Source organism: Narcine bancroftii, chromosome 2 (assembly GCF_036971445.1).
Source record: "Narcine bancroftii isolate sNarBan1 chromosome 2, sNarBan1.hap1, whole genome shotgun sequence".
Taxonomy (NCBI): domain Eukaryota; kingdom Metazoa; phylum Chordata; class Chondrichthyes; order Torpediniformes; family Narcinidae; genus Narcine; species Narcine bancroftii.
This window is the reverse complement of record NC_091470.1, coordinates 258,829,262-258,901,070: the sequence shown is the minus strand read 5'-3', so window position 1 is coordinate 258,901,070 and position 71,809 is coordinate 258,829,262.

The window sequence follows — 71,809 nt, the reverse complement described above, 5'->3', positions numbered from 1 at the left end:
CTGAGGCGGGGAAACAGAGGCGGGGAATCAGATATGGGGAATCAGAGGTGGGGAATCAGAGGTGGTGAATCAGAGATGGTGAATCAGAGGCGGGGAATCAGAGGCGGGGAATCAGACGCGGGGAATCAGAGGCGGGGAATCAGAGCTGGGGAATCAGAGGCGGGGAATCAGAGTTGGGGAATCAGAGGCGGGGAATCAGATATGGGGAATCAGAGGCGGGGAATCAGAGACGGGGAATCAGAGCCAGGGAATCAGAGATTAGGAATCAGAGGCAGGGCATCAGAGGCAGGGAATCAGACGCGGGGTATCAGAGGTGGGGAATTAGAGCTGGGGAATCAGGGGCAGGGAATCAGAGTTGGGGAATCAAAGGCGAGGAATCAGATATGGGGAAACAGAGGCGGGAAATCAGAGGCTGGGAAACAGAGGCGGAGAATCAGATATAGGGAATCAGAGGTGGGGAATCATAGGTTGGGAATGAGAGGTAGGAAATCAGACGCAGGGAATCAGAGGCGGGGAATCAGAGGCAGGGAATCGGATGTGCGGAATCAGAGATGGGTAATCTGAGCTGGGGAATCAGAGTCCTGGAATCAGATATGGGGAATCAGAGGTGGGGAATCAGAGGTTGAGAATCAGAGGCAGGGAATCAGAGGCGGGGTATCAGAGCTGGGGAATCAGAGGCGGGGAATCAGAATTGGGGAATCAGAGATGGGGAATCAGAGATGGGGAATCAGAGGTGGTGAATCAGAGATGGGGATTCTGAGGCGGGGAATCAGAGGCAGGGAATCAGACGCGGGGAATCAGAGGCGTGGAATCATAGCTGGTGAATCAGAGGCGGGGAATCAGAGTTGGGGAATCAGAAGCGGAGAATCAGATATGCGGAATCAGAGGCGTGGAATCAGATTCGGGGAAACAGAGGCGGGGTATCAGATATGGGGAATCAGAGGTGGGTAATCAGAGGTGATGAATCAGAGATGGGGAATCAGAGGCGGGGAATCAGAGGCAGGGAATCAGACGCGGTGAATCAGAGGTGGGGAATCAGAGCTGGGGAATCAGAGGCAGGGAATCAGAGGCAGGGAATCAGACGCGGGGTATCAGAAGCGGGGAATCGGAGCTGGGGAATCAGAGGCGGGGAATCAGCGTTGGGGAATCACAGGCGGGGAATCAGATATGGGGAAACAGAGACAGAGAATCAGAGGCTGGGAAACAGAGGCGGAGAATCAGATATAGGGAATCAGAGGTGGGGAATCAAGGGTTGTGAATAAGAGGTAGGGTATCAGACGCGGGGAATCAGAGGCGGGGAATCAGAGGCAGGGAATCGGAAGTGAGGAATCAGAGCTGGGGAATCAGAGGTGGGGAATCAGAGTCCGGGAATGAGATATGGGGAAACAGAGGTGGCGAATCAGAGGTGGTGATTCAGAGATGGGGAATCAGAGGCGGGGAATCAGAGGCAGGGAATCAGACGTGGGGAATCAGAGGTGGGGAATCAGAGCTGGGGAATCAGAGGCGGGGAATCAGAGGCAGGGAATCAGACGCGGGGTATCAGAGGCGGAGAATCAGAGCTGGGGAATCAGAGCTGGGGAATCAGATATGGGGAAACAGAGTCGGAGAATCAGAGGCTGGGAAACAGAGGCGGAGAATAAGATATAGGGAATCAGAGGTGGGGAATCATAGATTGGGAATCAGAGGTAAGGAATCAGACGCGGGGAATCAGAGGCGGGGAATCAGAGGCAGGGAATCGGATGTGCGGAATCTGAGATGGGGAATCTGAGGTGGGGAATCAGAATCCGGGAATCAGATATGGGGAAACAGAGGCGGGGAATCAGAGGCGGGGAATCAGAGGCGGGTAATCAGAATTGGGGAATCAGAAATGGGGAATCAGAGGCAGGGAATCAGAATCAGAAGCGGGGAATCAGAGGCCGGGAATCAGAGGTGGGGACTCAGAGTCCGGGAATCAGAGGCGGGGAATCTGAGGCGGGGAAACAGAGGCGGGGAATCAGATATGGGGAATCAGAGGTGGTGAATCAGAGATGGTGAATCAGAGGCGGGGAATCAGAGGCAGGGAATCAGACGCGGGGAATCAGAGGCGGTGAATCAGAGCTGGGGAATCAGAGGCGGGGAATCGGATTTGGGGAATCAGAGGCGGGGAATCTGATATGGGGAATCAGAGGCGGGGAATCAGAGGCGGGGAATCAGAGGCAGGGAATCAGAGATTAGGAATCAGAGGCAGGGCATCAGAGGCAGGGAATCAGACGCGGGGTATCAGAGGTGGGGAATCAGAGCTGGGGAATCAGGGGCAGGGAATCAGAGTTGGGGAATCAGAGGCGGGGAATCAGATATGGGGAAACAGAGGCGGGGAATCAGAGGCTGGGAAACAGAGGCGGAGAATCAGATATAGGGAATCAGAGGTGGGGAATCATAGGTTGGGAATCAGAGGTAGGGAATCAGACGCAGGGAATCAGAGGCGGGGAATCAGAGGCAGGGAATCGGATGTGCGGAATCAGAGATGGGTAATCTGAGCTGGGGAATCAGAGTCCGGGAATCAGATATGGGGAAACAGAGGCGGGGAATCAGAGGCGGGGAAACAGAGGCGGGTAATCAGATATGGGGAATCAGAGGTGGGGAATCAGAGGTGGGAAATTAGAGGCGGGGAATCAGAGGCAGGGTATCAGAGGCAGGGAATCAGATGTGGGGAATCAGAGATGGGGAATCAGAGGCAGGGAATCAGAATCAGAAGCGGGGAATCGGAGGCCGGGAATCAGAGGCCGGCAATCAGAGGCCTGGAATCAGAGGCCGGGAATCAGAGGTGGGGAAACAGACGCGGGGAATCAGATATGGGGAATCAGAGGTGGGGAATCAGAGGTTGAGAATCAGAGGCAGGGAATCAAAGGTGGGGTATCAGAGCTGGGGAATCAGAGGCGGGGAATCAGAATTGGGGAATCAGAGATGGGGAATCAGAGGCGGGGAATCAGACGCAGGGAATCAGAGGTGGTGAATCAGAGATGGGGATTCAGAGGCGGGGAATTAGAGGCAGGGAATCAGACGCGGGGAATCAGAGGCGGGGAATCATAGCTGGCGAATCAGAGGCGGGGAATCAGAGTTGGGGAATCAGAAGCAGAGAATCAGATATGGGGAATCAGAGGCGGGGAATCAGAGTCGGGGAAACAGAGGCGGAGATTCAGATATGGGGAATCAGAGGTGGGGAATCTGAGGTGATGAATCAGAGATGGGGAATCAGAGGCGGGGAATCAGAGGCAGGGAATCAGACGCGGGGAATCAGAGCTGGGGAATCAGAGCTGGGGAATTAGAGGCGGGGAATCAGAGGCAGGGAATCACATGCGGGGTATCAGAGGCGGGGAATCAGAGGTGGGGAATCAGAGGTGGGGTATCAGGGTTAGGGAATCAGAGGCGGGGAATCAGATATGGGGAAACAGAGTCAGAGAATCAGAGGCTGGGAAACAGAGGCGGAGAATCAAATATAGGGAATCAGAGGTGGGGAATCATAGATTGGGAATCAGAGGTAAGGAATCAGACGCGGGGAATCAGAGGCGGGGAATCAGAGGCAGGGAATCGGATGTGCGGATTCAAAGATGGGGAATCAGAGGTGGGGAATCAGAATCCGGGAATCAGATATGGGGAAACAGAGGCGGGGAATCAGAGGCGGGGAAACAGAGGCGGGGCATCAGATATGGGGAATCAGAGGTGGGGAATCAGAGGTTGGGAATCAGAGGCGGGGAATCAAAGGTGGGTATCAGAGGCAGGGAATCAGAGGCAGGGAATCATATGTGGGGAATCAGAGATGGTGAATCAGAGGCAGGGAATCAGAATCAGAAGCGGGGAATCAGAGGCCGGGAATCAGAGGCCGGGAATCAGAGGCCGCGAATCAGAGGCCTGGAATCAGAGGCCGGGAGTCAGAGGTGGGGACTCAGAGTCCGGGAATCAGAGGCGGGGAATCTGAGGCGGGGAAACAGAGGCGGGGAATCAGATATGGGGAATCAGAGGTGGGGAATCAGAGGTGGTGAATCAGAGATGGTGAATCAGAGGCGGGGAATCAGAGGCGGGGAATCAGACGCGGGGAATCAGAGGCGGGGAATCAGAGCTGGGGAATCAGAGGCGGGGAATCAGAGTTGGGGAATCAGAGGCGGGGAATCAGATATGGGGAATCAGAGGCGGGGAATCAGAGACGGGGAATCAGAGCCAGGGAATCAGAGATTAGGAATCAGAGGCAGGGCATCAGAGGCAGGGAATCAGACGCGGGGTATCAGAGGTGGGGAATTAGAGCTGGGGAATCAGGGGCAGGGAATCAGAGTTGGGGAATCAAAGGCGAGGAATCAGATATGGGGAAACAGAGGCGGGAAATCAGAGGCTGGGAAACAGAGGCGGAGAATCAGATATAGGGAATCAGAGGTGGGGAATCATAGGTTGGGAATGAGAGGTAGGAAATCAGACGCAGGGAATCAGAGGCGGGGAATCAGAGGCAGGGAATCGGATGTGCGGAATCAGAGATGGGTAATCTGAGCTGGGGAATCAGAGTCCTGGAATCAGATATGGGGAAACAGAGGTGGGGAATCAGAGGCGGGGAAACAGAGGCGGGTAATCAGATATGGGGAATCAGAGGTGGGGAATCAGAGGCGGGGAATCAGAGGCGGGGAATCAGAGGCAGGGTATCAGAGGCAGGGAATCAGATGTGGGGAATCAGAGATGGGGAATCAGAGGCAGGGAATCAGAATCAGAAGCAGGGAATCAGAGGCCGGGAATCAGAGGCCGGGAATCAGAGGCCTGGAATCAGAGGCCTAGAATCAGAGGTGTGGAAACAGACGCGGGGAATCAGATATGGTGAATCAGAGCTGGGAAATCGGAGGTTGAGAATCAGAGGCAGGGAATCAGAAGTGGGGTATCAGAGCTGGGGAATCAGAGGCGGGGAATCAGAATTGGGGAATCAGAGATGGGGAATCAGAGATGGGGAATCAGAGGCGGGGAATCAGACGCAGGGAATCAGAGGTGGTGAATCAGAGATGGGGATTCAGAGGCGGGGAATCAGAGGCAGGGAATCAGACGCGGGGAATCAGAGGCGGGGAATCATAGCTGGCGAATCAGAGGCGGGGAATCATAGGTTGGGAATCAGAGGTAGGGAATCAGACGCAGGGAATCAGAGGCGGGGAATCAGAGGCAGGGAATCGGATGTGCGGAATCAGAGATGGGTAATCTGAGCTGGGGAATCAGAGTCCGGGAATCAGATATGGGGAAACAGAGGCGGGGAATCAGAGGCGGGGAAACAGAGGCGGGTAATCAGATATGGGGAATCAGAGGTGGGGAATCAGAGGTGGGGAATTAGAGGCGGGGAATCAGAGGCAGGGTATCAGAGGCAGGGAATCAGATGTGGGGAATCAGAGATGGGGAATCAGAGGCAGGGAATCAGAATCAGAAGCGGGGAATCGGAGGCCGGGAATCAGAGGCCGGCAATCAGAGGCCTGGAATCAGAGGCCGGGAATCAGAGGTGGGGAAACAGACGCGGGGAATCAGATATGGGGAATCAGAGGTGGGGAATCAGAGGTTGAGAATCAGAGGCGGGGAATCAGAATTGGGGAATCAGAGATGGGGAATCAGAGATGGGGAATCAGAGGCGGGGAATCAGACGCAGGGAATCAGAGGTGGTGAATCAGAGATGGGGATTCAGAGGCGGGGAATTAGAGGCAGGGAATCAGACGCGGGGAATGAGAGGCGGGGAATCATAGCTGGCGAATCAGAGGCGGGGAATCAGAGTTGGGGAATCAGAAGCAGAGAATCAGATATGGGGAATCAGAGGCGGGGAATCAGAGTCGGGGAAACAGAGGCGGGGATTCAGATATGGGGAATCAGAGGTGGGGAATCTGAGGTGATGAATCAGAGATGGGGAATCAGAGGCGGGGAATCAGAGGCAGGGAATCAGACGCGGGGAATCAGAGCTGGGGAATCAGAGCTGGGGAATTAGAGGCGGGGAATCAGAGGCAGGGAATCACATGCGGGGTATCAGAGGCGGGGAATCAGAGGTGGGGAATCAGAGGTGGGGTATCAGGGTTAGGGAATCAGAGGCGGGGAATCAGATATGGGGAAACAGAGTCAGAGAATCAGAGGATGGGAAACAGAGGCGGAGAATCAGATATAGGGAATCAGAGGTGGGGAATCATAGATTGGGAATCAGAGGTAAGGAATCAGACGCGGGGAATCAGAGGCGGGGAATCAGAGGCAGGGAATCGGATGTGCGGATTCAAAGATGGGGAATCAGAGGTGGGGAATCAGAATCCGGGAATCAGATATGGGGAAACAGAGGCGGGGAATCAGAGGCGGGGAAACAGAGGCGGGGCATCAGATATGGGGAATCAGAGGTGGGGAATCAGAGGTTGGGAATCAGAGGCGGGGAATCAAAGGTGGGTATCAGAGGCAGGGAATCAGAGGCAGGGAATCATATGTGGGGAATCAGAGATGGTGAATCAGAGGCAGGGAATCAGAATCAGAAGCGGGGAATCAGAGGCCGGGAATCAGAGGCCGGGAATCAGAGGCCGCGAATCAGAGGCCTGGAATCAGAGGCCGGGAATCAGAGGTGGGGACTCAGAGTCCGGGAATCAGAGGCGGGGAATCTGAGGTGGGGAAACAGAGGCGGGGAATCAGATATGGGGAATCAGAGGTGGGGAATCAGAGGTGGTGAATCAGAGATGGTGAATCAGAGGCGGGGAATCAGAGGCGGGGAATCAGACGCGGGGAATCAGAGGCGGGGAATCAGAGCTGGGGAATCAGAGGCGGGGAATCAGAGTTGGGGAATCAGAGGCGGGGAATCAGAGCCAGGGAATCAGAGATTAGGAATCAGAGGCAGGGCATCAGAGGCAGGGAATCAGAGATTAGGAATCAGAGGCAGGGCATCAGAGGCAGGGAATCAGACGCGGGGTATCAGAGGTGGGGAATTAGAGCTGGGGAATCAGGGGCAGGGAATCAGAGTTGGGGAATCAAAGGCGAGGAATCAGATATGGGGAAACAGAGGCGGGAAATCAGAGGCTGGGAAACAGAGGCGGAGAATCAGATATAGGGAATCAGAGGTGGGGAATCATAGGTTGGGAATGAGAGGTAGGAAATCAGACGCAGGGAATCAGAGGCGGGGAATCAGAGGCAGGGAATCGGATGTGCGGAATCAGAGATGGGTAATCTGAGCTGGGGAATCAGAGTCCTGGAATCAGATATGGGGAAACAGAGGTGGGGAATCAGAGGCGGGGAAACAGAGGCGGGTAATCAGATATGGGGAATCAGAGGTGGGGAATCAGAGGCGGGGAATCAGAGGCGGGGAATCAGAGGCAGGGTATCAGAGGCAGGGAATCAGATGTGGGGAATCAGAGATGGGGAATCAGAGGCAGGGAATCAGAATCAGAAGCAGGGAATCAGAGGCCGGGAATCAGAGGCAGGGAATCAGAGGCCTGGAATCAGAGGCCTAGAATCAGAGGTGTGGAAACAGACGCGGGGAATCAGATATGGTGAATCAGAGCTGGGAAATCGGAGGTTGAGAATCAGAGGCAGGGAATCAGAAGTGGGGTATCAGAGCTGGGGAATCAGAGGCGGGGAAACAGAATTGGGGAATCAGAGATGGGGAATCAGAGATGGGGAATCAGAGGCGGGGAATCAGACGCAGGGAATCAGAGGTGGTGAATCAGAGATGGGGATTCAGAGGCGGGGAATCAGAGGCAGGGAATCAGACGCGGGGAATCAGAGGCGGGGAATCATAGCTGGCGAATCAGAGGCGGGGAATCAGAGTTGGGGAATCAGAAGCGGAGAATCAGATATGGGGAAACAGAGGCGGGGAATGAGAGGCGGGGAATCAGACGCGGGGAATCAGAGGTGGGGAATCAGAGCTGGGGAATCAGAGGCGGGGAATCAGAGGCAGGGAATCAGACGCGGGGTATCAGAGGCGGGGAATCAGAGCTGGAGAATCAGAGGCGGGGAATCAGAGTTGGGGAATCAGAGGCGGGGAATCAGATATGGGGAAACAGAGACAGAGAATCAGAGGCTGGGAAACAGAGGCGGAGAATCAGATATAGGGAATCAGAGGTGGGGAATAAAGGGTTGTGAATCAGATGTAGGGAATCAGACGCGGGGAATCAGAGGCAGGGAATCAGAGGCAGGGAATCGGATGTGCGGAATCAGAGATGGGGAATCAGAGGTGGGGAATCAGAGTCCGGGAATCAGATATGGTGAAACAGAAGCGGGGAATCAGATATGGGGAATCAGAGGTGGGGAATCAGAGGGGGTGATTCAGAGATGGGGAATCAGAGGCAGGGAATCAGAGCTGGGGAATCAGAGCTGGGGAATCAGAGGCGGGGAATCAGAGGCAGGGAATCAGACGCGGGGTATCAGAGGCGAGGAATCAGAGTTGGGAAATCAGAGGCGGGGAATCAGAGGCTGGGAATCAGAGGCTGGGAATCAGAGGTGGGGAATCTGAGGCGGGGAAACAGAGGCGGGGAATCAGATATGGGGAATCAGAGGTGGGGAATCAGAGGTGGTGAATCAGAGATGGGGAATCAGAGGCGGGGAATCAGAGGCAGGGATTCAGACGCGGGGAATCGGAGGCTGGGAATCAGAACTGGGGAATCAGAGGCTGGGAATCAGAGGCGGGGAATCATAGGCAGGGAATCAGAGATTAGGAATCAGAGGCAGGACATCAGAGGCAGGGAATCAGACGCGGGGTATCAGAGGCGGGGAATCAGAGCTGGGGAATCAGAGCTGGGGAATCAGATATGGGGAAACAGAGTCGGACAATCAGAGGCTGGGAAACAGAGGCGGAGAATAAGATATAGGGAATCAGAGGTGGGGAATCATAGATTGGGAATCAGAGGTAAGGAATCAGACGCGGGGAATCAGAGGCGGGGAATCAGAGGCAGGGAATCGGATGTGCGGAATCAGAGATGGGGAATCAGAGGTGGGGAATCAGAATCCGGGAATCAGATATGGGGAAACAGAGGCGGGGATTCAGAGGCGGGGAATCAGAGGCGGGGCATCAGATATGGGGAATCAAAGGTGGGGAATCAGAGGTTGGGAATCAGAGGCGGGGAATCAAATGTGGGGATCAGAGGCAGGGAATCAGAGGCAGGGAATCAGATGTGGGGAATCAGAAATGGGGAATCAGAGGCAGGGAATCAGAATCAGAAGCGGGGAATCAGAGGCCGGGAATCAGAGGCCGGGAATCAGAGGCCGGGAATCTGAGGCCGGGAATCAGAGGCCGGGAATCAGAGGTGGGGACTCAGAGTCCGGGAATCAGAGGCGGGGAATCTGAGGCGGGGAAACAGAGGCAGGGAATCAGATATGGGGAATCAGAGGTGGTGAATCAGAGATGGTGAATCAGAGGCGGGGAATCAGAGGCAGGGAATCAGACGCGGGGAATCAGAAGCGGGGAATCAGAGCTGGGGAATCAGAGGTTGGGAATCAGAGTTGGGGAATCAGAGGCGGGGAATCAGATATGGGGAATCAGACGCGGGGAATCAGACGCGGGGTATCAGAGGTGGGGAATCAGAGCTGGGGAATCAGGGGCAGGGAATCAGAGTTGGGGAATTAGAGGCGGGGAATCAGATATGGGGAAACAGAGGCGGGGAATCAGAGGCTGGGAAACAGAGTCGGAGAATCAGAGGCTGGGAAACAGAGGCGGAGAATCAGATATAGGGAATCAGAGGTGGGGAATCATAGGTTGGGAATCAGAGGTAGGGAATCAGACGCAGGGAATCAGAGGCGGGGAATCAGAGGCAGGGAATCGGATGTGCGGAATCAGAGATGGGTAATCTGAGCTGGGGAATCAGAGTCCGGGAATCAGATATGGGGAAACAGAGGCGGGGAATCAGAGGCGGGGAAACAGAGGCGGGTAATCAGATATGGGGAATCAGAGGTGGGGAATCAGAGGTGGGGAATCAGAGGCGGGGAATCAGAGGCAGGGTATCAGAGGCAGGGAATCAGATGTGGGGAATCAGAGATGGGGAATCAGAGGCAGGGAATCAGAATCAGAAGCGGGGAATCAGAGGTGGGGTATCAGAGCTGGGGAATCAGAGGCGGGGAATCAGAATTGGGGAATCAGAGATGGGGAATCAGAGATGGGGAATCAGAGGCGGGGAATCAGACGCAGGGAATCAGAGGAGGTGAATCAGAGATGGGGATTCAGAGGCGGGGAATTAGAGGCAGGGAATCAGACGCGGGGAATCAGAGGCGGGGAATCATAGCTGGCGAATCAGAGGCGGGGAATCAGAGTTGGGGAATCAGAAGCAGAGAATCAGATATGGGGATTCAGAGGCGGGGAATCAGAGTCGGGGAAACAGAGGCGGGGAATCAGATATGGGGAATCAGAGGTGGGGAATCAAAGGTGATGAATCAGAGATGGGGAATCAGAGGCGGGGAATCAGAGGCAGGGAATCAGACGCGGGGAATCAGAGTTGGGGAATCAGAGCTGGGGAATCGGAGGCGGGGAATCAGAGGCAGGCAATCAGATGCGGGGTATCAGAGGCGGGGAATCAGAGCTGGGGAATCAGAGGTGGGGTATCAGGGTTGGGGAATCAGAGGCGGGGAATCAGATATGGGGAAACAGAGTAAGAGAATCAGAGGCTGGGAAACAGAGGCGGAGAATCAGATATAGGGAATCAGAGGTGGGGAATCATAGATTGGGAATCAGAGGTAAGGAATCAGACGCGGGGAATCAGAGGCGGGGAATCAGAGGCAGGGAATCGGATGTGCGGAATCAAAGATGGGGAATCAGAGGTGGGGAATCAGAATCCGGGAATCAGATATGGGGAAACAGAGGCGGGGAATCAGAGGCGGGGAAACAGGCGGGGCATCAGATATGGGGAATCAGAGGTGGGGAATCAGAGGTTGGGAATCAGAGGCGGGGAATCAAAGGTGGGGATCCGAGGCAGGGAATCAGAGGCAGGGAATCAGATGTGGGGAATCAGAGATGGTGAATCAGAGGCAGGGAATCAGAATCAGAAGCGGGGAATCAGAGGCCGGGAATCAGAGGCCGGGAATCAGAGGCCGGGAATCAGAGGCCTGGAATCAGAGGCCGGGAATCAGAGGTGGGGACTCAGAGTCCAGGAATCAGAGGCGGGGAATCTGAGGCGGGGAAACAGAGGCGGGGAATCAGATATGGGGAATCAGAGGTGGGGAATCAGAGGTGGTGAATCAGAGATGGTGAATCAGAGGCGGGGAATCAGAGGCGGGGAATCAGACGCGGGGAATCAGAGGAGGGGAATCAGAGCTGGGGAATCAGAGGCGGGGAAGCAGAGTTGGGGAATCAGAGGCGGGGAATCAGATATGGGGAATCAGAGGCGGGGAATCAGAGGCGGGGAATCAGAGGCAGGGCATCAGAGGCAGGGAATCAGATATGGGGAAACAGAGGCGGGAAATCAGAGGCTGGGAAACAGAGGCGGAGAATCAGATATAGGGAATGAGAGGTGGGGAATCATAGGTTGGGAATGAGAGGTAGGGAATCTGACGCAGGGAATCAGAGGCGGGGAATCAGAGGCAGGGAATCGGATGTGCGGAATCAGAGATGGGTAATCTGAGCTGGGTAATCAGAGTCCTGGAATCAGATATGGGGAAACAGAGGTGGGGAATCAGAGGCAGGGAAACAGAGGCGGGTAATCAGATATGGGGAATCAGAGGTGGGGAATCAGAGGCGGGGAATCAGAGGCGGGGAATCAGAGGCAGGGTATCAGAGGCAGGGAATCAGATGTGGGGAATCAGAGATGGGGAATCAGAGGCAGGGAATCAGAATCAGAAGCGGGGAATCAGAGGCCGGGAATCAGAGGCCGGGAATCAGAGGCCTGGAATCAGAGGCCGGGAATCAGAGGTGTGGAAACAGACGCGGGGAATCAGATATGGGGAATCAGAGCTGGGGAATAAGAGGTTGAGAATCAGAGGCAGGGAATCAGAGGTGGGGTATCAGAGCTGGGGAATCAGAGGCGGGGAATCAGAATTGGGGAATCAGAGATGGGGAATCAGAGATGGGGAATCAGAGGCGGGGAATCAGACGCAGGGAATCAGAGGTGGTGAATCAGAGATGGGGAATCAGAGGCGGGGAATCAGACGCAGGGAATCAGAGGTGGTGATTCAGAGATGGGGAATCAGAGGCGGGGAATCAGAGGTGGGGAATCAGAGCTGGGGAATCAGAGGCGGGGAATCAGAGGCAGGGAATCAGACGCGGGGTATCAGAGGCGGGGAATCAGAGTTGGGGAATCAGAGGCGGGGAATCAGAGGCCGGGAATCAGAGGCTGGGTATCAGAGGTGGGGACTCAGAGTCCGGGAATCAGAGGCGGGGATTCTGAGGCGGGGAAACAGAGGCGGGGAATCAGATATGGGGAATCAGAGGTGGGGTATCAGAGGTGGTGAATCAGAGATGGGGAATCAGAGGCGGGGAATCAGAGGCAGGGAATCAGACGCGGGGAATCAGAGGCTGGGAATCAGAACTGGGGAATCAGAGGCGGGGAATCAGAGGCGGGGAATCAGAGGCAGGGAATCAGAGATTATGAATCAGAGGCAGGACATCAGAGGCAGGGAATCAGACGCGGTGTATCAGAGGTGGGGAATTAGAGCTGGGGAATCAGGGGCAGGGAATCAGAGTTGGGGAATCAAAGGCGAGGAATCAGATATGGGGAAACAGAGGCGGGAAATCAGAGGCTGGGAAACAGAGGCGGAGAATCAGATATAGGGAATCAGAGGTGGGGAATCATAGGTTGGGAATGAGAGGTAGGGAATCTGATGCAGGGAATCAGAGGCGGGGAATCAGAGGCAGGGAATCGGATGTGCGGAATCAGAGATGGGTAATCTGAGCTGGGGAATCAGAGTCTTGGAATCAGATATGGGGAAACAGAGGTGGGGAATCAGAGGCGGGGAAACAGAGGCGGGTAATCAGATATGGGGAATCAGAGGTTGGGAATCAGAGGCGGGGAATCAGATGTGGGGAATCAGAGATGGGGAATCAGAGGCAGGGAATCAGAATCAGAAGCGGGGAATCAGAGGTGGGGTATCAGAGCTGGGGAATCAGAGGCGGGGAATCAGAATTGGGGAATCAGAGATGGGGAATCAGAGATGGGGAATCAGAGGCGGGGAATCAGACGCAGGGAATCAGAGGAGGTGAATCAGAGATGGGGATTCAGAGGCGGGGAATTAGAGGCAGGGAATCAGACGCGGGGAATCAGAGGCGGGGAATCATAGCTGGCGAATCAGAGGCGGGGAATCAGAGTTGGGGAATCAGAAGCGGAGAATCAGATATGGGGATTCAGAGGCGGGGAATCAGAGTCGGGGAAACAGAGGCGGGTAATCAGATATGGGGAATCAGAGGTGGGGAATCAAAGGTGATGAATCAGAGATGGGGAATCAGATGCGGGGTATCAGAGGCGGGGAATCAGAGCTGGGGAATCAGAGGTGGGGTATCAGGGTTGGGGAATCAGAGGCGGGGAATCAGATATGGGGAAACAGAGTCAGAGAATCAGAGGCTGTGAAACAGAGGCGGAGAATCAGATATAGGGAATCAGAGGTGGGGAATCATAGATTGGGAATCAGAGGTAAGGAATCAGACGCGGGGAATCAGAGGCGGGGAATCAGAGGCAGGGAATCGGATGTGCGGAATCAAAGATGGGGAATCAGAGGTGGGGAATCAGAATCCGGGAATCAGATATGGGGAAACAGAGGCGGGGAATCAGAGGCGGGGAAACAGGCGGGGCATCAGATATGGGGAATCAGAGGTGGGGAATCAGAGGTTGGGAATCAGAGGCGGGGAATCAAAGGTGGGGATCAGAGGCAGGGAATCAGAGGCAGGGAATCATATGTGGGGAATCAGAGATGGTGAATCAGAGGCAGGGAATCAGAATCAGAAGCGGGGAATCAGAGGCCGGGAATCAGAGGCCGGGAATCAGAGGCCGGGAATCAGAGGCCTGGAATCAGAGGCCGGGAATCAGAGGTGGGGACTCAGAGTCCGGGAATCAGAGGCGGGGAATCTGAGGCGGGGAAACAGAGGCGGGGAATCAGATATGGGGAATCAGAGGTGGGGAATCAGAGGTGGTGAATCAGAGATGGTGAATCAGAGGCGGGGAATCAGAGGCGGGGAATCAGACGCGGGGAATCAGAGGAGGGGAATCAGAGCTGGGGAATCAGAGGCGGGGAAGCAGAGTTGGGGAATCAGAGGCGGGGAATCAGATATGGGGAATCAGAGGCGGGGAATCAGAGGTGGGGAATCAGAGGCAGGGAATCAGAGATTAGCAATCAGAGGCAGGGCATCAGAGGCAGGGAATCAGACGCGGGGTATCAGAGGTGGGGAATTAGAGGTGGGGAATCAGGGGCAGGGAATCAGAGTTGGGGAATCAAAGGCGAGGAATCAGATATGGGGAAACAGAGGCGGGAAATCAGAGGCTGGGAAACAGAGGCGGAGAATCAGATATAGGGAATGAGAGGTGGGGAATCATAAGTTGGGAATGAGAGGTAGGGAATCTGACGCAGGGAATCAGAGGCGGGGAATCAGAGGCAGGGAATCGGATGTGCGGAATCAGAGATGGGTAATCTGAGCTTGGGAATCAGAGTCCTGGAATCAGATATGGGGAAACAGAGGTGGGGAATCAGAGGCGGGGAAACAGAGGCGGGTAATCAGATATGGGGAATCAGAGGTGGGGAATCAGAGGCGGGGAATCAGAGGCGGGGAAACAGAGGCAGGGTATCAGAGGCAGGGAATCAGATGTGGGGAATCAGAGATGGGGAATCAGAGGTAGGGAATCAGAATCAGAAGCGGGGAATCAGAGGCCGGGAATCAGAGGCCGGGAATCAGAGGCATGGAATCAGAGGCCGGGAATCAGTGGTGTGGAAACAGACGCGGGGAATCAGATATGGGGAATCAGAGCTGGGGAATCAGAGGTTGAGAATCAGAGGCAGGGAATCAGAGGTGGGGTATCAGAGCTGGGGAATCAGAGGCGGGGAATCAGAATTGGGGAATCAGAGATGGGGAATCAGAGATGGGGAATCAGAGGCGGGAAATCAGACGCAGGGAATCAGAGGTGGTGAATCAGAGATGGGGATTCAGAGGCGGGGAATCAGAGGCAGGGAATCAGACGCGGGGAATCAGAGGCGGGGAATCATAGCTGGCGAATCAGAGGCGGGGAATCAGAGTTGGGGAATCAGAAGCGGAGAATCAGATATGAGGAAACAGAGGCGGGGAATCAGGGTCGGGGAAACAGAGGCGGGGTATCAGATATGGGGAATCAGAGGTGGGGAATCAGAGGGGATGAATCAGAGATGGGGAATCAGAGGCGGGGAATTAGAGGCAGGGAATCAGACACGGGGAATCAGAGGTGGGGAATCAGAGCTGGGGAATCAGAGGCGGGGAATCAGAGGCAGGGAATCAGACGCGGGGTATCAGAGGCGGGGAATCAGAGCTGGAGAATCAGAGGCGGGGAATCAGAGTTGGGGAATCAGAGGCGGGGAATCAGATATGGGGAAACAGAGACAGAGAATCAGAGGCTGGGAAACAGAGGCGGAGAATCAGATATAGGGAATCAGAGGTGGGGAATCAAGGGTTGTGAATCAGAGGTAGGGAATCAGACGCGGGGATTCAGAGGCAGGGAATCAGAGGCAGGGAATCGGATGTGCGGAATCAGAGATGGGGAATCAGAGGTGGGGAATCAGAGTCCGGGAATCAGATATGGTGAAACAGAAGCGGGGAATCAGATATGGGGAATCAGAGGTGGGGAATCAGAGGTGGTGATTCAGAGATGGGGAATCAGAGGTGGGGAATCAGAGGTGGGGAATCAGAGCTGGGGAATCAGAGGCGGGGAATCAGAGGCAGGGAATCAGACGCGGGGTATCAGAGGCGGGGAATCAGAGTTGGGGAATCAGAGGCGGGGAATCAGAGGCCGGGAATCAGAGGCTGGGTATCAGAGGTGGAGACTCAGAGTCCGGGAATCAGAGGCGGGGATTCTGAGGCGGGGAAACAGAGGCGGGGAATCAGATATGGGGAATCAGAGGTGGGGAATCAGAGGTGGTGAATCAGAGATGGGGAATCAGAGGCGGGGAATCAGAGGCAGGGAATCAGACGCGGGGAATCAGAGGCTGGGAATCCGAACTGGGGAATCAGAGGCGGGGAATCAGAGGCGGGGAATCAGAGGCAGGGAATCAGAGATTAGGAATCAGATGCAGGACATCAGAGGCAGGGAATCAGACGCGGGGTATCAGAGGTGGGGAATTAGAGCTGGGGAATCAGGGGCAGGGAATCAGAGTTGGGGAATCAAAGGCGAGGAATCAGATATGGGGAAACAGAGGCGGGGAATCAGATATAGGGAATCAGAGGTGGGGAATCATAGGTTGGGAATCAGAGGTAGGGAATCAGACGCAGGGAATCAGAGGCGGAAATCAGAGGCAGGGAATCGGATGTGCGGAATCAGAGATGGGTAATCTGAGCTGGGGAATCAGAGTCCGGGAATCAGATATGGGGAAACAGAGGCGGGGAATCAGAGGCGGGGAAACAGAGGCGGGGAATCAGATATGGGGAATCAGAGATGGGGAATCAGAGGCGGGGAATCAGAGGCGGGGAATCAGAGGCAGGGTATCAGAGGCAGGGAATCAGATGTGGGGAATCAGAGATGGGGAATCAGAGGCAGGGAATCAGAATCAGAAGCGGGGAATCGGAGGCCGGGAATCAGAGGCCGGGAATCAGAGGCCTGGAATCAGATGCCGGGAATCAGAGGTGGGGAAACAGACGTGGGTAATCAGATATGGGGAATCAGAGGTGGGGAATCAGAGGTTGAGAATCAGAGGCAGGGAATCAGAGGCGGGGTATCAGAGCTGGGGAATCAGAGGCGGGGAATCAGAATTGGGGAATCAGAGATGGGGAATCAGAGATGGGGAATCAGAGGCGGGGAATCAGACGCAGGGAATCAGAGGTGGTGAATCAGAGATGGGGATTCAGAGGCGGGGAATCAGAGGCAGGGAATCAGACGCGGGGAATCAGATGCGGGGAATCATAGCTGGCGTATCAGAGGCGGGGAATCAGAGTTGGGGAATCAGAAGCGGGGAATCAGATATGGGGAATCAGAGGCGGGGTATCAGAGGCGGGGAAACTGTGGCGGGGAATCAGATATGGGGAATCAGAGATGGGGAATCAGAGGCGGGGAATCAGAATTGGGGAATCAGAGATGGTGAATCAGAGATGGGGAATCAGAGGCGGGGAATCAGACGCAGGGAATCAGAGGTGGTGAATCAGAGATGGGGATTCAGAGACGGGGAATTAGAGGCAGGGAATCAGACGCGGGGAATCAGAGGCGGGGAATCATAGCTGGCGAATCAGAGGCGGGGAATCAGAGTTGGGGAATCTGAAGTGGAGAATCAGATATGGGGAATCAGAGGCGGGGAATCAGAGTCGGGGAAACAGAGGCGGGGAATCAGATCTGGGGAATCAGAGCTGGGGAATCAGAGGCGGGGAATCAGAGGCAGGGAATCAGATGCGGGGAATCAGAGGTGGGGAATCAGAGCTGGGGAATCAGAGGCGGGGAATCAGAGGCAGGGAATCAGATGCGGGGTATCAGAGGCGGGGAATCAGATCTGGGGAATCAGAGGCGGGGTATCAGGGTTGGGGAATCAGAGGCGGGGAATCAGATATGGGGAAACAGAGTCAGAGAATCAGAGGCTGGGAAACAGAGGCGGAGAATCAGATATAGGGAATCAGAGGTGGGGAATCATAGATTGGGAATCAGAGGTAAGGAATCAGACGCGGGGAATCAGAGGCGGGGAATCAGAGGCAGGGAATCGAATGTGCGGAATCAAAGATGGGGAATCAGAGGTGGGGAATCAGAATCCGGGAATCAGATATGGGGAAACAGAGGCGGGGAATCAGAGGCGGGGAAACAGAGGTGGGGCATCAGATATGGGGAATCAGAGGTGGGGAATCAGAGGTTGGGAATCAGAGGCAGGGAATCAGATGTGGGGAATCAGAGATGGGGAATCAGAGGCAGGGAATCAGAATCAGAAGCGGGGAATCAGAGGCCGGGAATCAGAGGCCGGGAATCAGAGGCCGGGAATCAGAGGCCGGGAATCAGAGGCCGGGAATCAGAGGCCGGGAATCAGAGGTGGGGACTAAGAGTCCGGGAATCAGAGGCGGGGAATCTGAGGCGGGGAAACAGAGGCGGGGAATCAGATATGGGGAATCAGAGGTGGGGAATCAGAGGTGGTGAATCAGAGATGGTGAATCAGAGGCAGGGAATCAGAGGCGGGGAATCAGACGCGGGGAATCAGAGGCGGGGAATCAGAGCTGGGGAATCAGAGGCGGGGAATCAGAGTTGGGGAATCAGAGGCGGGGAATCAGATATGGGGAATCAGAGGCGGGGAATCAGAGGCGGGGAATCAGAGGCAGGGAATCAGAGATTAGGAATCAGAGGCAGGGCATCAGAGGCAGGGAATCAGACGCGGGGTATCAGAGGTGGGGAATTAGAGCTGGGGAATCAGGGGCAGGGAATCAGAGTTGGGGAATCAGAGGTGATGAATCAGAGATGGGGAATCAGAGGCGGGGAATCAGAGGCAGGGAATCAGACGCGGGGATTCAGAGGTGGGGAATCAGAGGTGATGAATCAGAGATGGGGAATCAGAGGCGGGGAATCAGAGGCAGGGAATCAGATGCGGGGAATCAGAGGTGGGGAATCAGAGCTGGGGAATCAAGGGTTGTGAATCAGAGGTAGGGAATCAGACGCGGGGAATCAGAGGCGGGGAATCAGAGGCAGGGAATCGGATGTGCGGAATCAGAGCTGGGGAATCAGAGGTGGGGAATCAGAGTCCGGGAATGAGATATGGGGAAACAGAGGCGGGGAATCAGATATGGGGAATCAGAGGTGGCGAATCAGAGGTGGTGATTCAGAGATGGGGAATCAGAGGCGGGGAATCAGAGGCAGGGAATCAGACGCGGGGAATCAGAGGTGGGGAATCAGAGCTGGGGAATCAGAGGCGTGGAATCAGAAGCAGGGAATCAGACGCGGGGTATCAGAGGCGGGGAATCAGGGCTGGGGAATCAGAGGTGGGGAATCAGATATGGGGAAACAGAGTCGGAGAATTAGAGGCTGGGAAACAGAGGCGGAGAATAAGATATAGGGAATCAGAGGTGGGGAATCAGAATCCAGGAATCATATATGGGGAAACAGAGGCGGGGAATCAGAGGCGGGGAATCAGAGGCGGGGCATCAGATATGGGGAATCAGAGGTGGGGAATCAGAGGTTGGGAATCAGACGCGGGGAATCAAATGTGGGGATCAGAGGCAGGGAATCAGAGGCAGGGAATCAGATGTGGGGAATCAGAAATGGGGAATCAGAGGCAGGGAATCAGAATCAGAAGCGGGGAATCAGAGGCCGGGAATCAGAGGTCGGGAATCAGAGGTGGGGACTCAGAGTCCGGGAATCAGAGGCGGGGAATCTGAGGCGGGGAAACAGAGGCAGGGAATCAGATATGGGGAATCAGAGGTGGTGAATCAGAGATGGTGAATCAGAGGCGGGGAATCAGAGGCAGGGAATCAGACGCGGGGAATCAGAGGCGGGGAATCAGAGCTGGGGAATCAGAGGCGGGGAATCAGAGTTGGGGAATCAGAGGCGGGGAATCAGATATGGGGAATCAGAGGTGGGGAATCAGAGGCGGGGAATCAGAGGCAGGGAATCAGAGATTAGGAATCAGAGGCAGGGCATCAGAGGCAGGGAATCAGACGCGGGGTATCAGAGGTGGGGAATCAGAGCTGGGGAATCAGGGGCAGGGAATCGGAGTTGGGGAATCAGAGGCGGGGAATCAGATATGGGGAAACAGAGGCGGGGAATCAGAGGCTGGGAAACAGAGGCGGAGAATCAGATAGAGGGAATCAGAGGTGGGGTATCAGAGGTGGTGAATCAGAGATGGGGAATCAGAGGCGGGGAATCAGAGGCAGGGAATCAGACGCGGGGAATCAGAGGCTGGGAATCAGAACTGGGGAATCAGAGGCGGGGAATCAGAGGCGGGGAATCAGAGGCAGGGAATCAGAGATTATGAATCAGAGGCAGGACATCAGAGGCAGGGAATCAGACGCGGGGTATCAGAGGTGGGGAATTAGAGCTGGGGAATCAGGGGCAGGGAATCAGAGTTGGGGAATCAAAGGCGAGGAATCAGATATGGGGAAACAGAGGCGGGAAATCAGAGGCTGGGAAACAGAGGCGGAGAATCAGATATAGGGAATCAGAGGTGGGGAATCATAGGTTGGGAATGAGAGGTAGGGAATCTGATGCAGGGAATCAGAGGCGGGGAATCAGAGGCAGGGAATCGGATGTGCGGAATCAGAGATGGGTAATCTGAGCTGGGGAATCAGAGTCTTGGAATCAGATATGGGGAAACAGAGGTGGGGAATCAGAGGCGGGGAAACAGAGGCGGGTAATCAGATATGGGGAATCAGAGGTTGGGAATCAGAGGCGGGGAATCAGATGTGGGGAATCAGAGATGGGGAATCAGAGGCAGGGAATCAGAATCAGAAGCGGGGAATCAGAGGTGGGGTATCAGAGCTGGGGAATCAGAGGCGGGGAATCAGAATTGGGGAATCAGAGATGGGGAATCAGAGATGGGGAATCAGAGGCGGGGAATCAGACGCAGGGAATCAGAGGAGGTGAATCAGAGATGGGGATTCAGAGGCGGGGAATTAGAGGCAGGGAATCAGACGCGGGGAATCAGAGGCGGGGAATCATAGCTGGCGAATCAGAGGCGGGGAATCAGAGTTGGGGAATCAGAAGCGGAGAATCAGATATGGGGATTCAGAGGCGGGGAATCAGAGTCGGGGAAACAGAGGCGGGGAATCAGATATGGGGAATCAGAGGTGGGGAATCAAAGGTGATGAATCAGAGATGGGGAATCAGATGCGGGGTATCAGAGGCGGGGAATCAGAGCTGGGGAATCAGAGGTGGGGTATCAGGGTTGGGGAATCAGAGGCGGGGAATCAGATATGGGGAAACAGAGTCAGAGAATCAGAGGCTGTGAAACAGAGGCGGAGAATCAGATATAGGGAATCAGAGGTGGGGAATCATAGATTGGGAATCAGAGGTAAGGAATCAGACGCGGGGAATCAGAGGCGGGGAATCAGAGGCAGGGAATCGGATGTGCGGAATCAAAGATGGGGAATCAGAGGTGGGGAATCAGAATCCGGGAATCAGATATGGGGAAACAGAGGCGGGGAATCAGAGGCGGGGAAACAGGCGGGGCATCAGATATGGGGAATCAGAGGTGGGGAATCAGAGGTTGGGAATCAGAGGCGGGGAATCAAAGGTGGGGATCAGAGGCAGGGAATCAGAGGCAGGGAATCATATGTGGGGAATCAGAGATGGTGAATCAGAGGCAGGGAATCAGAATCAGAAGCGGGGAATCAGAGGCCGGGAATCAGAGGCCGGGAATCAGAGGCCGGGAATCAGAGGCCTGGAATCAGAGGCCGGGAATCAGAGGTGGGGACTCAGAGTCCGGGAATCAGAGGCGGGGAATCTGAGGCGGGGAAACAGAGGCGGGGAATCAGATATGGGGAATCAGAGGTGGGGAATCAGAGGTGGTGAATCAGAGATGGTGAATCAGAGGCGGGGAATCAGAGGCGGGGAATCAGACGCGGGGAATCAGAGGAGGGGAATCAGAGCTGGGGAATCAGAGGCGGGGAAGCAGAGTTGGGGAATCAGAGGCGGGGAATCAGATATGGGGAATCAGAGGCGGGGAATCAGAGGTGGGGAATCAGAGGCAGGGAATCAGAGATTAGCAATCAGAGGCAGGGCATCAGAGGCAGGGAATCAGACGCGGGGTATCAGAGGTGGGGAATTAGAGGTGGGGAATCAGGGGCAGGGAATCAGAGTTGGGGAATCAAAGGCGAGGAATCAGATATGGGGAAACAGAGGCGGGAAATCAGAGGCTGGGAAACAGAGGCGGAGAATCAGATATAGGGAATGAGAGGTGGGGAATCATAAGTTGGGAATGAGAGGTAGGGAATCTGACGCAGGGAATCAGAGGCGGGGAATCAGAGGCAGGGAATCGGATGTGCGGAATCAGAGATGGGTAATCTGAGCTTGGGAATCAGAGTCCTGGAATCAGATATGGGGAAACAGAGGTGGGGAATCAGAGGCGGGGAAACAGAGGCGGGTAATCAGATATGGGGAATCAGAGGTGGGGAATCAGAGGCGGGGAATCAGAGGCGGGGAAACAGAGGCAGGGTATCAGAGGCAGGGAATCAGATGTGGGGAATCAGAGATGGGGAATCAGAGGCAGGGAATCAGAATCAGAAGCGGGGAATCAGAGGCCGGGAATCAGAGGCCGGGAATCAGAGGCATGGAATCAGAGGCCGGGAATCAGTGGTGTGGAAACAGACGCGGGGAATCAGATATGGGGAATCAGAGCTGGGGAATCAGAGGTTGAGAATCAGAGGCAGGGAATCAGAGGTGGGGTATCAGAGCTGGGGAATCAGAGGCGGGGAATCAGAATTGGGGAATCAGAGATGGGGAATCAGAGATGGGGAATCAGAGGCGGGAAATCAGACGCAGGGAATCAGAGGTGGTGAATCAGAGATGGGGATTCAGAGGCGGGGAATCAGAGGCAGGGAATCAGACGCGGGGAATCAGAGGCGGGGAATCATAGCTGGCGAATCAGAGGCGGGGAATCAGAGTTGGGGAATCAGAAGCGGAGAATCAGATATGAGGAAACAGAGGCGGGGAATCAGGGTCGGGGAAACAGAGGCGGGGTATCAGATATGGGGAATCAGAGGTGGGGAATCAGAGGGGATGAATCAGAGATGGGGAATCAGAGGCGGGGAATTAGAGGCAGGGAATCAGACACGGGGAATCAGAGGTGGGGAATCAGAGCTGGGGAATCAGAGGCGGGGAATCAGAGGCAGGGAATCAGACGCGGGGTATCAGAGGCGGGGAATCAGAGCTGGAGAATCAGAGGCGGGGAATCAGAGTTGGGGAATCAGAGGCGGGGAATCAGATATGGGGAAACAGAGACAGAGAATCAGAGGCTGGGAAACAGAGGCGGAGAATCAGATATAGGGAATCAGAGGTGGGGAATCAAGGGTTGTGAATCAGAGGTAGGGAATCAGACGCGGGGATTCAGAGGCAGGGAATCAGAGGCAGGGAATCGGATGTGCGGAATCAGAGATGGGGAATCAGAGGTGGGGAATCAGAGTCCGGGAATCAGATATGGTGAAACAGAAGCGGGGAATCAGATATGGGGAATCAGAGGTGGGGAATCAGAGGTGGTGATTCAGAGATGGGGAATCAGAGGTGGGGAATCAGAGGTGGGGAATCAGAGCTGGGGAATCAGAGGCGGGGAATCAGAGGCAGGGAATCAGACGCGGGGTATCAGAGGCGGGGAATCAGAGTTGGGGAATCAGAGGCGGGGAATCAGAGGCCGGGAATCAGAGGCTGGGTATCAGAGGTGGAGACTCAGAGTCCGGGAATCAGAGGCGGGGATTCTGAGGCGGGGAAACAGAGGCGGGGAATCAGATATGGGGAATCAGAGGTGGGGAATCAGAGGTGGTGAATCAGAGATGGGGAATCAGAGGCGGGGAATCAGAGGCAGGGAATCAGACGCGGGGAATCAGAGGCTGGGAATCCGAACTGGGGAATCAGAGGCGGGGAATCAGAGGCGGGGAATCAGAGGCAGGGAATCAGAGATTAGGAATCAGATGCAGGACATCAGAGGCAGGGAATCAGATGCGGGGTATCAGAGGTGGGGAATTAGAGCTGGGGAATCAGGGGCAGGGAATCAGAGTTGGGGAATCAAAGGCGAGGAATCAGATATGGGGAAACAGAGGCGGGGAATCAGATATAGGGAATCAGAGGTGGGGAATCATAGGTTGGGAATCAGAGGTAGGGAATCAGACGCAGGGAATCAGAGGCGGGGAATCAGAGGCAGGGAATCGGATGTGCGGAATCAGAGATGGGTAATCTGAGCTGGGGAATCAGAGTCCGGGAATCAGATATGGGGAAACAGAGGCGGGGAATCAGAGGCGGGGAAACAGAGGCGGGGAATCAGATATGGGGAATCAGAGATGGGGAATCAGAGGCGGGGAATCAGAGGCGGGGAATCAGAGGCAGGGTATCAGAGGCAGGGAATCAGATGTGGGGAATCAGAGATGGGGAATCAGAGGCAGGGAATCAGAATCAGAAGCGGGGAATCGGAGGCCGGGAATCAGAGGCCGGGAATCAGAGGCCTGGAATCAGATGCCGGGAATCAGAGGTGGGGAAACAGACGTGGGTAATCAGATATGGGGAATCAGAGGTGGGGAATCAGAGGTTGAGAATCAGAGGCAGGGAATCAGAGGCGGGGTATCAGAGCTGGGGAATCAGAGGCGGGGAATCAGAATTGGGGAATCAGAGATGGGGAATCAGAGATGGGGAATCAGAGGCGGGGAATCAGACGCAGGGAATCAGAGGTGGTGAATCAGAGATGGGGATTCAGAGGCGGGGAATCAGAGGCAGGGAATCAGACGCGGGGAATCAGATGCGGGGAATCATAGCTGGCGTATCAGAGGCGGGGAATCAGAGTTGGGGAATCAGAAGCGGGGAATCAGATATGGGGAATCAGAGGCGGGGTATCAGAGGCGGGGAAACTGTGGCGGGGAATCAGATATGGGGAATCAGAGATGGGGAATCAGAGGCGGGGAATCAGAATTGGGGAATCAGAGATGGTGAATCAGAGATGGGGAATCAGAGGCGGGGAATCAGACGCAGGGAATCAGAGGTGGTGAATCAGAGATGGGGATTCAGAGACGGGGAATTAGAGGCAGGGAATCAGACGCGGGGAATCAGAGGCGGGGAATCATAGCTGGCGAATCAGAGGCGGGGAATCAGAGTTGGGGAATCTGAAGTGGAGAATCAGATATGGGGAATCAGAGGCGGGGAATCAGAGTCGGGGAAACAGAGGCGGGGAATCAGATCTGGGGAATCAGAGCTGGGGAATCAGAGGCGGGGAATCAGAGGCAGGGAATCAGATGCGGGGAATCAGAGGTGGGGAATCAGAGCTGGGGAATCAGAGGCGGGGAATCAGAGGCAGGGAATCAGATGCGGGGTATCAGAGGCGGGGAATCAGATCTGGGGAATCAGAGGCGGGGTATCAGGGTTGGGGAATCAGAGGCGGGGAATCAGATATGGGGAAACAGAGTCAGAGAATCAGAGGCTGGGAAACAGAGGCGGAGAATCAGATATAGGGAATCAGAGGTGGGGAATCATAGATTGGGAATCAGAGGTAAGGAATCAGACGCGGGGAATCAGAGGCGGGGAATCAGAGGCAGGGAATCGAATGTGCGGAATCAAAGATGGGGAATCAGAGGTGGGGAATCAGAATCCGGGAATCAGATATGGGGAAACAGAGGCGGGGAATCAGAGGCGGGGAAACAGAGGTGGGGCATCAGATATGGGGAATCAGAGGTGGGGAATCAGAGGTTGGGAATCAGAGGCAGGGAATCAGATGTGGGGAATCAGAGATGGGGAATCAGAGGCAGGGAATCAGAATCAGAAGCGGGGAATCAGAGGCCGGGAATCAGAGGCCGGGAATCAGAGGCCGGGAATCAGAGGCCGGGAATCAGAGGCCGGGAATCAGAGGCCGGGAATCAGAGGTGGGGACTAAGAGTCCGGGAATCAGAGGCGGGGAATCTGAGGCGGGGAAACAGAGGCGGGGAATCAGATATGGGGAATCAGAGGTGGGGAATCAGAGGTGGTGAATCAGAGATGGTGAATCAGAGGCAGGGAATCAGAGGCGGGGAATCAGACGCGGGGAATCAGAGGCGGGGAATCAGAGCTGGGGAATCAGAGGCGGGGAATCAGAGTTGGGGAATCAGAGGCGGGGAATCAGATATGGGGAATCAGAAGCGGGGAATCAGAGGCGGGGAATCAGAGGCAGGGAATCAGAGATTAGGAATCAGAGGCAGGGCATCAGAGGCAGGGAATCAGACGCGGGGTATCAGAGGTGGGGAATTAGAGCTGGGGAATCAGGGGCAGGGAATCAGAGTTGGGGAATCAGAGGTGATGAATCAGAGATGGGGAATCAGAGGCGGGGAATCAGAGGCAGGGAATCAGACGCGGGGATTCAGAGGTGGGGAATCAGAGGTGATGAATCAGAGATGGGGAATCAGAGGCGGGGAATCAGAGGCAGGGAATCAGATGCGGGGAATCAGAGGTGGGGAATCAGAGCTGGGGAATCAAGGGTTGTGAATCAGAGGTAGGGAATCAGACGCGGGGAATCAGAGGCGGGGAATCAGAGGCAGGGAATCGGATGTGCGGAATCAGAGCTGGGGAATCAGAGGTGGGGAATCAGAGTCCGGGAATGAGATATGGGGAAACAGAGGCGGGGAATCAGATATGGGGAATCAGAGGTGGCGAATCAGAGGTGGTGATTCAGAGATGGGGAATCAGAGGCGGGGAATCAGAGGCAGGGAATCAGACGCGGGGAATCAGAGGTGGGGAATCAGAGCTGGGGAATCAGAGGCGTGGAATCAGAAGCAGGGAATCAGACGCGGGGTATCAGAGGCGGGGAATCAGGGCTGGGGAATCAGAGGTGGGGAATCAGATATGGGGAAACAGAGTCGGAGAATTAGAGGCTGGGAAACAGAGGCGGAGAATAAGATATAGGGAATCAGAGGTGGGGAATCAGAATCCAGGAATCATATATGGGGAAACAGAGGCGGGGAATCAGAGGCGGGGAATCAGAGGCGGGGCATCAGATATGGGGAATCAGAGGTGGGGAATCAGAGGTTGGGAATCAGACGCGGGGAATCAAATGTGGGGATCAGAGGCAGGGAATCAGAGGCAGGGAATCAGATGTGGGGAATCAGAAATGGGGAATCAGAGGCAGGGAATCAGAATCAGAAGCGGGGAATCAGAGGCCGGGAATCAGAGGCGGGGAATCTGAGGCGGGGAAACAGAGGCGGGGAATCAGATATGGGGAATCAGAGGTGGTGAATCAGAGATGGTGAATCAGAGGCGGGGAATCAGAGGCAGGGAATCAGACGCGGGGAATCAGAGGCGGGGAATCAGAGCTGGGGAATCAGAGGCGGGGAATCAGAGTTGGGGAATCAGAGGCGGGGAATCAGATATGGGGAATCAGAGGTGGGGAATCAGAGGCGGGGAATCAGAGGCAGGGAATCAGAGATTAGGAATCAGAGGCAGGGCATCAGAGGCAGGGAATCAGACGCGGGGTATCAGAGGTGGGGAATCAGAGCTGGGGAATCAGGGGCAGGGAATCGGAGTTGGGGAATCAGAGGCGGGGAATCAGATATGGGGAAACAGAGGCGGGGAATCAGAGGCTGGGAAACAGAGGCGGAGAATCAGATATAGGGAATCAGAGGTGGGGAATCATAGGTTTGGAATCAGAGGTAGGGAATCAGACGCAGGGAATCAGAGGCGGGGAATCAGAGGCAGGGAATCGGATGTGCGGAATCAGAGATGGGTAATCTGAGCTGGGGAATCAGAGTCCGGGAATCAGATATGGGGAAACAGAGGCGGGGAATCAGACGCGGGGAAACAGAGGCGGGTAATCAAATATGTGGAATTAGAGGTGGGGAATCAGAGGTGGGGAATCAGAGGCGGGGAATCAGAGGCATGGTATCAGAGGCAGGGAATCAGATGTGGGGAATCAGAGATGGGGAATCAGAGGCAGGGAATCAGAATCAGAAGCGGGGAATCAGAGGCCGGGAATCAGAGGCCGGCAATCAGAGGCCTGGAATCAGAGGCCGGGAATCAGAGGTGGGGAAACAGACGCGGGGAATCAGATATGGGGAATCAGAGGTGGGGAATCAGAGGTTAAGAATCAGAGGCAGGGAATCAGAGGTGGGGTATCAGAGCTGGGGAATCAGAGGCGGGGAATCAGAATTGGGGAATCAGAGATGGGGAATCAGAGATGGGGAATCAGAGGTGGGGAATCAGACGCAGGGAATCAGAGGAGGTGAATCAGAGATGGGGATTCAGAGGCGGGGAATTAGAGGCAGGGAATCAGACGCGGGGAATCAGAGGCGGGGAATCATAGCTGGCGAATCAGAGGCGGGGAATCAGAGTTGGGGAATCAGAAGCGGAGAATCAGATATGGGGAATCAGAGGCGGGGAATCAGAGTCGGGGAAACAGAGGCGGGGAATCAGATATGGGGAATCAGAGGTGGGGAATCAGAGGTGATGAATCAGAGATGGGGAATCAGAGGCGGGGAATCAGAGGCAGGGAATCAGACTCGGGGAATCAGAGGTGGGGAATCAGAGCTGGGGAATCAGAGGCGGGGAATCAGAGGCAGGGAATCAGATGCGGGGTATCAGAGGCGGGGAATCAGAGCTGGGGAATCAGAGGTGGGGTATCAGGGTTGGGGAATCAGAGGCAGAAAATCAGATATGGGGAAACAGAGTCAGAGAATCAGAGGCTGGGAAACAGAGGCGGAGAATCAGATATAGGGAATCAGAGGTGGGGAATCATAGATTGGGAATCAGAGGTAAGGAATCAGACGCGGGGAATCAGAGGCGGGGAATCAGAGGCAGGGAATCGGATGTGCGGAATCAAAGATGGGGAATCAGAGGTGGGGAATCAGAATCCGGGAATGAGATATGGGGAAACAGAGGCGGGGAATCAGAGGCGGGGAAACAGAGGCGGGGCATCAGATATGGGGAATCAGAGGTGGGGAATCAGATGTTGGGAATCAGAGGCGGGGAATCAAAGGTGGGGATCAGAGGCAGGGAATCAGAGGCAGGGAATCAGATGTGGGGAATCAGAGATGGGGAATCAGAGGCAGGGAATCAGAATCAGAAGCGGGGAATCAGAGGCCGGGAATCAGAGGCCGGGATTCAGAGGCCGGGAATCAGAGGCCAGTAATCAGAGGCCGGGAATCAGAGGTGGGGACTCAGAGTCCGGGAATCAGAGGCGGGGAATCTGAGGCGGGGAAACAGAGGCGGGGAATCAGATATGGGGAATCAGAGGTGGGGAATCAGAGGTGGTGAATCAGAGATGGTGAATCAGAGGCGGGGAATCAGAGGCGGGGAATCAGACGCGGGGAATCAGAGGTGGGGAATCAGAGCTGGGGAACCAGAGGCGGGGAATCAGAGTTGGGGAATCAGAGGCGGGGAATCAGATATGGGGAATCAGAGGTGGGGAATCAGAGGCGGGGAATCAGAGGCAGGGAATCAGAGATTAGGAATCAGAGGCAGGGCATCAGAGGCAGGGAATCAGACGCGGGGTTTCAGAGGTGGGGAATTAGAGCTGGGGAATCAGGGGCAGGGAATCAGAGTTGGGGAATCAAAGGCGAGGAATCAGATATGGGGAAACAGAGGCGGGAAATCAGAGGCTGGGAAACAGAGGCGGAGAATCAGATATAGGGAATCAGAGGTGGGGAATCATAGGTTGGGAATGAGAGGTAGGGAATCAGACGCAGGGAATCAGAGGCGGGGAATCAGAGGCAGGGAATCGGATGTGCGGAATCAGAGATGGGTAATCTGAGCTGGGGAATCAGAGTCCGGGAATCAGATATGGGGAAACAGAGGTGGGGAATCAGAGGCGGGGAAACAGAGGCGGGTAATCAGATATGGGGAATCAGAGGTGGGGAATCAGAGGCGGGGAATCAGAGGCGGGGAATCAGAGGCAGGGTATCAGAGGCAGGGAATCAGATGTGGGGAATCAGAGATGGGGAATCAGAGGCAGGGAATCAGAATCAGAAGCGGGGAATCAGAGGCCGGGAATCAGAGTCCGGGAATCAGAGGCCTGGAATCAGAGGACGGGAATCAGAGGTGTGCAAACAGACGCGGGGAATCAGATATGGGGAATCAGAGCTGGGGAATCAGAGGTTGAGAATCAGAGGCAGGGAATCAGAGATTAGGAATCAGAGGCAGGGCATCAGAGGCAGGGAATCAGACGCGGGGTATCAGAGGTGGGGAATTAGAGCTGGGGAATCAGGGGCAGGGAATCAGGGTTGGGGAATCAGAGGCGGGGAATCAGATATGGGGAAACAGAGTCAGAGAATCAGAGGCTGGGAAACAGAGGCGGAGAATCAGATATAGGGAATCAGAGGTGGGGAATCATAGATTGGGAATCAGAGGTAAGGAATCAGACGCGGGGATTCAGAGGCGGGGAATCAGAGGCAGGGAATCGGATGTGCGGAATCAAAGATGGGGAATCAGAGGCGGGGAATCAGAGGCCGGGAATCAGAGGCTGGGTATCAGAGGTGGGGACTCAGAGTCCGGGTATCAGAGGCGGGGATTCTGAGGCGGGGAAACAGAGGCGGGGAATCAGATATGGGGAATCAGAGGTGGGGAATCAGAGGTGGTGAATCAGAGATGGGGAATCAGAGGCGGGGAATCAGAGGCAGGGAATCAGAGGCGGGGAATCAGAGGCAGGGAATCAGAGATTAGGAATCAGATGCAGGACATCAGAGGCAGGGAATCAGACGCGGGGTATCAGAGGTGGGGAATTAGAGCTGGGGAATCAGGGGCAGGGAATCAGAGTTGGGGAATCAAAGGCGAGGAATCAGATATGGGGAAACAGAGGCGGGAAATCAGAGGCTGGGAAACAGAGGCGGAGAATCAGATATAGGGAATCAGAGGTGGGGAATCATAGGTTGGGAATGAGAGGTAGGGAATCTGACGCAGGGAATCAGAGGCGGGGAATCAGAGGCAGGGAATCAGAGGCGGGGAATCAGAGGCAGGGAATCAGATGCGGGGTATCAGAGGCGGGGAATCAGATCTGGGGAATCAGAGGCGGGGTATCAGGGTTGGGGAATCAGAGGCGGGGAATCAGATATGGGGAAACAGAGTCAGAGAATCAGAGGCTGGGAAACAGAGGCGGAGAATCAGATATAGGGAATCAGAGGTGGGGAATCATAGATTGGGAATCAGAGGTAAGGAATCAGACGCGGGGAATCAGAGGCGGGGAATCAGAGGCAGGGAATCGAATGTGCGGAATCAAAGATGGGGAATCAGAGGTGGGGAATCAGAATCCGGGAATCAGATATGGGGAAACAGAGGCGGGGAATCAGAGGCGGGGAAACAGAGGTGGGGCATCAGATATGGGGAATCAGAGGTGGGGAATCAGAGGTTGGGAATCAGAGGCAGGGAATCAGATGTGGGGAATCAGAGATGGGGAATCAGAGGCAGGGAATCAGAATGAGAAGCGGGGAATCAGAGGCCGGGAATCAGAGGCCGGGAATCAGAGGCCGGGAATCAGAGGCCGGGAATCAGAGGCCGGGAATCAGAGGCCGGGAATCAGAGGTGGGGACTAAGAGTCCGGGAATCAGAGGCGGGGAATCTGAGGCGGGGAAACAGAGGCGGGGAATCAGATATGGGGAATCAGAGGTGGGGAATCAGAGGTGGTGAATCAGAGATGGTGAATCAGAGGCAGGGAATCAGAGGCGGGGAATCAGACGCGGGGAATCAGAGGCGGGGAATCAGAGCTGGGGAATCAGAGGCGGGGAATCAGAGTTGGGGAATCAGAGGCGGGGAATCAGATATGGGGAATCAGAGGCGGGGAATCAGAGGCGGGGAATCAGAGGCAGGGAATCAGAGATTAGGAATCAGAGGCAGGGCATCAGAGGCAGGGAATCAGACGCGGGGTATCAGAGGTGGGGAATTAGAGCTGGGGAATCAGGGGCAGGGAATCAGAGTTGGGGAATCAGAGGTGATGAATCAGAGATGGGGAATCAGAGGCGGGGAATCAGAGGCAGGGAATCAGACGCGGGGATTCAGAGGTGGGGAATCAGAGGTGATGAATCAGAGATGGGGAATCAGAGGCGGGGAATCAGAGGCAGGGAATCAGATGCGGGGAATCAGAGGTGGGGAATCAGAGCTGGGGAATCAAGGGTTGTGAATCAGAGGTAGGGAATCAGACGCGGGGAATCAGAGGCGGGGAATCAGAGGCAGGGAATCGGATGTGCGGAATCAGAGCTGGGGAATCAGAGGTGGGGAATCAGAGTCCGGGAATGAGATATGGGGAAACAGAGGCGGGGAATCAGATATGGGGAATCAGAGGTGGCGAATCAGAGGTGGTGATTCAGAGATGGGGAATCAGAGGCGGGGAATCAGAGGCAGGGAATCAGACGCGGGGAATCAGAGGTGGGGAATCAGAGCTGGGGAATCAGAGGCGTGGAATCAGAAGCAGGGAATCAGACGCGGGGTATCAGAGGCGGGGAATCAGGGCTGGGGAATCAGAGGTGGGGAATCAGATATGGGGAAACAGAGTCGGAGAATTAGAGGCTGGGAAACAGAGGCGGAGAATAAGATATAGGGAATCAGAGGTGGGGAATCAGAATCCAGGAATCATATATGGGGAAACAGAGGCGGGGAATCAGAGGCGGGGAATCAGAGGCGGGGCATCAGATATGGGGAATCAGAGGTGGGGAATCAGAGGTTGGGAATCAGACGCGGGGAATCAAATGTGGGGATCAGAGGCAGGGAATCAGAGGCAGGGAATCAGATGTGGGGAATCAGAAATGGGGAATCAGAGGCAGGGAATCAGAATCAGAAGCGGGGAATCAGAGGCCGGGAATCAGAGGTCGGGAATCAGAGGTGGGGACTCAGAGTCCGGGAATCAGAGGCGGGGAATCTGAGGCGGGGAAACAGAGGCGGGGAATCAGATATGGGGAATCAGAGGTGGTGAATCAGAGATGGTGAATCAGAGGCGGGGAATCAGAGGCAGGGAATCAGACGCGGGGAATCAGAGGCGGGGAATCAGAGCTGGGGAATCAGAGGCGGGGAATCAGAGTTGGGGAATCAGAGGCGGGGAATCAGATATGGGGAATCAGAGGTGGGGAATCAGAGGCGGGGAATCAGAGGCAGGGAATCAGAGATTAGGAATCAGAGGCAGGGCATCAGAGGCAGGGAATCAGACGCGGGGTATCAGAGGTGGGGAATCAGAGCTGGGGAATCAGGGGCAGGGAATCGGAGTTGGGGAATCAGAGGCGGGGAATCAGATATGGGGAAACAGAGGCGGGGAATCAGAGGCTGGGAAACAGAGGCGGAGAATCAGATATAGGGAATCAGAGGTGGGGAATCATAGGTTTGGAATCAGAGGTAGGGAATCAGACGCAGGGAATCAGAGGCGGGGAATCAGAGGCAGGGAATCGGATGTGCGGAATCAGAGATGGGTAATCTGAGCTGGGGAATCAGAGTCCGGGAATCAGATATGGGGAAACAGAGGCGGGGAATCAGACGCGGGGAAACAGAGGCGGGTAATCAAATATGTGGAATTAGAGGTGGGGAATCAGAGGTGGGGAATCAGAGGCGGGGAATCAGAGGCATGGTATCAGAGGCAGGGAATCAGATGTGGGGAATCAGAGATGGGGAATCAGAGGCAGGGAATCAGAATCAGAAGCGGGGAATCAGAGGCCGGGAATCAGAGGCCGGCAATCAGAGGCCTGGAATCAGAGGCCGGGAATCAGAGGTGGGGAAACAGACGCGGGGAATCAGATATGGGGAATCAGAGGTGGGGAATCAGAGGTTAAGAATCAGAGGCAGGGAATCAGAGGTGGGGTATCAGAGCTGGGGAATCAGAGGCGGGGAATCAGAATTGGGGAATCAGAGATGGGGAATCAGAGATGGGGAATCAGAGGTGGGGAATCAGACGCAGGGAATCAGAGGAGGTGAATCAGAGATGGGGATTCAGAGGCGGGGAATTAGAGGCAGGGAATCAGACGCGGGGAATCAGAGGCGGGGAATCATAGCTGGCGAATCAGAGGCGGGGAATCAGAGTTGGGGAATCAGAAGCGGAGAATCAGATATGGGGAATCAGAGGCGGGGAATCAGAGTCGGGGAAACAGAGGCGGGGAATCAGATATGGGGAATCAGAGGTGGGGAATCAGAGGTGATGAATCAGAGATGGGGAATCAGAGGCGGGGAATCAGAGGCAGTGAATCAGACTCGGGGAATCAGAGGTGGGGAATCAGAGCTGGGGAATCAGAGGCGGGGAATCAGAGGCAGGGAATCAGATGCGGGGTATCAGAGGCGGGGAATCAGAGCTGGGGAATCAGAGGTGGGGTATCAGGGTTGGGGAATCAGAGGCAGAAAATCAGATATGGGGAAACAGAGTCAGAGAATCAGAGGCTGGGAAACAGAGGCGGAGAATCAGATATAGGGAATCAGAGGTGGGGAATCATAGATTGGGAATCAGAGGTAAGGAATCAGACGCGGGGAATCAGAGGCGGGGAATCAGAGGCAGGGAATCGGATGTGCGGAATCAAAGATGGGGAATCAGAGGTGGGGAATCAGAATCCGGGAATGAGATATGGGGAAACAGAGGCGGGGAATCAGAGGCGGGGAAACAGAGGCGGGGCATCAGATATGGGGAATCAGAGGTGGGGAATCAGATGTTGGGAATCAGAGGCGGGGAATCAAAGGTGGGGATCAGAGGCAGGGAATCAGAGGCAGGGAATCAGATGTGGGGAATCAGAGATGGGGAATCAGAGGCAGGGAATCAGAATCAGAAGCGGGGAATCAGAGGCCGGGAATCAGAGGCCGGGATTCAGAGGCCGGGAATCAGAGGCCAGTAATCAGAGGCCGGGAATCAGAGGTGGGGACTCAGAGTCCGGGAATCAGAGGCGGGGAATCTGAGGCGGGAAACAGAGGCGGGGAATCAGATATGGGGAATCAGAGGTGGGGAATCAGAGGTGGTGAATCAGAGATGGTGAATCAGAGGCGGGGAATCAGAGGCGGGGAATCAGACGCGGGGAATCAGAGGTGGGGAATCAGAGCTGGGGAACCAGAGGCGGGGAATCAGAGTTGGGGAATCAGAGGCGGGGAATCAGATATGGGGAATCAGAGGTGGGGAATCAGAGGCGGGGAATCAGAGGCAGGGAATCAGAGATTAGGAATCAGAGGCAGGGCATCAGAGGCAGGGAATCAGACGCGGGGTTTCAGAGGTGGGGAATTAGAGCTGGGGAATCAGGGGCAGGGAATCAGAGTTGGGGAATCAAAGGCGAGGAATCAGATATGGGGAAACAGAGGCGGGAAATCAGAGGCTGGGAAACAGAGGCGGAGAATCAGATATAGGGAATCAGAGGTGGGGAATCATAGGTTGGGAATGAGAGGTAGGGAATCAGACGCAGGGAATCAGAGGCGGGGAATCAGAGGCAGGGAATCGGATGTGCGGAATCAGAGATGGGTAATCTGAGCTGGGGAATCAGAGTCCGGGAATCAGATATGGGGAAACAGAGGTGGGGAATCAGAGGCGGGGAAACAGAGGCGGGTAATCAGATATGGGGAATCAGAGGTGGGGAATCAGAGGCGGGGAATCAGAGGCGGGGAATCAGAGGCAGGGTATCAGAGGCAGGGAATCAGATGTGGGGAATCAGAGATGGGGAATCAGAGGCAGGGAATCAGAATCAGAAGCGGGGAATCAGAGGACGGGAATCAGAGGTGTGCAAACAGACGCGGGGAATCAGATATGGGGAATCAGAGCTGGGGAATCAGAGGTTGAGAATCAGAGGCAGGGAATCAGAGATTAGGAATCAGAGGCAGGGCATCAGAGGCAGGGAATCAGACGCGGGGTATCAGAGGTGGGGAATTAGAGCTGGGGAATCAGGGGCAGGGAATCAGGGTTGGGGAATCAGAGGCGGGGAATCAGATATGGGGAAACAGAGTCAGAGAATCAGAGGCTGGGAAACAGAGGCGGAGAATCAGATATAGGGAATCAGAGGTGGGGAATCATAGATTGGGAATCAGAGGTAAGGAATCAGACGCGGGGAATCAGAGGCGGGGAATCAGAGGCAGGGAATCGGATGTGCGGAATCAAAGATGGGGAATCAGAGGCGGGGAATCAGAGGCCGGGAATCAGAGGCTGGGTATCAGAGGTGGGGACTCAGAGTCCGGGTATCAGAGGCGGGGATTCTGAGGCGGGGAAACAGAGGCGGGGAATCAGATATGGGGAATCAGAGGTGGGGAATCAGAGGTGGTGAATCAGAGATGGGGAATCAGAGGCGGGGAATCAGAGGCAGGGAATCAGAGGCGGGGAATCAGAGGCAGGGAATCAGAGATTAGGAATCAGATGCAGGACATCAGAGGCAGGGAATCAGACGCGGGGTATCAGAGGTGGGGAATTAGAGCTGGGGAATCAGGGGCAGGGAATCAGAGTTGGGGAATCAAAGGCGAGGAATCAGATATGGGGAAACAGAGGCGGGAAATCAGAGGCTGGGAAACAGAGGCGGAGAATCAGATATAGGGAATCAGAGGTGGGGAATCATAGGTTGGGAATGAGAGGTAGGGAATCTGACGCAGGGAATCAGAGGCGGGGAATCAGAGGCAGGGAATCGGATGTGCTGAATCAGAGATGGGTAATCTGAGCTGGGGAATCAGAGTCCTGGAATCAGATATGGGGAAACAGAGGTGGGGAATCAGAGGCGGGGAAACAGAGGCGGGTAATCAGATATGGGGAATCAGAGGTGGGGAATCAGAGGCGGGGAATCAGAGGCGGGGAATCAGAGGCAGGGTATCAGAGGCAGGGAATCAGATGTGGGGAATCAGAGATGGGGAATCAGAGGCAGGGAATCAGAATCAGAAGCGGGGAATCAGAGGCCGGGAATCAGATATGGGGAAACAGAGGCGGGGAATCAGATATAGGGAATCAGAGGTGGGGAATCATAGGTTGGGAATCAGAGGTAGGGAATCAGACGCAGGGAATCAGAGGCGGGGAATCAGAGGCAGGGAATCGGATGTGCGGAATCAGAGATGGGTAATCTGAGCTGGGGAATCAGAGTCCAGGAATCAGATATGGGGAAACAGAGGCGGGGAATCAGAGGCGGGGAAACAGAGGCGGGGAATCAGATATGGGGAATCAGAGATGGGGAATCAGAGGCGGGGAATCAGAGGCGGGGAATCAGAGGCAGGGTATCAGAGGCAGGGAATCAGATGTGGGGAATCAGAGATGGGGAATCAGAGGCAGGGAATCAGAATCAGAAGCGGGGAATCGGAGGCCGGGAATCAGAGGCCGGGAATCAGAGGCCTGGAATCAGATGCCGGGAATCAGAGGTGGGGAAACAGATGTGGGGAATCAGATATGGGGAATCAGAGGCGGGGAATCAGAGGCAGGGAATCGGATGTGCGGAATCAGAGATGGGTAATCTGAGCTGGGGAATCAGAGTCCTGGAATCAGATATGGGGAAACAGAGGTGGGGAATCAGAGGCGGGGAAACAGAGGCGGGTAATCAGATATGGGGAATCAGAGGTGGGGAATCAGAGGCGGGGAATCAGAGGCGGGGAATCAGAGGCAGGGTATCAGAGGCAGGGAATCAGATGTGGGGAATCAGAGATGGGGAATCAGAGGCAGGGAATCAGAATCAGAAGCGGGGAATCAGAGGCCGGGAATCAGATATGGGGAAACAGAGGCGGGGAATCAGATATAGGGAATCAGAGGTGGGGAATCATAGGTTGGGAATCAGAGGTAGGGAATCAGACGCAGGGAATCAGAGGCGGGGAATCAGAGGCAGGGAATCGGATGTGCGGAATCAGAGATGGGTAATCTGAGCTGGGGAATCAGAGTCCGGGAATCAGATATGGGGAAACAGAGGCGGGGAATCAGAGGCGGGGAAACAGAGGTGGGGAATCAGATATGGGGAATCAGAGATGGGGAATCAGAGGCGGGGAATCAGAGGCGGGGAATCAGAGGCAGGGTATCAGAGGCAGGGAATCAGATGTGGGGAATCAGAGATGGGGAATCAGAGGCAGGGAATCAGAATCAGAAGCGGGGAATCGGAGGCCGGGAATCAGAGGCCGGGAATCAGAGGCCTGGAATCAGATGCCGGGAATCAGAGGTGGGGAAACAGATGTGGGGAATCAGATATGGGGAATCAGAGGTGGGGAATCAGAGGTTGAGAATCAGAGGCAGGGAATCAGAGGCGGGGTATCAGAGCTGGGGAATCAGAGGCGGGGAATCAGAATTGGGGAATCAGAGATGGCGAATCAGAGATGGGGAATCAGAGGCGGGGAATCAGACGCAGGGAATCAGAGGTGGTGAATCAGAGATGGGGATTCAGAGGCGGGGAATCAGAGGCAGGGAATCAGACGCGGGGAATCAGATGCGGGGAATCATAGCTGGCGTATCAGAGGCGGGGAATCAGAGTTGGGGAATCAGAAGCGGGGAATCAGATATGGGGAATCAGAGGCGGGGTATCAGAGGCGGGGAAACTGTGGCGGGGAATCAGATATGGGGAATCAGAGATGGGGAATCAGAGGCGGGGAATCAGAGATGGGTAATCTGAGCTGGGGAATCAGAGTCCTGGAATCAGATATGGGGAATCAGAGGTGGGGAATCAGAGGCGGGGAATCAGAGGCGGGGAATCAGAGGCAGGGTATCAGAGGCAGGGAATCAGATGTGGGGAATCAGAGATGGGGAATCAGAGGCAGGGAATCAGAATCAGAAGCGGGGAATCAGAGGCCGGGAATCAGAGTCCGGGAATCAGAGGCCTGGAATCAGAGGACGGGAATCAGAGGTGTGCAAACAGACGCGGGGAATCAGATATGGGGAATCAGAGCTGGGGAATCAGAGGTTGAGAATCAGAGGCAGGGAATCAGAGATTAGGAATCAGAGGCAGGGCATCAGAGGCAGGGAATCAGACGCGGGGTATCAGAGGTGGGGAATTAGAGCTGGGGAATCAGGGGCAGGGAATCAGGGTTGGGGAATCAGAGGCGGGGAATCAGATATGGGGAAACAGAGTCAGAGAATCAGAGGCTGGGAAACAGAGGCGGAGAATCAGATATAGGGAATCAGAGGTGGGGAATCATAGATTGGGAATCAGAGGTAAGGAATCAGACGCGGGGAATCAGAGGCGGGGAATCAGAGGCAGGGAATCGGATGTGCGGAATCAAAGATGGGGAATCAGAGGCGGGGAATCAGAGGCCGGGAATCAGAGGCTGGGTATCAGAGGTGGGGACTCAGAGTCCGGGTATCAGAGGCGGGGATTCTGAGGCGGGGAAACAGAGGCGGGGAATCAGATATGGGGAATCAGAGGTGGGGAATCAGAGGTGGTGAATCAGAGATGGGGAATCAGAGGCGGGGAATCAGAGGCAGGGAATCAGACGCGGGGAATCAGAGGCTGGGAATCCGAACTGGGGAATCAGAGGCGGGGAATCAGAGGCGGGGAATCAGAGGCAGGGAATCAGAGATTAGGAATCAGATGCAGGACATCAGAGGCAGGGAATCAGACGCGGGTATCAGAGGTGGGGAATTAGAGCTGGGGAATCAGGGGCAGGGAATCAGAGTTGGGGAATCAAAGGCGAGGAATCAGATATGGGGAAACAGAGGCGGGAAATCAGAGGCTGGGAAACAGAGGCGGAGAATCAGATATAGGGAATCAGAGGTGGGGAATCATAGGTTGGGAATCAGAGGTAGGGAATCAGACGCAGGGAATCAGAGGCGGGGAATCAGAGGCAGGGAATCGGATGTGCGGAATCAGAGATGGGTAATCTGAGCTGGGGAATCAGAGTCCGGGAATCAGATATGGGGAAACAGAGGCGGGGAATCAGAGGCGGGGAAACAGAGGCGGGGAATCAGATATGGGGAATCAGAGATGGGGAATCAGAGGCGGGGAATCAGAGGCGGTGAATCAGAGGCAGGGTATCAGAGGCAGGGAATCAGATGTGGGGAATCAGAGATGGGGAATCAGAGGCAGGGAATCAGAATCAGAAGCGGGGAATCGGAGGCCGGGAATCAGAGGCCGGGAATCAGAGGCCTGGAATCAGATGCCGGGAATCAGAGGTGGGGAAACAGATGTGGGGAATCAGATATGGGGAATCAGAGGTGGGGAATCAGAGGTTGAGAATCAGAGGCAGGGAATCAGAGGCGGGGTATCAGAGCTGGGGAATCAGAGGCGGGGAATCAGAATTGGGGAATCAGAGATGGCGAATCAGAGATGGGGAATCAGAGGCGGGGAATCAGACGCAGGGAATCAGAGGTGGTGAATCAGAGATGGGGATTCAGAGGCGGGGAATCAGAGTTGGGGAATCAGAAGCGGGGAATCAGATATGGGGAATCAGAGGCGGGGTATCAGAGGCGGGGAAACTGTGGCGGGGAATCAGATATGGGGAATCAGAGATGGGGAATCAGAGGCGGGGAATCAGAGATGGGTAATCTGAGCTGGGGAATCAGAGTCCTGGAATCAGATATGGGGAATCAGAGGTGGGGAATCAGAGGCGGGGAATCAGAGGCGGGGAATCAGAGGCAGGGTATCAGAGGCAGGGAATCAGATGTGGGGAATCAGAGATGGGGAATCAGAGGCAGGGAATCAGAATCAGAAGCGGGGAATCAGAGGCCGGGAATCAGAGTCCGGGAATCAGAGGCCTGGAATCAGAGGACGGGAATCAGAGGTGTGCAAACAGACGCGGGGAATCAGATATGGGGAATCAGAGCTGGGGAATCAGAGGTTGAGAATCAGAGGCAGGGAATCAGAGATTAGGAATCAGAGGCAGGGCATCAGAGGCAGGGAATCAGACGCGGGGTATCAGAGGTGGGGAATTAGAGCTGGGGAATCAGGGGCAGGGAATCAGGGTTGGGGAATCAGAGGCGGGGAATCAGATATGGGGAAACAGAGTCAGAGAATCAGAGGCTGGGAAACAGAGGCGGAGAATCAGATATAGGGAATCAGAGGTGGGGAATCATAGATTGGGAATCAGAGGTAAGGAATCAGACGCGGGGAATCAGAGGCGGGGAATCAGAGGCAGGGAATCGGATGTGCGGAATCAAAGATGGGGAATCAGAGGCGGGGAATCAGAGGCCGGGAATCAGAGGCTGGGTATCAGAGGTGGGGACTCAGAGTCCGGGTATCAGAGGCGGGGATTCTGAGGCGGGGAAACAGAGGCGGGGAATCAGATATGGGGAATCAGAGGTGGGGAATCAGAGGTGGTGAATCAGAGATGGGGAATCAGAGGCGGGGAATCAGAGGCAGGGAATCAGACGCGGGGAATCAGAGGCTGGGAATCCGAACTGGGGAATCAGAGGCGGGGAATCAGAGGCGGGGAATCAGAGGCAGGGAATCAGAGATTAGGAATCAGATGCAGGACATCAGAGGCAGGGAATCAGACGCGGGGTATCAGAGGTGGGGAATCAAAGGCGAGGAATCAGATATGGGGAAACAGAGGCGGGAAATCAGAGGCTGGGAAACAGAGGCGGAGAATCAGATATAGGGAATCAGAGGTGGGGAATCATAGGTTGGGAATGAGAGGTAGGGAATCTGACGCAGGGAATCAGAGGCGGGGAATCAGAGGCAGGGAATCGGATGTGCGGAATCAGAGATGGGTAATCTGAGCTGGGGAATCAGAGTCCTGGAATCAGATATGGGGAAACAGAGGTGGGGAATCAGAGGCGGGGAAACAGAGGCGGGTAATCAGATATGGGGAATCAGAGGTGGGGAATCAGAGGCGGGGAATCAGAGGCGGGGAATCAGAGGCAGGGTATCAGAGGCAGGGAATCAGATGTGGGGAATCAGAGATGGGGAATCAGAGGCAGGGAATCAGAATCAGAAGCGGGGAATCAGAGGCCGGGAATCAGAGTACGGGAATCAGAGGCCTGGAATCAGAGGCCGGGAATCAGAGGTGTGGAAACAGACGCGGGGAATCAGATATGGGGAATCAGAGCTGGGGAATCAGAGGTTGAGAATCAGAGGCAGGGAATCAGAGGTGGGGTATCAGAGCTGGGGAATCAGAGGCGGGGAATCAGAATTGGGGAATCAGAGATGGGGAATCAGAGATGGGGAATCAGAGGCGGGGAATCAGACGCAGGGAATCAGAGGTGGTGAATCAGAGATGGGGATTCAGAGGCGGGGAATCAGAGGCAGGGAATCAGACGCGGGGAATCAGAGGCGGGGAATCATAGCTGGCGAATCAGAGGCGGGGAATCAGTGTTGGGGAATCAGAAGCGGAGAATCAGATATGGGGAAACAGAGGCGGGGAATCAGGGTCGGGGAAACAGAGGCGGGGTATCACATATGGGGAATCAGAGGTGGGGAATCAGAGGTGATGAATCAGAGATGGGGAATCAGAGGCGGGGAATCAGAGGCAGGGAATCAGACACGGGGAATCAGAGGTGGGGAATCAGAGCTGGGGAATCAGAGGCGGGGAATCAGAGGCAGGGAATCAGACGCGGGGTATCAGAGGCGAGGAATCAGAGCTGGAGAATCAGAGGCGGGGAATCAGAGTTGGGGAATAAGAGGCGGGGAATCAGATATGGGGAAACAGAAACAGAGAATCAGAGGCTGGGAAACAGAGGCGGAGAATCAGATATAGGGAATCAGAGGTGGGGAATCAAGGGTTGTGAATCAGAGGTAGGGAATCAGACGCGGGGATTCAGAGGCAGGGAATCAGAGGCAGGGAATCGGATGTGCGGAATCAGAGATGGGGAATCAGAGGTGGGGAATCAGAGTCCGGGAATCAGATATGGTGAAACAGAAGCGGGGAATCAGATATGGGGAATAAGAGGTGGGGAATCAGAGGTGGTGATTCAGAGATGGGGAATCAGAGGCGGGGAATCAGAGGTGGGGAATCAGAGCTGGGGAATCAGAGGCGGGGAATCAGAGGCAGGGAATCAGACGCGGGGTATCAGAGGCGGGGAATCAGAGTTGGGGAATCAGAGGCGGGGAATCAGAGGCCGGGAATCAGAGGCTGGGAATCAGAGGTGGGGACTCAGAGTCCGGGAATCAGAGGCGGGGAATCTGAGGCGGGGAAACAGAGGCGGGGAATCAGATATGGGGAATCAGAGGTGGGGAATCAGAGGTGGTGAATCAGAGATGGGGAATCAGAGGCAGGAAATCAGAGGCAGGGAATCAGACGCGGGGAATCAGAGGCTGGGAATCAGAACTGGGGAATCAGAGGCGGGGAATCAGAGGCGGGGAATCAGAGGCAGGGAATCAGAGATTAGGAATCAGAGGCAGGACATCAGAGGCAGAGAATCAGACGCGGGGTATCTGAGGAGGGGAATCATAGCTGGCGTATCAGAGGCGGGGAATCAGAGTTGGGGAATCAGAAGCGGGGAATCAGATATGGGGAATCAGAGGTGGGGAATCAGAGGTTGAGAATCAGAGGCAGGGAATCAGAGGCGGGGTATCAGAGCTGGGGAATCAGAGGCGGGGAATCAGAATTGGGGAATCAGAGATGGCGAATCAGAGATGGGGAATCAGAGGCGGGGAATCAGACGCAGGGAATCAGAGGTGGTGAATCAGAGATGGGGATTCAGAGGCGGGGAATCAGAGGCAGGGAATCAGACGCGGGGAATCAGATGCGGGGAATCATAGCTGGCGTATCAGAGGCGGGGAATCAGAGTTGGGGAATCAGAAGCGGGGAATCAGATATGGGGAATCAGAGGCGGGGTATCAGAGGCGGGGAAACTGTGGCGGGGAATCAGATATGGGGAATCAGAGATGGGGAATCAGAGGCGGGGAATCAGAGATGGGTAATCTGAGCTGGGGAATCAGAGTCCTGGAATCAGATATGGGGAATCAGAGGTGGGGAATCAGAGGCGGGGAATCAGAGGCGGGGAATCAGAGGCAGGGTATCAGAGGCAGGGAATCAGATGTGGGGAATCAGAGATGGGGAATCAGAGGCAGGGAATCAGAATCAGAAGCGGGGAATCAGAGGCCGGGAATCAGAGTCCGGGAATCAGAGGCCTGGAATCAGAGGACGGGAATCAGAGGTGTGCAAACAGACGCGGGGAATCAGATATGGGGAATCAGAGCTGGGGAATCAGAGGTTGAGAATCAGAGGCAGGGAATCAGAGATTAGGAATCAGAGGCAGGGCATCAGAGGCAGGGAATCAGACGCGGGGTATCAGAGGTGGGGAATTAGAGCTGGGGAATCAGGGGCAGGGAATCAGGGTTGGGGAATCAGAGGCGGGGAATCAGATATGGGGAAACAGAGTCAGAGAATCAGAGGCTGGGAAACAGAGGCGGAGAATCAGATATAGGGAATCAGAGGTGGGGAATCATAGATTGGGAATCAGAGGTACGGAATCAGACGCGGGGAATCAGAGGCGGGGAATCAGAGGCAGGGAATCGGATGTGCGGAATCAAAGATGGGGAATCAGAGGCGGGGAATCAGAGGCAGGGAATCAGAGGCTGGGTATCAGAGGTGGGGACTCAGAGTCCGGGTATCAGAGGCGGGGATTCTGAGGCGGGGAAACAGAGGCGGGGAATCAGATATGGGGAATCAGAGGTGGGGAATCAGAGGTGGTGAATCAGAGATGGGGAATCAGAGGCGGGGAATCAGAGGCAGGGAATCAGACGCGGGGAATCAGAGGCTGGGAATCCGAACTGGGGAATCAGAGGCGGGGAATCAGAGGCGGGGAATCAGAGGCAGGGAATCAGAGATTAGGAATCAGATGCAGGACATCAGAGGCAGGGAATCAGACGCGGGGTATCAGAGGTGGGGAATCAAAGGCGAGGAATCAGATATGGGGAAACAGAGGCGGGAAATCAGAGGCTGGGAAACAGAGGCGGAGAATCAGATATAGGGAATCAGAGGTGGGGAATCATAGGTTGGGAATGAGAGGTAGGGAATCTGACGCAGGGAATCAGAGGCGGGGAATCAGAGGCAGGGAATCGGATGTGCGGAATCAGAGATGGGTAATCTGAGCTGGGGAATCAGAGTCCTGGAATCAGATATGGGGAAACAGAGGTGGGGAATCAGAGGCGGGGAAACAGAGGCGGGTAATCAGATATGGGGAATCAGAGGTGGGGAATCAGAGGCGGGGAATCAGAGGCGGGGAATCAGAGGCAGGGTATCAGAGGCAGGGAATCAGATGTGGGGAATCAGAGATGGGGAATCATAGGCAGGGAATCAGAATCAGAAGCGGGGAATCAGAGGCCGGGAATCAGAGTACGGGAATCAGAGGCCTGGAATCAGAGGCCGGGAATCAGAGGTGTGGAAACAGACGCGGGGAATCAGATATGGGGAATCAGAGCTGGGGAATCAGAGGTTGAGAATCAGAGGCAGGGAATCAGAGGTGGGGTATCAGAGCTGGGGAATCAGAGGCGGGGAATCAGAATTGGGGAATCAGAGATGGGGAATCAGAGATGGGGAATCAGAGGCGGGGAATCAGACGCAGGGAATCAGAGGTGGTGAATCAGAGATGGGGATTCAGAGGCGGGGAATCAGAGGCAGGGAATCAGACGCGGGGAATCAGAGGCGGGGAATCATAGCTGGCGAATCAGAGGCGGGGAATCAGTGTTGGGGAATCAGAAGCGGAGAATCAGATATGGGGAAACAGAGGCGGGGAATCAGGGTCGGGGAAACAGAGGCGGGGTATCACATATGGGGAATCAGAGGTGGGGAATCAGAGGTGATGAATCAGAGATGGGGAATCAGAGGCGGGGAATCAGAGGCAGGGAATCAGACACGGGGAATCAGAGGTGGGGAATCAGAGCTGGGGAATCAGAGGCGGGGAATCAGAGGCAGGGAATCAGACGCGGGGTATCAGAGGCGGGGAATCAGAGCTGGAGAATCAGAGGCGGGGAATCAGAGTTGGGGAATAAGAGGCGGGGAATCAGATATGGGGAAACAGAAACAGAGAATCAGAGGCTGGGAAACAGAGGCGGAGAATCAGATATAGGGAATCAGAGGTGGGGAATCAAGGGTTGTGAATCAGAGGTAGGGAATCAGACGCGGGGATTCAGAGGCAGGGAATCAGAGGCAGGGAATCGGATGTGCGGAATCAGAGATGGGGAATCAGAGGTGGGGAATCAGAGTCCGGGAATCAGATATGGTGAAACAGAAGCGGGGAATCAGATATGGGGAATAAGAGGTGGGGAATCAGAGGTGGTGATTCAGAGATGGGGAATCAGAGGCGGGGAATCAGAGGTGGGGAATCAGAGCTGGGGAATCAGAGGCGGGGAATCAGAGGCAGGGAATCAGACGCGGGGTATCAGAGGCGGGGAATCAGAGTTGGGGAATCAGAGGCGGGGAATCAGAGGCCGGGAATCAGAGGCTGGGAATCAGAGGTGGGGACTCAGAGTCCGGGAATCAGAGGCGGGGAATCTGAGGCGGGGAAACAGAGGCGGGGAATCAGATATGGGGAATCAGAGGTGGGGAATCAGAGGTGGTGAATCAGAGATGGGGAATCAGAGGCAGGAAATCAGAGGCAGGGAATCAGACGCGGGGAATCAGAGGCTGGGAATCAGAACTGGGGAATCAGAGGCGGGGAATCAGAGGCGGGGAATCAGAGGCAGGGAATCAGAGATTAGGAATCAGAGGCAGGACATAAGAGGCAGAGAATCAGACGCGGGGTATCTGAGGAGGGGAATCAGAGCGGGGGAATCAGGGGCGGGGAATCAGAGTTGGGGAATCAGAGGCGGGGAATCAGATATGGGGAAACAGAGGCGGGGAATCAGATATAGGGAATCAGAGGTGGGGAATCATAGGTTGGGAATCAGAGGTAGGGAATCAGACGCAGGGAATCAGAGGCGGGGAATCAGAGGCAGGGAATCGGATGTGCGGAATCAGAGATGGGTAATCTGAGCTGGGGAATCAGAGTCCGGGAATCAGATATGGGGAAACAGAGGCGGGGAATCAGAGGCGGGGAAACAGAGGCGGGGAATCAGATATGGGGAATCAGAGATGGGGAATCAGAGGCGGGGAATCAGAGGCGGGGAATCAGAGGCAGGGTATCAGAGGCAGGGAATCAGATGTGGGGAATCAGAGATGGGGAATCAGAGGCAGGGAATCAGAATCAGAAGCGGGGAATCGGAGGCCGGGAATCAGAGGCCGGGAATCAGAGGCCTGGAATCAGATGCCGGGAATCAGAGGTGGGGAAACAGATGTGGGGAATCAGATATGGGGAATCTGAGGTGGGGAATCAGAGGTTGAGAATCAGAGGCAGGGAATCAGAGGCGGGGTATCAGAGCTGGGGAATCAGAGGCGGGGAATCAGAATTGTGGAATCAGAGATGGCGAATCAGAGATGGGGAATCAGAGGCGGGGAATCAGACGCAGGGAATCAGAGGTGGTGAATCAGAGATGGGGATTCAGAGGCGGGGAATCAGAGGCAGGGAATCAGACGCGGGGAATCAGATGCGGGGAATCATAGATGGCGTATCAGAGGCGGGGAATCAGAGTTGGGGAATCAGAAGCGGGGAATCAGATATGGGGAATCAGAGGCGGGGTATCAGAGGCGGGGAAACTGTGGCGGGGAATCAGATATGGGGAATCAGAGATGGGGAATCAGAGGCGGGGAATCAGAATTGGGGAATCAGAGATGGAGAATCAGAGATGGGGAATCAGAGGCGGGGAATCAGACGCAGGGAATCAGAGGTGGTGAATCAGAGGCGGGGAATTAGAGGCAGGGAATCAGACGCGGGGAATCAGAGATGGGGAATCAGAGATGGGGAATCAGAGGCGGGGAATCAGACGCAGGGAATCAGAGATGGGGAATCAGAGACGGGGAATTAGAGGCAGGGAATCAGACGCGGGGAATCAGAGGCGGGGAATCATAGCTGGCGAATCAGAGGCGGGGAATCAGAGTTGGGGAATCTGAAGTGTAGAATCAGATATGGGGAATCAGAGGCGGGGAATCAGAGTCGGGGAAACAGAGGCGGGGAATCAGATATGGGGAATCAGAGGTGGGGAATCAGAGGTGATGAATCAGAGATGGGGAATCAGAGGCGGGGAATCAGAGGCAGGGAATCAGACGCGGGGAATCAGAGGTGGGGAATCAGAGCTGGGGAATCAGAGGCGGGGAATCAGAGGCAGGGAATCAGATGCGGGGTATCAGAGGCGGGGAATCAGATCTGGGGAATCAGAGGCGGGGTATCAGGGTTGGGGAATCAGAGGCGGGGAATCAGATATGGGGAAACAGAGTCAGAGAATCAGAGGCTGGGAAACAGAGGCGGAGAATCAGATATAGGGAATCAGAGGTGGGGAATCATAGGTTGGGAATCAGAGGTAAGGAATCAGACGCGGGGAATCAGAGGCGGGGAATCAGAGGCAGGGAATCGGATGTGCGGAATCAAAGATGGGGAATCAGAGGTGGGGAATCAGAATCCGGGAATCAGATATGGTGAAACAGAGGCGGGGAATCAGAGGCGGGGAAACAGAGGTGGGGCATCAGATATGGGGAATCAGAGGTGGGGAATCAGAGGTTGGGAATCAGAGGCAGGGAATCAGATGTGGGGAATCAGAGATGGGGAATCAGAGGCAGGGAATCAGAATCAGAAGCGGGGAATCAGAGGCCGGGAATCAGAGGCTGGGAATCAGAGGCCGGGAATCAGAGGCCGGGAATCAGAGGCCGGGAATCAGAGGCCGGGAATCAGAGGTGGGGACTAAGAGTCCGGGAATCAGAGGCGGGGAATCTGAGGCGTGGAAACAGAGGCGGGGAATCAGATATGGGGAATCAGAGGTGGGGAATCAGAGGTGGTGAATCAGAGATGGTGAATCAGAGGCAGGGAATCAGAGGCGGGGTATCAGACGCGGGGAATCAGAGGCGGGGAATCAGAGCTGGGGAATCAGAGGCGGGGAATCAGAGTTGGGGAATCAGAGGCGGGGAATCAGATATGGGGAATCAGAGGCGGGGAATCAGAGGCGGGGAATCAGAGGCAGGGAATCAGAGATTAGGAATCAGAGGCAGGGCATCAGAGGCAGGGAATCAGACGCGGGGTATCAGAGGTGGGGAATTAGAGCTGGGGAATCAGGGGCAGGGAATCAGAGTTGGGGAATCAGAGGTGATGAATCAGAGATGGGGAATCAGAGGCGGGGAATCAGAGGCAGGGAATCAGACGCGGGGAATCAGAGGTGGGGAATCAGAGGTGATGAATCAGAGATGGGGAATCAGAGGCGGGGAATCAGAGGCAGGGAATCAGATGCGGGGAATCACAGGTGGGGAATCAGAGCTGGGGAATCAAGGGTTGTGAATCAGAGGTAGGGAATCAGACGCGGGGAATCAGAGGCAGGGAATCAGATGTGGGGAATCAGAGATGGGGAATCAGAGGCAGGGAATCAGAATCAGAAGCGGGGAATCAGAGGCCGGGAATCAGAGGCCGGCAATCAGAGGCCTGGAATCAGAGGCCGGGAATCAGAGGTGGGGAAACAGACGCGGGGAATCAGATATGGGGAATCAGAGGTGTGGAATCAGAGGTTGAGAATCAGAGGCAGGGAATCAGAGGTGGGGTATCAGAGCTGGGGAATCAGAGGCGGGGAATCAGAATTGGGGAATCAGAGATGGGGAATCAGAGATGGGGAATCAGAGGCGGGGAATCAGACGCAGGGAATCAGAGGAGGTGAATCAGAGATGGGGATTCAGAGGCGGGGAATTAGAGGCAGGGAATCAGACGCGGGGAATCAGAGGGGGGAATCATAGCTGGCGAATCAGAGGCGGGGAATCAGAGTTGGGGAATCAGAAGCGGAGAATCAGATATGGGGAATCAGAGGCGGGGAATCAGAGTCGGGGAAACAGAGACGGGGAATCAGATATGGGGAATCAGAGGTGCGGAATCAGAGGTGATGAATCAGAGATGGGGAATCAGAGGCGGGGAATCAGAGGCAGGGAATCAGACTCGGGGAATCAGAGGTGGGGAATCAGAGCTGGGGAATCAGAGGCGGGGAATCAGAGGCAGGGAATCAGATGCGGGGTATCAGAGGCGGGGAATCAGAGCTGGGGAATCAGAGGTGGGGTATCAGGGTTGGGGAATCAGAGGCGGAAAATCAGATATGGGGAAACAGAGTCAGAGAATCAGAGGCTGGGAAACAGAGGCGGAGAATCAGATATAGGGAATCAGAGGTGGGGAATCATAGATTGGGAATCAGAGGTAAGGAATCAGACGCGCTGAATCAGAGGCGGGGAATCAGAGGCAGGGAATCGGATGTGCGGAATCAAAGATGGGGAATCAGAGGTGGGGAATCAGAATCCGGGAATGAGATATGGGGAAACAGAGGCGGGGAATCAGAGGCGGGGAAACAGAGGCGGGGCATCAGATATGGGGAATCAGAGGTGGGGAATCAGATGTTGGGAATCAGAGGCGGGGAATCAAAGGTGGGGATCAGAGGCAGGGAATCAGAGGCAGGGAATCAGATGTGGGGAATCAGAGATGGGGAATCAGAGGCAGGGAATCAGAATCAGAAGCGGGGAATCAGAGGCCGGGAATCAGAGGCCGGGATTCAGAGGCCGGGAATCAGAGGCCAGTAATCAGAGGCCGGGAATCAGAGGTGGGGACTCAGAGTCCGGGAATCAGAGGCGGGGAATCTGAGGCGGGGAAACAGAGGCGGGGAATCAGATATGGGGAATCAGAGGTGGGGAATCAGAGGTGGTGAATCAGAGATGGTGAATCAGAGGCGGGGAATCAGAGGCGGGGAATCAGACGCGGGGAATCAGAGGTGGGGAATCAGAGCTGGGGAACCAGAGGTGGGGAATCAGAGTTGGGGAATCAGAGGCGGGGAATCAGATATGGGGAATCAGACGCGGGGAATCAGAGGCGGGGAATCAGAGGCAGGGAATCAGAGATTAGGAATCAGAGGCACGGCATCAGAGGCAGGGAATCAGACGCGGGGTATCAGAGGTGGGGAATTAGAGCTGGGGAATCAGGGGCAGGGAATCAGGGTTGGGGAATCAGAGGCGGGGAATCAGATATGGGGAAACAGAGTCAGAGAATCAGAGGCAGGGAAACAGAGGCGGAGAATCAGATATAGGGAATCAGAGGTGGGGAATCATAGATTGGGAATCAGAAGTAAGGAATCAGACGCGGGGAATCAGAGGCGGGGAATCAGAGGCAGGGAATCGGATGTGCGGAATCAAAGATGGGGAATCAGAGGTGGGGAATCAGAATCCGGGAATCAGATATGGGGAAACAGAGGCGGGGAATCAGAGGCGGGGAAACAGAGGTGGGGCATCAGATATGGGGAATCAGAGGTGGGGAATCAGAGGTTGGGAATCAGAGGCAGGGAATCAGATGTGGGGAATCAGAGATGGGGAATCAGAGGCAGGGAATCAGAATCAGAAGCGGGGAATCAGAGGCCAGGAATCAGAGGCCAGGAATCAGAGGCCGGGAATCAGAGGCCGGGAATCAGAGGCCGGGAATCAGAGGTGGGGACTCAGAGTCCGGGAATCAGAGGCGGGGAATCTGAGGCGGGGAAACAGAGGCGGGGAATCAGATATGGGGAATCAGAGGTGGGGAATCAGAGGTGGTGAATCAGAGATGGTGAATCAGAGGCAGGGAATCAGATGCGGGGAATCAGACGCGGGGAATCAGAGGCGGGGAATCAGAGCTGGGGAATCAGAGGCGGGGAATCAGAGTTGGGGAATCAGAGGCGGGGAATCAGATATGGGGAATCAGAGGCGGGGAATCAGAGGCGGGGAATCAGAGGCAGGGAATCAGAGATTAGGAATCAGAGGCAGGGCATCAGAGGCAGGGAATCAGACGCGGGGTATCAGAGGTGGGGAATTAGAGCTGGGGAATCAGGGGCAGGGAATCAGAGTTAGGGAATCAGAGGTGGTGAATCAGAGATGGGGATTCAGAGGCGGGGAATCAGAGGCAGGGAATCAGACGCGGGGAATCAGAGGCGGGGAATCATAGCTGGCGAATCAGAGGCGGGGAATCAGAGTTGGGGTATCAGAAGCGGAGAATCAGATATGGGGAATCAGAGGCGGGGAATCAGGGTCGGGGAAACAGAGGCGGGGTATCAGATATGGGGAATCAGAGGTGGGGAATCAGAGGTGATGAATCAGAGATGGGGAATCAGAGGCGGGGAATCAGAGGCAGGGAATCAGACACGGGGAATCAGAGGTGGGGAATCAGAGCTGGGGAATCAGAGGCGGGGAATCAGAGGCAGGGAATCAGACGCGGGGTATCAGAGGCGGGGAATCAGAGCTGGAGAATCAGAGGCGGGGAATCAGAGTTGGGGAATAAGAGGCGGGGAATCAGATATGGGGAAACAGAAACAGAGAATCAGAGGCTGGGAAACAGAGGCGGAGAATCAGATATAGGGAATCAGAGGTGGGGAATCAAGGGTTGTGAATCAGAGGTAGGGAATCAGACGCGGGGATTCAGAGGCAGGGAATCAGAGGCAGGGAATCGGATGTGCGGAATCAGAGATGGGGAATCAGAGGTGGGGAATCAGAGTCCGGGAATCAGATATGGTGAAACAGAAGCGAGGAATCAGATATGGGGAATCAGAGGTGGCTAATCAGAGGTGGTGATTCAGAGATGGGGAATCAGAGGCGGGGAATCAGAGGTGGGGAATCAGAGCTGGGGAATCAGAGGCGGGGAATCAGAGGCAGGGAATCAGACGCGGGGTATCAGAGGCGGGGAATCAGAGTTGGGGAATCAGAGGCGGGGAATCAGAGGCCGGGAATCAGAGGCTGGGAATCAGAGGTGGGGACTCAGAGTCCGGGAATCAGAGGCGGGGAATCTGAGGCGGGGAAACAGAGGCGGGGAATCAGATATGGGGAATCAGAGGTGGGGAATCAGAGGTGGTGAATCAGAGATGGGGAATCAGAGGCAGGGAATCAGAGGCAGGGAATCAGACGCGGGGAATCAGAGGCTGGGAATCAGAACTGGGGAATCACAGGCGGGGAATCAGAGGCGGGGAATCAGAGGCAGGGAATCAGAGATTAGGAATCAGAGGCAGGACATCAGAGGCAGGGAATCAGAGGCGGGGAATCAGAGTTGGGGAATCAGAGGCGTGGAATCAGATATGGGGAAACAGAGGCGGGGAATCAGATATAGGGAATCAGAGGTGGGGAATCATAGGTTGGGAATCAGAGGTAGGGAATCAGACGCAGGGAATCAGAGGCGGGGAATCAGAGGCAGGGAATCGGATTTGCGGAATCAGAGATGGGTAATCTGAGCTGGGGAATCAGAGTCCGGGAATCAGATATGGGGAAACAGAGGCGGGGAATCAGAGGCGGGGAAACAGAGGCGGGGAATCAGATATGGGGAATCAGAGATGGGGAATCAGAGGCGGGGAATCGGAGGCGGGGAATCAGAGGCAGGGTATCAGAGGCAGGGAATCAGATGTGGGGAATCAGAGATGGGGAATCAGAGGCAGGGAATCAGAATCAGAAGCGGGGAATCGGAGGCCGGGAATCAGAGGCCGGGAATCAGAGGCCTGGAATCAGATGCCGGGAATCAGAGGTGGGGAAACAGACGTGGGGAATCAGATATGGGGAATCAGAGGTGGGGAATCAGAGGTTGAGAATCAGAGGCAGGGAATCAGAGGCGGGGTATCAGAGCTGGGGAATCAGAGGCGGGGAATCAGAATTGGGGAATCAGAGATGGGGAATCAGAGATGGGGAATCAGAGGCGGGGAATCAGACGCAGGGAATCAGAGGTGGTGAATCAGAGATGGGGATTCAGAGGCGGGGAATCAGAGGCAGGGAATCAGACGCGGGGAATCAGATGCGGGGATTCATAGCTGGCGTATCAGAGGCGGGGAATCAGAGTTGGGGAATCTGAAGCGGGGAATCAGATATGGGGAATCAGAGGCGGGGTATCAGAGGCGGGGAAACTGTGGCGGGGAATCAGATATGGGGAATCAGAGATGGGGAATCAGAGGCGGGGAATCAGAATTGGGGAATCAGAGATGGGGAATCAGAGATGGGGAATCAGAGGCGGGGAATCAGACGCAGGGAATCAGAGGTGGTGAATCAGAGATGGGGATTCAGAGACGGGGAATTAGAGGCAGGGAATCAGACGCGGGGAATCAGAGGCGGGGAATCATAGCTGGCGAATCAGAGGCGGGGAATCAGAGTTGGGGTATCTGAAGTGGAGAATCAGATATGGGGAATCAGAGGCGGGGAATCAGAGTCGGGGAAACAGAGGCGGGGAATCAGATATGGGGAATCAGAGGTGGGGAATCAGAGGTGATGAATCAGAGATGGGGAATCAGAGGCGGGGAATCAGAGGCAGGGAATCAGACGCGGGGAATCAGAGGTGGGGAATCAGAGCTGGGGAATCAGAGGCGGGGAATCAGAGGCAGGGAATCAGATGCGGGGTATCAGAGGCGGGGAATCAGATCTGGGGAATCAGAGGCGGGGTATCAGGGTTGGGGAATCAGAGGCGGGGAATCAGATATGGGGAAACAGAGTCAGAGAATCAGAGGCTGGGAAACAGAGGCGGAGAATCAGATATAGGGAATCAGAGGTGGGGAATCATAGATTGGGAATCAGAGGTAAGGAATCAGACGCGGGGAATCAGAGGCGGGGAATCAGAGGCAGGGAATCGGATGTGCGGAATCAAAGATGGGGAATCAGAGGTGGGGAATCAGAATCCGGGAATCAGATATGGGGAAACAGAGGCGGGGAATCAGAGGCGGGGAAACAGAGGTGGGGCATCAGATATGGGGAATCAGAGGTGGGGAATCAGAGGTTGGGAATCAGAGGCAGGGAATCAGATGTGGGGAATCAGAGATGGGGAATCAGAGGCAGGGAATCAGAATCAGAAGCGGGGAATCAGAGGCCGGGAATCAGAGGCCGGGAATCAGAGGCCGGGAATCAGAGGCCGGGAATCAGAGGCCGGGAATCAGAGGTGGGGACTAAGAGTCCGGGAATCAGAGGTGGTGAATCAGAGGCGGGGAATTAGAGGCAGGGAATCAGACGCGGGGAATCAGAGATGGGGAATCAGAGATGGGGAATCAGAGGCGGGGAATCAGACGCAGGGAATCAGAGATGGGGAATCAGAGACGGGGAATTAGAGGCAGGGAATCAGACGCGGGGAATCAGAGGCGGGGAATCATAGCTGGCGAATCAGAGGCGGGGAATCAGAGTTGGGGAATCTGAAGTGTAGAATCAGATATGGGGAATCAGAGGCGGGGAATCAGAGTCGGGGAAACAGAGGCGGGGAATCAGATATGGGGAATCAGAGGTGGGGAATCAGAGGTGATGAATCAGAGATGGGGAATCAGAGGCGGGGAATCAGAGGCAGGGAATCAGACGCGGGGAATCAGAGGTGGGGAATCAGAGCTGGGGAATCAGAGGCGGGGAATCAGAGGCAGGGAATCAGATGCGGGGTATCAGAGGCGGGGAATCAGATCTGGGGAATCAGAGGCGGGGTATCAGGGTTGGGGAATCAGAGGCGGGGAATCAGATATGGGGAAACAGAGTCAGAGAATCAGAGGCTGGGAAACAGAGGCGGAGAATCAGATATAGGGAATCAGAGGTGGGGAATCATAGATTGGGAATCAGAGGTAAGGAATCAGACGCGGGGAATCAGAGGCGGGGAATCAGAGGCAGGGAATCGGATGTGCGGAATCAAAGATGGGGAATCAGAGGTGGGGAATCAGAATCCGGGAATCAGATATGGTGAAACAGAGGCGGGGAATCAGAGGCGGGGAAACAGAGGTGGGGCATCAGATATGGGGAATCAGAGGTGGGGAATCAGAGGTTGGGAATCAGAGGCAGGGAATCAGATGTGGGGAATCAGAGATGGGGAATCAGAGGCAGGGAATCAGAATCAGAAGCGGGGAATCAGAGGCCGGGAATCAGAGGCTGGGAATCAGAGGCCGGGAATCAGAGGCCGGGAATCAGAGGCCGGGAATCAGAGGCCGGGAATCAGAGGTGGGGACTAAGAGTCCGGGAATCAGAGGCGGGGAATCTGAGGTGTGGAAACAGAGGCGGGGAATCAGATATGGGGAATCAGAGGTGGGGAATCAGAGGTGGTGAATCAGAGATGGTGAATCAGAGGCAGGGAATCAGAGGCGGGGTATCAGACGCGGGGAATCAGAGGCGGGGAATCAGAGCTGGGGAATCAGAGGCGGGGAATCAGAGTTGGGGAATCAGAGGCGGGGAATCAGATATGGGGAATCAGAGGCGGGGAATCAGAGGCGGGGAATCAGAGGCAGGGAATCAGAGATTAGGAATCAGAGGCAGGGCATCAGAGGCAGGGAATCAGACGCGGGGTATCAGAGGTGGGGAATTAGAGCTGGGGAATCAGGGGCAGGGAATCAGAGTTGGGGAATCAGAGGTGATGAATCAGAGATGGGGAATCAGAGGCGGGGAATCAGAGGCAGGGAATCAGACGCGGGGAATCAGAGGTGGGGAATCAGAGGTGATGAATCAGAGATGGGGAATCAGAGGCGGGGAATCAGAGGCAGGGAATCAGATGCGGGGAATCAGAGGTGGGGAATCAGAGCTGGGGAATCAAGGGTTGTGAATCAGAGGTAGGGAATCAGACGCGGGGAATCAGAGGCAGGGAATCAGATGTGGGGAATCAGAGATGGGGAATCAGAGGCAGGGAATCAGAATCAGAAGCGGGGAATCAGAGGCCGGGAATCAGAGGCCGGCAATCAGAGGCCTGGAATCAGAGGCCGGGAATCAGAGGTGGGGAAACAGACGCGGGGAATCAGATATGGGGAATCAGAGGTGTGGAATCAGAGGTTGAGAATCAGAGGCAGGGAATCAGAGGTGGGGTATCAGAGCTGGGGAATCAGAGGCGGGGAATCAGAATTGGGGAATCAGAGATGGGGAATCAGAGATGGGGAATCAGAGGCGGGGAATCAGACGCAGGGAATCAGAGGAGGTGAATCAGAGATGGGGATTCAGAGGCGGGGAATTAGAGGCAGGGAATCAGACGCGGGGAATCAGAGGGGGGAATCATAGCTGGCGAATCAGAGGCAGGGAATCAGAGTTGGGGAATCAGAAGCGGAGAATCAGATATGGGGAATCAGAGGCGGGGAATCAGAGTCGGGGAAACAGAGGCGGGGAATCAGATATGGGGAATCAGAGGTGCGGAATCAGAGGTGATGAATCAGAGATGGGGAATCAGAGGCGGGGAATCAGAGGCAGGGAATCAGACTCGGGGAATCAGAGGTGGGGAATCAGAGCTGGGGAATCAGAGGCGGGGAATCAGAGGCAGGGAATCAGATGCGGGGTATCAGAGGCGGGGAATCAGAGCTGGGGAATCAGAGGTGGGGTATCAGGGTTGGGGAATCAGAGGCGGAAAATCAGATATGGGGAAACATAGTCAGAGAATCAGAGGCTGGGAAACAGAGGCGGAGAATCAGATATAGGGAATCAGAGGTGGGGAATCATAGATTGGGAATCAGAGGTAAGGAATCAGACGCGCTGAATCAGAGGCGGGGAATCAGAGGCAGGGAATCGGATGTGCGGAATCAAAGATGGGGAATCAGAGGTGGGGAATCAGAATCCGGGAATGAGATATGGGGAAACAGAGGCGGGGAATCAGAGGCGGGGAAACAGAGGCGGGGCATCAGATATGGGGAATCAGAGGTGGGGAATCAGATGTTGGGAATCAGAGGCGGGGAATCAAAGGTGGGGATCAGAGGCAGGGAATCAGAGGCAGGGAATCAGATGTGGGGAATCAGAGATGGGGAATCAGAGGCAGGGAATCAGAATCAGAAGCGGGGAATCAGAGGCCGGGAATCAGAGGCCGGGATTCAGAGGCCGGGAATCAGAGGCCAGTAATCAGAGGCTGGGAATCAGAGGTGGGGACTCAGAGTCCGGGAATCAGAGGCGGGGAATCTGAGGCGGGGAAACAGAGGCGGGGAATCAGATATGGGGAATCAGAGGTGGGGAATCAGAGGTGGTGAATCAGAGATGGTGAATCAGAGGCGGGGAATCAGAGGCGGGGAATCAGACGCGGGGAATCAGAGGTGGGGAATCAGAGCTGGGGAACCAGAGGTGGGGAATCAGAGTTGGGGAATCAGAGGCGGGGAATCAGATATGGGGAATCAGACGCGGGGAATCAGAGGCGGGGAATCAGAGGCAGGGAATCAGAGATTAGGAATCAGAGGCAGGGCATCAGAGGCAGGGAATCAGACGCGGGGTATCAGAGGTGGGGAATTAGAGCTGGGGAATCAGGGGCAGGGAATCAGGGTTGGGGAATCAGAGGCGGGGAATCAGATATGGGGAAACAGAGTCAGAGAATCAGAGGCAGGGAAACAGAGGCGGAGAATCAGATATAGGGAATCAGAGGTGGGGAATCATAGATTGGGAATCAGAAGTAAGGAATCAGACGCGGGGAATCAGAGGCGGGGAATCAGAGGCAGGGAATCGGATGTGCGGAATCAAAGATGGGGAATCAGAGGTGGGGAATCAGAATCCGGGAATCAGATATGGGGAAACAGAGGCGGGGAATCAGAGGCGGGGAAACAGAGGTGGGGCATCAGATATGGGGAATCAGAGGTGGGGAATCAGAGGTTGGGAATCAGAGGCAGGGAATCAGATGTGGGGAATCAGAGATGGGGAATCAGAGGCAGGGAATCAGAATCAGAAGCGGGGAATCAGAGGCCAGGAATCAGAGGCCAGGAATCAGAGGCCGGGAATCAGAGGCCGGGAATCAGAGGCCGGGAATCAGAGGTGGGGACTCAGAGTCCGGGAATCAGAGGCGGGGAATCTGAGGCGGGGAAACAGAGGCGGGGAATCAGATATGGGGAATCAGAGGTGGGGAATCAGAGGTGGTGAATCAGAGATGGTGAATCAGAGGCAGGGAATCAGATGCGGGGAATCAGACGCGGGGAATCAGAGGCGGGGAATCAGAGCTGGGGAATCAGAGGCGGGGAATCAGAGTTGGGGAATCAGAGGCGGGGAATCAGATATGGGGAATCAGAGGCGGGGAATCAGAGGCGGGGAATCAGAGGCAGGGAATCAGAGATTAGGAATCAGAGGCAGGGCATCAGAGGCAGGGAATCAGACGCGGGGTATCAGAGGTGGGGAATTAGAGCTGGGGAATCAGGGGCAGGGAATCAGAGTTGGGGAATCAGAGGTGGTGAATCAGAGATGGGGATTCAGAGGCGGGGAATCAGAGGCAGGGAATCAGACGCGGGGAATCAGAGGCGGGGAATCATAGCTGGCGAATCAGAGGCGGGGAATCAGAGTTGGGGTATCAGAAGCGGAGAATCAGATATGGGGAATCAGAGGTGGGGAATCAGGGTCGGGGAAACAGAGGCGGGGTATCAGATATGGGGAATCAGAGGTGGGGAATCAGAGGTGATGAATCAGAGATGGGGAATCAGAGGCGGGGAATCAGAGGCAGGGAATCAGACACGGGGAATCAGAGGTGGGGAATCAGAGCTGGGGAATCAGAGGCGGGGAATCAGAGGCAGGGAATCAGACGCGGGGTATCAGAGGCGGGGAATCAGAGCTGGAGAATCAGAGGCGGGGAATCAGAGTTGGGGAATAAGAGGCGGGGAATCAGATATGGGGAAACAGAAACAGAGAATCAGAGGCTGGGAAACAGAGGCGGAGAATCAGATATAGGGAATCAGAGGTGGGGAATCAAGGGTTGTGAATCAGAGGTAGGGAATCAGACGCGGGGATTCAGAGGCAGGGAATCAGAGGCAGGGAATCGGATGTGCGGAATCAGAGATGGGGAATCAGAGGTGGGGAATCAGAGTCCGGGAATCAGATATGGTGAAACAGAAGCGGGGAATCAGATATGGGGAATCAGAGGTGGGGAATCAGAGGTGGTGATTCAGAGATGGGGAATCAGAGGCGGGGAATCAGAGGTGGGGAATCAGAGCTGGGGAATCAGAGGCGGGGAATCAGAGGCAGGGAATCAGACGCGGGGTATCAGAGGCGGGGAATCAGAGTTGGGGAATCAGAGGCGGGGAATCAGAGGCCGGGAATCAGAGGCTGGGAATCAGAGGTGGGGACTCAGAGTCCGGGAATCAGAGGCGGGGAATCTGAGGCGGGGAAACAGAGGCGGGGAATCAGATATGGGGAATCAGAGGTGGGGAATCAGAGGTGGTGAATCAGAGATGGGGAATCAGAGGCAGGGAATCAGAGGCAGGGAATCAGACGCGGGGAATCAGAGGCTGGGAATCAGAACTGGGGAATCACAGGCGGGGAATCAGAGGCGGGGAATCAGAGGCAGGGAATCAGAGATTAGGAATCAGAGGCAGGACATCAGAGGCAGGGAATCAGAGGCGGGGAATCAGAGTTGGGGAATCAGAGGCGTGGAATCAGATATGGGGAAACAGAGGCGGGGAATCAGATATAGGGAATCAGAGGTGGGGAATCATAGGTTGGGAATCAGAGGTAGGGAATCAGACGCAGGGAATCAGAGGCGGGGAATCAGAGGCAGGGAATCGGATGTGCGGAATCAGAGATGGGTAATCTGAGCTGGGGAATCAGAGTCCGGGAATCAGATATGGGGAAACAGAGGCGGGGAATCAGAGGCGGGGAAACAGAGGCGGGGAATCAGATATGGGGAATCAGAGATGGGGAATCAGAGGCGGGGAATCGGAGGCGGGGAATCAGAGGCAGGGTATCAGAGGCAGGGAATCAGATGTGGGGAATCAGAGATGGGGAATCAGAGGCAGGGAATCAGAATCAGAAGCGGGGAATCGGAGGCCGGGAATCAGAGGCCGGGAATCAGAGGCCTGGAATCAGATGCCGGGAATCAGAGGTGGGGAAACAGACGTGGGGAATCAGATATGGGGAATCAGAGGTGGGGAATCAGAGGTTGAGAATCAGAGGCAGGGAATCAGAGGCGGGGTATCAGAGCTGGGGAATCAGAGGCGGGGAATCAGAATTGGGGAATCAGAGATGGGGAATCAGAGATGGGGAATCAGAGGCGGGGAATCAGACGCAGGGAATCAGAGGTGGTGAATCAGAGATGGGGATTCAGAGGCGGGGAATCAGAGGCAGGGAATCAGACGCGGGGAATCAGATGCGGGGAATCATAGCTGGCGTATCAGAGGCGGGGAATCAGAGTTGGGGAATCTGAAGCGGGGAATCAGATATGGGGAATCAGAGGCGGGGTATCAGAGGCGGGGAAACTGTGGCGGGGAATCAGATATGGGGAATCAGAGATGGGGAATCAGAGGCGGGGAATCAGAATTGGGGAATCAGAGATGGGGAATCAGAGATGGGGAATCAGAGGCGGGGAATCAGACGCAGGGAATCAGAGGTGGTGAATCAGAGATGGGGATTCAGAGACGGGGAATTAGAGGCAGGGAATCAGACGCGGGGAATCAGAGGCGGGGAATCATAGCTGGCGAATCAGAGGCGGGGAATCAGAGTTGGGGTATCTGAAGTGGAGAATCAGATATGGGGAATCAGAGGCGGGGAATCAGAGTCGGGGAAACAGAGGCGGGGAATCAGATATGGGGAATCAGAGGTGGGGAATCAGAGGTGATGAATCAGAGATGGGGAATGAGAGGCGGGGAATCAGAGGCAGGGAATCAGACGCGGGGAATCAGAGGTGGGGAATCAGAGCTGGGGAATCAGAGGCGGGGAATCAGAGGCAGGGAATCAGATGCGGGGTATCAGAGGCGGGGAATCAGATCTGGGGAATCAGAGGCGGGGTATCAGGGTTGGGGAATCAGAGGCGGGGAATCAGATATGGGGAAACAGAGTCAGAGAATCAGAGGCTGGGAAACAGAGGCGGAGAATCAGATATAGGGAATCAGAGGTGGGGAATCATAGATTGGGAATCAGAGGTAAGGAATCAGACGCGGGGAATCAGAGGCGGGGAATCAGAGGCAGGGAATCGGATGTGCGGAATCAAAGATGGGGAATCAGAGGTGGGGAATCAGAATCCGGGAATCAGATATGGGGAAACAGAGGCGGGGAATCAGAGGCGGGGAAACAGAGGTGGGGCATCAGATATGGGGAATCAGAGGTGGGGAATCAGAGGTTGGGAATCAGAGGCAGGGAATCAGATGTGGGGAATCAGAGATGGGGAATCAGAGGCAGGGAATCAGAATCAGAAGCGGGGAATCAGAGGCCGGGAATCAGAGGCCGGGAATCAGAGGCGGGGAATCAGAGTTGTGGAATCAGAGGCGGGGAATCAGATATGGGGAAACAGAGATGGGGAATCAGAGGCGGGGAATCAGAGGCAGGGAATCAGACGCGGGGTATCAGAGGTGGGGAATCAGAGCTGGGGAATCAGGGGCAGGGAATCAGAGTTGGGGAATCAGAGGCGGGGAATCAGATATGGGGAAACAGAGGCGGGGAATCAGAGGCTGGGAAACAGAGGCGGAGAATCAGATATAGGGAATCAGAGGTGGGGAATCATAGGTTGGGAATCAGAGGTAGGGAATCAGACGCAGGGAATCAGAGGCGGGGAATCAGAGGCAGGGAATCGGATGTGCGGAATCAGAGATGGGTAATCTGAGCTGGGGAATCAGAGTCCGGGAATCAGATATGGGGAAACAGAGGCGGGGAATCAGAGGCGGGGAAACAGAGGCGGGTAATCAAATATGTGGAATTAGAGGTGGGGAATCAGAGGTGGGGAATCAGAGGCGGGGAATCAGAGGCATGGTATCAGAGGCAGGGAATCAGATGTGGGGAATCAGAGATGGGGAATCAGAGGCAGGGAATCAGAATCAGAAGCGGGGAATCAGAGGCCGGGAATCAGAGGCCGGCAATCAGAGGCCTGGAATCTGAGGCCGGGAATCAGAGGTGGGGAAACAGACGCGGGGAATCAGATATGGGGAATCAGAGGTGGGGAATCAGAGGTTGAGAATCAGAGGCAGGGAATCAGAGGTGGGGTATCAGAGCTGGGGAATCAGAGGCGGGGAATCAGAATTGGGGAATCAGAGATGGGGAATCAGAGATGGGGAATCAGAGATGGGGAATCAGAGGCGGGGAATCAGACGCAGGGAATCAGAGGAGGTGAATCAGAGATGGGGATTCAGAGGCGGGGAATTAGAGGCAGGGAATCAGACGCGGGGAATCAGAGGCGGGGAATCATAGCTGGCGAATCAGAGGCGGGGAATCAGAGTTGGGGAATCAGAAGCGGAGAATCAGATATGGGGAATCATAGGCAGGGAATCAGAGTCGGGGAAACAGAGGCGGGGAATCAGATATGGGGAATCAGAGGTGGGGAATCAGAGGTGATGAATCAGAGATGGGGAATCAGAGGCGGGGAATCAGAGGCAGGGAATCAGACTCGGGGAATCAGAGGTCGGGAATCAGAGCTGGGGAATCAGAGGCGGGGAATCAGAGGCAGGGAATCAGATGCGGGGTATCAGAGGCGGGGAATCAGAGCTGGGGAATCAGAGGTGGGGTATCAGGGTTGGGGAATCAGAGGCGGAAAATCAGATATGGGGAAACAGAGTCAGAGAATCAGAGGCTGGGAAACAGAGGCGGAGAATCAGATATAGGGAATCAGAGGTGGGGAATCATAGATTGGGAATCAGAGGTAAGGAATCAGACGCGGGGAATCAGAGGCGGGGAATCAGAGGCAGGGAATCGGATGTGCGGAATCAAAGATGGGGAATCAGAGGTGGGGAATCAGAATCCGGGAATCAGATATGGGGAAACAGAGGCGGGGAATCAGAGGCGGGGAAACAGAGGTGGGGCATCAGATATGGGGAATCAGAGGTGGGGAATCAGAGGTTGGGAATCAGAGGCAGGGAATCAGATGTGGGGAATCAGAGATGGGGAATCAGAGGCAGGGAATCAGAATCAGAAGCGGGGAATCAGAGGCCGGGAATCAGAGGCCAGGAATCAGAGGCCGGGAATCAGAGGCCGGGAATCAGAGGCCGGGAATCAGAGGTGGGGACTCAGAGTCCGGGAATCAGAGGCGGGGAATCTGAGGCGGGGAAACAGAGGCGGGGAATCAGATATGGGGAATCAGAGGTGGGGAATCAGAGGTGGTGAATCAGAGATGGTGAATCAGAGGCAGGGAATCAGAGGCGGGGAATCAGACGCGGGGAATCAGAGGCGGGGAATCAGAGCTGGGGAATCAGAGGCGGGGAATCAGAGTTGGGGAATCAGAGGCGGGGAATCAGATATGGGGAATCAGAGGCGGGGAATCAGAGGCGGGGAATCAGAGGCAGGGAATCAGAGATTAGGAATCAGAGGCAGGGCATCAGAGGCAGGGAATCAGACGCGGGGTATCAGAGGTGGGGAATTAGAGCTGGGGAATCAGGGGCAGGGAATCAGAGTTGGGGAATCAGAGGTGATGAATCAGAGATGGGGAATCAGAGGCGGGGAATCAGAGGCAGGGAATCAGACGCGGGGAATCAGAGGTGGGGAATCAGAGGTGATGAATCAGAGATGGGGAATCAGAGGCGGGGAATCAGAGGCAGGGAATCAGACGCGGGGAATCAGAGGCGGGGAATCAGAGGCAGGGAATCGGATGTGCGGAATCAGAGCTGGGGAATCAGAGGTGGGGAATCAGAGTCCGGGAATGAGATATGGGGAAACAGAGGCGGGGAATCAGATATGGGGAATCAGAGGTGGCGAATCAGAGGTGGTGATTCAGAGATGGGGAATCAGAGGCGGGGAATCAGAGGCAGGGAATCAGATGCGGGGAATCAGAGGTGGGGAATCAGAGCTGGGGAATCAGAGGCGTGGAATCAGAAGCAGGGAATCAGACGCGGGGTATCAGAGGCGGGGAATCAGAGCTGGGGAATCAGAGGTGGGGATTCAGATATGGGGAAACAGAGTCGGAGAATCAGAGGCTGGGAAACAGAGGCGGAGAATAAAATATAGGGAATCAGAGGTGGGGAATCAGAATCCGGGAATCATATATGGGGAAACAGAGGCGGGGAATCAGAGGCGGGGAATCAGAGGCGGGGCATCAGATATGGGGAATCAGAGGTGGGGAATCAGAGGTTGGGAATCAGAGGCGGGGAATCAAATGTGGGGATCAGAGGCAGGGAATCAGAGGCAGGGAATCAGATGTGGGGAATCAGAAATGGGGAATCAGAGGCAGGGAATCAGAATCAGAAGCGGGGAATCAGAGGCCGGGTATCAGAGGCCGGGAATCAGAGGCCGGGAATCTGAGGCCGGGAATCAGAGGCCGGGAATCAGAGGTGGGGACTCAGAGTCCGGGAATCAGAGGCGGGGAATCAGATATGGGGAATCAGAGGTGGTGAATCAGAGATGGTGAATCAGAGGTGGGGAATCAGAGGCAGGGAATCAGACGCGGGGAATCAGAGGCGGGGAATCAGACCTGGGGAATCAGAGGCGGGGAATCAGAGTTGGGGAATCAGAGGCGGGGAATCAGATATGGGGAATCAGAGGTGGGGAATCAGAGGCGGGGAATCAGAGGCAGGGAATCAGAGATTAGGAATCAGAGGCAGGGCATCAGAGGCAGGGAATCAGACGCGGGGTATCAGAGGTGGGGAATCAGAGCTGGGGAATCAGGGGCAGGGAATCGGAGTTGGGGAATCAGAGGCGGGGAATCAGATATGGGGAAACAGAGGCGGGGAATCAGAGGCTGGGAAAGAGGCGGAGAATCAGATATAGGGAATCAGAGGTGGGGAATCATAGGTTGGGAATCAGAGGTAGGGAATCAGACGCAGGGAATCAGAGGCGGGGAATCAGAGGCAGGGAATCGGATGTGCGGAATCAGAGATGGGTAATCTGAGCTGGGGAATCAGAGTCCGGGAATCAGATATGGGGAAACAGAGGCGGGGAATCAGAGGTGGGGAATCAGAGGTGGGGAATCAGAGGCGGGAAATCAGAGGCATGGTATCAGAGGCAGGGAATCAGATGTGGGGAATCAGAGATGGGGAATCAGAGGCAGGGAATCAGAATCAGAAGCGGGGAATCAGAGGCCGGGAATCAGAGGCCGGCAATCAGAGGCCTGGAATCAGAGGCCGGGAATCAGAGGTGGGGAAACAGACGCGGGGAATCAGATATGGGGAATCAGAGGTGGGGAATCAGAGGTTGAGAATCAGAGGCAGGGAATCAGAGGTGGGGTATCAGAGCTGGGGAATCAGAGGCGGGGAACCAGAATTGGGGAATCAGAGATGGGGAATCAGAGATGGGGAATCAGAGGCGGGGAATCAGACGCAGGGAATCAGAGGAGGTGAATCAGAGATGGGGATTCAGAGGCGGGGAATTAGAGGCAGGGAATCAGACGCGGGGAATCAGAGGCGGGGAATCATAGCTGGCGAATCAGAGGCGGGGAATCAGAGTTGGGGAATCAGAAGCGGAGAATCAGATATGGGGAATCAGAGGCGGGGAATCAGAGTCGGGGAAACAGAGGCGGGGAATCAGATATGGGGAATCAGAGGTGGGGAATCAGAGGTGATGAATCAGAGATGGGGAATCAGAGGCGGGGAATCAGAGGTGGGGAATCAGAGCTGGTGAATCAGAGGCGGGGAATCAGAGGCAGGGAATCAGATGCGGGGTATCAGAGGCGGGTGATCAGAGCTGGGGAATCAGAGGTGGGGTATCAGGGTTGGGGAATCAGAGGCGGGGAATCAGATATGGGGAAACAGAGTCAGAGAATCAGAGGCTGGGAAACAGAGGCGGAGAATCAGATATAGGGAATCAGAGGTGGGGAATCATAGTTTGGGAATCAGAGGTAAGGAATCAGACGCGGGGAATCAGAGGCGGGGAATCAGAGGCAGGGAATCGGATGTGTGGAATCAATGATGGGGAATCAGAGGTGGGGAATCAGAATCCGGGAATGAGATATGGGGAAACAGAGGCGGGGAATCAGAGGCGGGGAAACAGAGGCGGGGCATCAGATATGGGGAATCAGAGGTGGGGAATCAGATGTTGGGAATCAGAGGCGGGGAATCAAAGGTGGGGATCAGAGGCAGGGAATCAGAGGCAGGGAATCAGATGTGGGGAATCAGAGATGGGGAATCAGAGGCAGGGAATCAGAATCAGAAGCGGGGAATCAGAGGCCGGGAATCAGAGGCCGGGAATCAGAGGCCGGGAATCAGAGGCCAGTAATCAGAGGCCGGGAATCAGAGGTGGGGACTCAGAGTCCGGGAATCAGAGGCGGGGAATCTGAGGCGGGGAAACAGAGGCGGGGAACCAGATATGGGGAATCAGAGGTGGGGAATCAGAGGTGGTGAATCAGAGATGGTGAATCAGAGGCGGGGAATCAGAGGCGGGGAATCAGACGCGGGGAATCAGAGGTGGGGAATCAGAGCTGGGGAACCAGAGGCGGGGAATCAGAGTTGGGGAATCAGAGGCGGGGAATCAGATATGGGGAATCAGAGGCGGGGAATCAGAGGCGGGGAATCAGAGGCAGGGAATCAGAGATTAGGAATCAGAGGCAGGGCATCAGAGGCAGGGAATCAGACGCGGGGTATCAGAGGTGGGGAATTAGAGCTGGGGAATCAGGGGCAGGGAATCAGAGTTGGGGAATCAAAGGCGAGGAATCAGATATGGGGAAACAGAGGCGGGAAATCAGAGGCTGGGAAACAGAGGCGGAGAATCAGATATAGGGAATCAGAGGTGGGGAATCAGAGGTGATGAATCAGAGATGGGGAATCAGAGGCGGGGAATCAGAGGCAGGGAATCAGACGCGGGGAATCAGAGGTGGGGAATCAGAGCTGGGGAATCAGAGGCGGGGAATCAGAGGCAGGGAATCAGATGCGGGGTATCAGAGGCGGGGAATCAGATCTGGGGAATCAGAGGCGGGGTATCAGGGTTGGGGAATCAGAGGCGGGGAATCAGATATGGTGAAACAGAGTCACAGAATCAGAGGCTGGGAAACAGAGGCGGAGAATCAGATATAGGGAATCAGAGGTGGGGAATCATAGATTGGGAATCAGAGGTAAGGAATCAGACGCGGGGAATCAGAGGCGGGGAATCAGAGGCAGGGAATCGAATGTGCGGAATCAAAGATGGGGAATCAGAGGTGGGGAATCAGAATCCGGGAATCAGATATGGGGAAACAGAGGCGGGGAATCAGAGGCGGTGAAACAGAGGTGGGGCATCAGATATGGGGAATCAGAGGTGGGGAATCAGAGGTTGGGAATCAGAGGCAGGGAATCAGATGTGGGGAATCAGAGATGGGGAATGAGAGGCAGGGAATCAGAATCAGAAGCGGGGAATCAGAGGCCGGGAATCAGAGGCCGGGAATCAGAGGCCGGGAATCAGAGGCCGGGAATCAGAGGCCGGGAATCAGACGTGGGGACTAAGAGTCCGGGAATCAGAGGCGGGGAATCTGAGGCGGGGAAACAGAGGCGGGGAATCAGATATGGGGAATCAGAGGTGGGGAATCAGAGGTGGTGAATCAGAGATGGTGAATCAGAGGCAGGGAATCAGAGGCGGGGAATCAGACGCGGGGAATCAGAGGCGGGGAATCAGAGCTGGGGAATCAGAGGCGGGGAATCAGAGTTGGGGAATCAGAGGCGGGGAATCAGATATGGGGAATCAGAGGCGGGGAATCAGAGGCGGGGAATCAGAGGCAGGGAATCAGAGATTAGGAATCAGAGGCAGGGCATCAGAGGCAGGGAATCAGACGCGGGGTATCAGAGGTGGGGAATTAGAGCTGGGGAATCAGGGGCAGGGAATCAGAGTTGGGGAATCAGAGGTGATGAATCAGAGATGGGGAATCAGAGGCGGGGAATCAGAGGCAGGGAATCAGACGCGGGGAATCAGAGGTGGGGAATCAGAGGTGATGAATCAGAGATGGGGAATCAGAGGCGGGGAATCAGAGGCAGGGAATCAGACGCGGGGAATCAGAGGTGGGGAATCAGAGCTGGGGAATCAAGGGTTGTGAATCAGAGGTAGGGAATCAGACGCGGGGAATCAGAGGCGGGGAATCAGAGGCAGGGAATCGGATGTGCGGAATCAGAGCTGGGGAATCAGAGGTGGGGAATCAGAGTCCGGGAATGAGATATGGGGAAACAGAGGCGGGGAATCAGATATGGGGAATCAGAGGTGGCGAATCAGAGGTGGTGATTCAGAGATGGGGAATCAGAGGCGGGGAATCAGAGGCAGGGAATCAGACGCGGGGAATCAGAGGTGGGGAATCAGAGCTGGGGAATCAGAGGCGTGGAATCAGAAGCAGGGAATCAGACGCGGGGTATCAGAGGCGGGGAATCAGGGCTGCGGAATCAGAGGTGGGGAATCAGATATGGGGAAACAGAGTCGGAGAATTAGAGGCTGGGAAACAGAGGCGGAGAATAAGATATAGGGAATCAGAGGTGGGGAATCAGAATCCAGAAATCATATATGGGGAAACAGAGGCGGGGAATCAGAGGCGGGGAATCAGAGGCGGGGCATCAGATATGGGGAATCAGAGGTGGGGAATCAGAGGTTGGGAATCAGACGAGGGGAATCAAATGTGGGGATCAGAGGCAGGGAATCAGAGGCAGGGAATCAGATGTGGGGAATCAGAAATGGGGAATCAGAGGCAGGGAATCAGAATCAGAAGCGGGGAATCAGAGGCCGGGTATCAGAGGCCTGGAATCAGAGGCCGGGAATCTGAGGCCGGGAATCAGAGGTCGGGAATCAGAGGTGGGGACTCAGAGTCCGGGAATCAGAGGCGGGGAATCTGAGGCGGGGAAACAGAGGCGGGGAATCAGATATGGGGAATCAGAGGTGGTGAATCAGAGATGGTGAATCAGAGGCGGGGAATCAGAGGCAGGGAATCAGACGCGGGGAATCAGAGGCGGGGAATCAGAGCTGGGGAATCAGAGGCGGGGAATCAGAGTTGGGGAATCAGAGGCGGGGAATCAGATATGGGGAATCAGAGGTGGGGAATCAGAGGCGGGGAATCAGAGGCAGGGAATCAGAGATTAGGAATCAGAGGCAGGGCATCAGAGGCAGGGAATCAGACGCGGGGTATCAGAGGTGGGGAATCAGAGCTGGGGAATCAGGGGCAGGGAATCGGAGTTGGGGAATCAGAGGCGGGGAATCAGATATGGGGAAACAGAGGCGGGGAATCAGAGGCTGGGAAACAGAGGCGGAGAATCAGATATAGGGAATCAGAGGTGGGGAATCATAGGTTTGGAATCAGAGGTAGGGAATCAGACGCAGGGAATCAGAGGCGGGGAATCAGAGGCAGGGAATCGGATGTGCGGAATCAGAGATGGGTAATCTGAGCTGGGGAATCAGAGTCCGGGAATCAGATATGGGGAAACAGAGGCGGGGAATCAGACGCGGGGAAACAGAGGCGGGTAATCAAATATGTGGAATTAGAGGTGGGGAATCAGAGGTGGGGAATCAGAGGCGGGGAATCAGAGGCATGGTATCAGAGGCAGGGAATCAGATGTGGGGAATCAGAGATGGGGAATCAGAGGCAGGGAATCAGAATCAGAAGCGGGGAATCAGAGGCCGGGAATCAGAGGCCGGCAATCAGAGGCCTGGAATCAGAGGCCGGGAATCAGAGGTGGGGAAACAGACGCGGGGAATCAGATATGGGGAATCAGAGGTGGGGAATCAGAGGTTAAGAATCAGAGGCAGGGAATCAGAGGTGGGGTATCAGAGCTGGGGAATCAGAGGCGGGGAATCAGAATTGGGGAATCAGAGATGGGGAATCAGAGATGGGGAATCAGAGGTGGGGAATCAGACGCAGGGAATCAGAGGAGGTGAATCAGAGATGGGGATTCAGAGGCGGGGAATTAGAGGCAGGGAATCAGACGCGGGGAATCAGAGGCGGGGAATCATAGCTGGCGAATCAGAGGCGGGGAATCAGAGTTGGGGAATCAGAAGCGGAGAATCAGATATGGGGAATCAGAGGCGGGGAATCAGAGTCGGGGAAACAGAGGCGGGGAATCAGATATGGGGAATCAGAGGTGGGGAATCAGAGGTGATGAATCAGAGATGGGGAATCAGAGGCGGGGAATCAGAGGCAGGGAATCAGACTCGGGGAATCAGAGGTGGGGAATCAGAGCTGGGGAATCAGAGGCGGGGAATCAGAGGCAGGGAATCAGATGCGGGGTATCAGAGGCGGGGAATCAGAGCTGGGGAATCAGAGGTGGGGTATCAGGGTTGGGGAATCAGAGGCAGAAAATCAGATATGGGGAAACAGAGTCAGAGAATCAGAGGCTGGGAAACAGAGGCGGAGAATCAGATATAGGGAATCAGAGGTGGGGAATCATAGATTGGGAATCAGAGGTAAGGAATCAGACGCGGGGAATCAGAGGCGGGGAATCAGAGGCAGGGAATCGGATGTGCGGAATCAAAGATGGGGAATCAGAGGTGGGGAATCAGAATCCGGGAATGAGATATGGGGAAACAGAGGCGGGGAATCAGAGGCGGGGAAACAGAGGCGGGGCATCAGATATGGGGAATCAGAGGTGGGGAATCAGATGTTGGGAATCAGAGGCGGGGAATCAAAGGTGGGGATCAGAGGCAGGGAATCAGAGGCAGGGAATCAGATGTGGGGAATCAGAGATGGGGAATCAGAGGCAGGGAATCAGAATCAGAAGCGGGGAATCAGAGGCCGGGAATCAGAGGCCGGGATTCAGAGGCCGGGAATCAGAGGCCAGTAATCAGAGGCCGGGAATCAGAGGTGGGGACTCAGAGTCCGGGAATCAGAGGCGGGGAATCTGAGGCGGGGAAACAGAGGCGGGGAATCAGATATGGGGAATCAGAGGTGGGGAATCAGAGGTGGTGAATCAGAGATGGTGAATCAGAGGCGGGGAATCAGAGGCGGGGAATCAGACGCGGGGAATCAGAGGTGGGGAATCAGAGCTGGGGAACCAGAGGCGGGGAATCAGAGTTGGGGAATCAGAGGCGGGGAATCAGATATGGGGAATCAGAGGCGGGGAATCAGAGGCGGGGAATCAGAGGCAGGGAATCAGAGATTAGGAATCAGAGGCAGGGCATCAGAGGCAGGGAATCAGACGCGGGGTTTCAGAGGTGGGGAATTAGAGCTGGGGAATCAGGGGCAGGGAATCAGAGTTGGGGAATCAAAGGCGAGGAATCAGATATGGGGAAACAGAGGCGGGAAATCAGAGGCTGGGAAACAGAGGCGGAGAATCAGATATAGGGAATCAGAGGTGGGGAATCATAGGTTGGGAATGAGAGGTAGGGAATCAGACGCAGGGAATCAGAGGCGGGGAATCAGAGGCAGGGAATCGGATGTGCGGAATCAGAGATGGGTAATCTGAGCTGGGGAATCAGAGTCCGGGAATCAGATATGGGGAAACAGAGGTGGGGAATCAGAGGCGGGGAAACAGAGGCGGGTAATCAGATATGGGGAATCAGAGGTGGGGAATCAGAGGCGGGGAATCAGAGGCGGGGAATCAGAGGCAGGGTATCAGAGGCAGGGAATCAGATGTGGGGAATCAGAG